This window comes from Choloepus didactylus, chromosome 19 (genome assembly GCF_015220235.1).
Source record: "Choloepus didactylus isolate mChoDid1 chromosome 19, mChoDid1.pri, whole genome shotgun sequence".
Classification (NCBI taxonomy): Eukaryota; Metazoa; Chordata; class Mammalia; order Pilosa; family Megalonychidae; genus Choloepus; species Choloepus didactylus.
This window is the reverse complement of record NC_051325.1, coordinates 29762713-29834801: the sequence shown is the minus strand read 5'-3', so window position 1 is coordinate 29834801 and position 72089 is coordinate 29762713. Positions and strand designations below refer to the sequence as shown.

Sequence of the window (72089 nt, the reverse complement as noted above, 5' to 3'; positions counted from 1 at the left end):
GTTCTTATTTGGAAGAACCTCTAAAGCAAATGGTTAACAGTGCTCTGCCCAATGAGGTGCAAATAGTGTCAAACTCATTCCTCAAAGGAAGAGAGGAGGAAGATATTCAGGGACAAATCTAATCAGGAAATGGGGTGATGGTTGCATAACATTGTGAATGTAACTTGTGCCACTGAATCACAAACTTAAAAATGGTTAAAATGGCAAATCTATATTATATATATGTGTTACCATAGAAATTTTTTTTAGTAGGCAGGTGAGTAGAAAAAAATCTAATCAGGACCCAAGATGGAATCTAGCCCACATTTTTAAGTAGCCAAGATTGGAAAGTTACACAATTTTTACAAATAAGCTTGTCCCTTCTAATCCAGAGCATACGTTTACAAAGTCAGGTGAGTTTTCTTATTAACTTTGATGGCTCTCCCATTTCCTCCAGATCAATCAGCTGAGATTAAGACACCTGTAAGGAATTCAGAGGGCAGGGGGTGTCCTGGTGACCCACACCCTCACCACCAAAGTGTGGTCCCTGGACTAGAGGCGTCTGTTAGAAATAGACTCTCAGGCTCCTCTACAGACTTAGCGAACCAGGATTTGCATTTTAACAAATTCACAGGTGATTCGGATGTACCTGAAAGTTTGAGAAGTGCTGGCCACAGGATTTCAGGCATGGATGTGTTCCCAGGTAGAGACGCCTGTGCCCGTCAACCAGCATAAGAGGTCAGGCCCCTCACTCCCATCTCACCTCCACCTCTGCTGTAGAAGGAACAGATTGCCCTTCTGCCCTTCTGTGCTAGCAGGGAGTTACTAAATGGATCAGGATTTTCTCCAAAGGGACTGTCACCCCCTGAAACATTTTCCTAGGGTTTCCATAATGAATTGCCACACACTGGGGGACTTAAAACAACAAAATGTGTTCTTTCACAGTTCTGGAGGCCAGAAGTCCAAAATTAAGGGGTTGGCAGGGTCTTGCTCGCTGCAAAGCCTCTAGGGGAGGATCTCTCCGTGCCTCTCCCAGCTTCTGGTGGCCCCAGGCCTTCCTCAGCTCCTGGCAGCACAACTCTAGTCTCTGCCTCTGTCTGCACACAGCCAGCTTCTCTGTGTGTTGTTTCTCAGTGTCCACATTTCCCTTTTCTTTAAGGACACCAGTCATTCTGCATTAGGGCCCACCCTAACCTGGTATGACGTTATCTTACCTAATTACATCAGCAAAAGACCTATTTCCTGATGAGGTTGCATTCAGAAGTACTGGGGATTAGAATTTGAACATTTAGGGAGGGGATACCATTCAACCCACAACACCTCCCACCCCACTCCATCTCAGCCCTCTTCTTCCCTCTTCCCTAAACCTCAAGTCCACCCTAACCCCCTTTTTTTTTTCAGATTGCAAAGCTCTTTAGTTATGCATCCATTCAGCAGATATTTTTTGAATGGCTTTTTTTTTTTTTTTTGAAATAAATTCAAAGTTATAGGAACAGTTGCAAAAACAATACTAACCCCATACACAGAATTCCATCATACCCTGACCCCCACCCCCGGGATACCTCAATCCACCAACTTTAACATGCTGTCACATCGCTATTTCTTTCCCTCCCTCCTCCCTCCCTATCTATCATCCATCATCTATTGCTCAGTCTTCTGAACATATGAGAGCTAGCTGCACACATCCTTGAACATACACTATAATTCACGTATACACTTCCCATGAACAAGAACATTCTTTTATGCAATCCCATTGAGTGCAGCTAAGAAGTACAAAAGATTCAACAATGATACAAAGCTTACATTCTATATTTCCTTTACCTATGTCTCAACTGTGTCCTCTATCCTTCAGTTCCATCCAAGTTCATCCTTGGCATTCAATCATCATCTATTTAGACTGTCTTTTATTTATTTATTTATTTATTTTTTAGTTGTGGAAACATATATACAGCCTAAATCTTCCCATTCCACCCCCTCCCTAGCCTTCCATTAGTGGGATTAATCACCTTTAGAATGTTGTAATGCTCTTTCCCACCATCCATTACTAGAAATTTCCCTTCACCTCAAACAGCAATTCCACCCTCATTTCTTAACTCCCCATTGCCCATTCCCCCATTTCTCTTAACCCAAACTCTACATTTCATCTCTATGGTTATATTCTCTGATAATTTCTTTGTGTTTGCTGTGGGGGTTAAAATTAACCTCTTAAATCCGTATCAGTCTTGTTTTTCTTTCATACCACCTTCACTTCAATAGGACACATAAACTATGTTCCTATACTCCTTCATTCCCCCACCTTTATATAGTTGTCTAAAATTACATATTTTACATTGAGTTCAAAACCACTGATTTGTCATTAGAGTTCGTGTAATTTATATCATGTAGGAAGTAAATAGTGGAGTTACAGTTCAAAAATCATTGACTTCTATTTGTATTCCATTGTGGTTGGAGAATGTGCTTTGAGTATATTCAACTTTTTTTTTTTTTTTTAATTTCTTGAGGCTTGTTTTATGCCCCAGCTTATGGTCCCTTCTGGAGAAAGATCCGTGATCACTAGAGAAAAATGAGTGTCCTGGTGCTTTGGGATGTAAGGTACTATATATGTCTGTTAAAATTCTCTATATCTCTTTCTCCTTTCTGTTGTTTCTCTGTTGGTAGGGCTCCCTTTAGAATCTGAAGTAGGGCAGGTCTTTTATTGGCAAAGTCTCTCAGCATTTGTTTGTCTGTGAAAAATTTAAGCTCTCCCTCGAATTCGAAGGAGAGTTTTGCTGGATAAAGTATTCTTGGTTGGAAATTTTTCTCTCTCAGAATTTTAAATATGTCATGCCACTGCCTTCTCGCCTCCATGGTGGCCACTGAGTAGTCACAACTTAGTCTTATATTGTTTCCTTTGTATGTGGTGAATTGCTTTTCTCTTGCTGCTTTCAGAACTTGCTCCTTCTCTTCAGTATTTGAGAGTCTGATCAGAATATGTCTTGGAGTGGGTTTATTTGGATTTACTCTATTTGGAGTTCGCTGGGCATTTATGCTTTGTGTATTTATATTGTGTAGAAGGTTTGGGACGTTTTCCCCAACAATTTCTTTGAATACTCTTTCTAGACCTTTACCCTTCTCTTCCCCTTCTGGGACACCAATGAGTCTTAAGTTTGGACGTTTTATTTTATCTATCGTTTCCCTGAGATCCATTTCAATTTTTTTCAATTTTTTTCTCCATTCTTTCTTTTGTTCTTTCATTTTCTGTTCTGTGGACTTCTAGGACACTGAGATGTTGTTCAGCTTCCTCTAGTCTTGTATTGTGAATATCCAGAGTCTTTTTAATTTGGCCAACAGTTTCTTTTATTTCCATAAGATCTTCTATTTTGTATTTACTCTTGCAATGTTTTCTTTATGCTCTTCTAGGGTCTTCTTTATGTCACTTATATCCTGGGCCATGGTCTTCTTGATGTCCTTTAAATCCTTTGCCATGTTTTCATTCCTTGATTGTATTTCTTTGATTAATTCTGCAAGGAACTTTGTTTCTTCTGATAACTCAATTTGTGTGTTTGGAGTTGGATTCTCCATATTGTCTGCTTTTATCACATGCATTGAGATTTGCTGTTGTTTTTTGGCTTCATGGCATTTGCTCTGCTCGACAGGGTTCTTTCAATTTGTAAAAAAAAACCTATCTAATTTTTCAGAAACACAGTTTGGTGACGTACACTTTCTCTAACTAACCAGCAGATGGCGTCTGTGAGTCACCTATACCTCTCAAGTCAGTTCTCCACCTTTTCCCCGTGGTGTGTGGGGAAATGATTCTTGTGGGGTCCAGCTGGAGAACTCAGCCTGAGTGTGTTGCTGGAGCCGTCTGCCCTGAATGCGGGGCACTTGTACGGGTGGCCAGGGAGGAAGGACAGCCTCAATATTCAAATCCCCCAGGTTCCCCGAGATTCAAGGCCTCCACAAGAGTCCAAGCCTTCATTTCAGCCCCAACCCCTCTCTCTCGCTGTCCCACAAAACCCCACCCTAACCTTTTATCCACCTTCCTCCTCCAAGAAGACTGGTGTGGCTGAGTAGTTAAAATCAGAAACAGAAATGAGACCCCTGGGTTCTAGCAATAGCATACATCCGCCCCCACCCAAGAGCTCCTACAGAAAGAGGGACCCCTGATATCTTAGCACCAATAGCTCCACTTAGAAATTATCATGTGTGGTGGCAGAAGAAAATAATGCAAAATAAGAATGAGAAAGTAAATGAATGAGAAATTGTAAACCAGGATAGAAAGAAGAGAAAGCAAGCATTTAGTTATAGGTATCTCAGTGTTCACATTCTAGTGGGGAAACTGCTGCCAAAACAAATACCATATAATGGGTTGGCTTAGACAAGGGAATTTACTGGCTCACAGTTCTCCCTCAAGACCGTGGAATCCGGAGCTGGCTGCCAGCAGTCCTGGCCCTTGGCTTTTCCATCACACGGCGATGCACATGGCAGCCTCTTCTCCTTTCTTTTCTGGCTTCTGTTGACTTCCAGCTTCTGGCTGCTTCCTAGTTACCTCTCTTTCTGTGGCCTCCTCTATAAGGCCTCCAGTAACAGGATTAAGACCCATCTTGGTTCAGTTGGGCTACACCTTAACTGAAGTAACCTCATTAAAATGTCCTATTTACAGTAGGTTCACACCCACAGGAATGGACTAAGATTAAGGACATGTTTTTCTGGGGTACACAGCTCCAAGACACCACCAAATCAACACAGGAACAAATAAGCAAGATACTTAGACAATATTAGCTGAGACATGTTGCTAAATATGAAAGGATTTATCCACCCCCCAACACTCTCCTGTCTCCACTATGCCCACTACACACACACACACACACAGACACACACACACACAAAACACACCTCTAAACACAAACAACTTTGCCTGGAATCAGAGGGAAGGCCTTGGAGGTGTGGACATGGTTACAGTTAGAAAGATCTAGGTTAGGACCTAGTTCCATCAACTGTTAGCTGTGTGTGTCTTTGGGCAAGTTAAGTAACCTCCCCAAGCATATCTGTAAAGCAGATATGCTGAAATATAACTCATGGCTATAGGAATTAAATGAGGTGATGCATGTAAAGTGCTAAGCACAGTGCCTGGCTCACAGCAAGTGATTAATAAATGTTCATAGTCATTAGCGTTATCTTTGTTGTTGCGAATGTGGGTGACACCAGTCTGCCTTCTTACACTCGTGATCTTTGGTACCATAATTCAAGACTGGATCATTTGAGTGGATGACACCACATCACACAATGCAGAAAACTAAACCCTTATCTATCTATCCCTATTGATTGGATAAAATAGGATATATTATATGCCTGTGCTCTGAAATTAATTTCAAATACACATTAGAGATAAACAGCTGTTCTCCTTCCTGCCTGTTCCCATAGTGGGGCATTAAGGTAGATGGGACTTAACCAATTGGTGACAGGGACAGTCTGACATCTATTGGGCCCTGTTTATTGGGGGAGGCACCCCTTTAAAACAGGGTAATGACGATGCATGTCTCCCTACCCTCAGAGACCACTGAATGTCAAGCAAGGCTAACCCCTGGGCCTTGGGCCTCCACGCGATAGGTTCCCTGGCTGAGCTCCCACCCCCTATCCCCCCAATGCCCCACTCCTGATGGGAAAGGGCCTGCATGCTCTAGCTTCTTTGCCTGTATCAGGGCTACAAATTTGGGCCAGGTACAGAGCCTGTTGATGTGCCACATTTTCCAGTCTGGTCTCATGAGTAATAAGGTGATCCAATATGATGCTTTAAATGGGTTGGAACCCAAAGAAGAGGGTGTGCAAATAATTCATTCCTCTAATGCCCCAGTAGGTAACAGTGAAACATTATACTCCATGCAGCTAGTCATGTGCTGATAAATGTTTAATAACCAACTCTTTGGGAAAAAAAGCCCTGACATGCAGTGGTTGCTGATCTCCATGGGATAAATATTCCCACCATGGCTGATTTCAAAATACCAACATGACATCAATTGGCTGGCAAAATTCCTGAAAACGTAACAACCAGCTCTCGTGAGCCAGTATATCTGATATCTGGCTCCAGTGCACCACTGCATTCTCTCTCTCTCTCTCTCTCTCTCTCTCTCTCTCTCTCTCTCTCTCTCTCTCTCTCTTCTGGCAAAGAATTGTGCTTCTTCCAAGATGGATGCCTCAGGATGTTTGAGTTGATTTAGAAGCAGTTCAAGCATCTGCTTTTTCTCCTTAACCTTGGAGCAACAGGCATCTTTCAGTAACAAGAACCAAGGCTCTAAATGCATGCTTCTCTCCCAGAGTTGCTAGGAAACCCTCCTTGAGTACTTCCAGCTGGAGGCCGAGGAGGCCAGTGTGCTGTCAAAGCTCCCCACGCCAGAGGCTTCTTCCTGGGAGCCCTGAAGACCATTCAGCCCTCATTTCTGGACAGACAGACGGAGATGTCAGACTCAGTCTGCAAAGGGGACCAACCCTTCGGCGTTGGGCTTTTATGTTCTCTGGATCAGGTAGCTGTTTGTGCACCAGCAGTTTCAGATGCAGAAAGTCTCTCTTCCCCTTCCTTTGGGGTTCAGGTTTGTACACACTGCCATTATGGATTTAACTGTGTGCCCTCAAAAGACGTGTTCAAGTCCCAACCATCAGTCCTGCGAATGTCAACTTATTTGTAAATAGGATTTTGTGGAGGTTATTAGTTAAAATGAGGCCAAACTGGATCAGAGTGGGCCCTGATCCAATATGACTAGAGTCCTTAAAAGAAGAGGAAATGTGCACACACACAGAGAGACAGAGACAGAAAGAGAGAGGTGGCCAAATGAGGGAGGCAGGGACTGGGTTATGCCACCTCCTGCCAGAAGCCAGGGGAGAGGGAGACAGCGGGTCCTCCCCTTTGCCAGGAAGCAGGCTCTGCTGACACCTTGATTTTACTTCTGGCCTCTAGCATCATGAGACAATAAATTTCTGTTTTTTAAGCCAACTAGTCCGTGGTACTTTGTTAAGCAACCCTGGCAAACAAAGACAACCGGCAAAAGAAAATGCTGTAAGTTGGCATTTTACCACTATGTGGCCACCTGTGCACACACTGACTTCCTCACTGTCAGGTAGCACTAACTGACTGTTAATCACCCCACTGCCTCCCTTGGAATTAAATTGCTCTTCCTTCCATTCACAGATGGAAAATAAAAGTTATGGGATACAAGTGACTTCCAGTGGCTGTGAGAATTTGGGTGACTGTGCAGGTGGCACGAGTGGTCTTTCCTGCCCCATTGATTTTGGACCTGACCATGTGACTTGCTTTGACCAGTGGAGGGTGAACAGACACAACAGGGTGCCACCTCCAAGCCTGGGTCTTAACAGCTTCATGTGTTTCTACTCGCCCCTCTGGGAGCTTCTGACCTCCACCATGAGAAGAACATATCCCAGGGATCCACGGGTCCAAGGAGGATGAAAAACTAGGAGCAGGTCTGGACCCAGCCTGTGCCCAGAGCCTGGAGCCCAGCCCAGCTAGCCAAACCACAAGCCCCAGGAGTGAGAAATGAATGGTTGTTGTTTTACAAGCCCTGAGCTCTGGGGAAGTTTGCTGCATGGCATCATGGTGGCAATAATTAGTAGCAGCAGAGCATGCCACCCTAGAGCTAAGAGTTCAGCGTGCCTCTTGGGCCCAGAGACCACATGGCAGTGTACTGTATCCCCTAAATGTGCTGACACATGCACTCCAGCCAGCTCCAGCTCTGGATACAAGGAGCTGCCCATTGACTGTCTCCTATAAAGATCCCTGTGCAGGATAAGGGGTGGGGAGGAAGGAAAAGAGGGGAGAGCACAAGGGCAAATGATAGGGTAGGGACGTTAAAAAAGAAAAAATCCCTAAATTTCACTGGAAACATATTCTGTAAGGCAATTTCAAACAGCATTTACAAAAGCCATCATTTTCTTTGAAACTAGTTACGTTGATGGCATTTCCTAGGATATCTCTCTCTCTCTCTCTCCCTCTCTCTCTCTCTCTCTCTCTCTCTCTCTCTCTCTCTCTCTCTCTCTCTCTCTCTCTCGCATTTCCCTCTCCTTTAAGAATTAAGTGGCCATCATCTCCCAATTGCTCAGAGCTGAGAAGGAGAAACGGTGGATCCCATTGTGGATGAGACTCCAAAGGCCCAGGGCCCTTCCATGGGTGGTGCCAAGTCCCTGTCTCCAACTGAGGCAGGCAAGGGGGCAGGGGCAGAAGACTGATTCCAACTCTCAACAAATGGGGAATATGAAAGCCAGGGGTTTCTTTTAAAAGTGAGGATGTGTGGTATGACATGGGTCACATCAACAGGAAACAGGACCAGGTTTGAAAGGACTCTGTGATGGTTAGGTTCATGTGTCAGCTTGACCAGGTGATAGTACCCAGCTGTCTGGTCAAGCAAACACTGGCCTAACAATTGCTGTGAGGATGTTTGAGGCTGGTTAATAAACCAACAGGCTGGTTTATTAAATCATCAGTCAATTGACGCAGCTGTGACTGATGACTCACCAAAGGGCGTGTCTTCCACAATGAGAGAATGCAATTGTCTGGATTTAATCCAATTAATCAGTTGAAGACTGACAAGGGAGACAGAGGACCTTCACTTCTTCGGCTGCCCAGCAAAGCGTTTCCTGAGGAGTTTGTTGAAGTTGCCGGTTCGTTTCCTGAGGAGTTCATCAGACATCTTCCTCGGAGTTGACAGTTTGCTGACTGCTCTACAGAATTTTGACTTGTGCATACCCACAGTTGCATGAGTCACTTATAAATTTTATAATCATAGACACCTCTCATTGATTATGTTTCCCTAGAGAACCCTAACTAATACAGACTCCTACCAGCCAAGTGTGGAGAAATTTGAGCATTAAATAAATAAATAAATAAATGAGGATAGTTATAAATGTTGTGACACAATGAGTTAAAAACCATTTTTTAAAAAATAACACACACTGCATTAAAAAAGAAACCACGAGTCCACAGCAATTATCAAAAAGAAAAGAAGGTGAGAGGTATTAGGGAAAGCAATTGTCTACAGAATAATGCCAGCTAATAAACATAGAAGGAATGATAGAATTTGAGAGATTGCTGTTTTCACCTACCAATGTAATAATCAATACAGACTTGGGCATTCTGTGAGACAGCCAGCCCGGACCCTTCAAAAATGTTCAAGTCATGAAGACCATGCCAGACAAAGTGGAAGGAACTGTTCTAGATCAAGAGAGATAAAGTAGACATGACAAATCACTGCAATGCATGCTCCTTCATTAGATTCTGGATTTTTTTTTTAAAGCTATGAAGGACATCAATGGACCAAGGAGAGAAATTTAAATATGGACCATATGTTAGACTTTTATATTGATGTTCAGCATCTTGGCTGTGATAAAACGATGAAGTTATACAGGAGAATGTCCTTGCTCTCACGAGATACCTGGTCAAGTATTTAGGGATGAATTGTTACTACGTCTATAACTTATTTTCAACTGGTTCAGCAAAAGAAAGACAATATATACACATGTAAAGAGAAATATAAAAGAAATTGGCAAAATGTTCACAACTAGTGAATGTAGGTGGAGAATATTCATGGAACTATTCTTTCAACTTTTCTATAGGATTGAAATTTTTCATAATAAAATGTTGGGGGAAGAAAAGAACACAGCTTCTTAATTACTAAGGGAAATAATAATTGTTTCTTTATTCTCTAAGTTGGAGATATTCTTAAACTCAGAGACTCTAAGATAAGAGGATCTCATGAGGACTAAATCAGCAGCCAGTGGTCTGTGGCACATGCTTGGTGATGGCCTCGAAGGGTGGGGAGTGAGAAAGGTGGGACATGGTTGGGGAGGAGCACTTCCTACCACAATCACTGAGTGGGAGCACCAAAAGAGACCAGCGGATCCAGTGTTTGCACGACCCTGGGCCTCCTTTGTCAATTTTCCCCTAAGGATCCCTTGTGTTTTCATTCATTCGGCATTCAACAAATATTTATTGAGTACCCACTACAAGCCAAGTATTGTGTCAGTGATAGGGCCTGCAATGGTAAGCAAAACCCAGCATCATGCCTGCCTTTGTGGAACTCAAAGACTTAGTGGAGAACCCAGATATTAATAAAATCAACTTATAACGTATGTAAAATTGCAACCTTGAGGAAATGACACTTGTGCTGAGATCAGAGAGATATGAAGGGTGTTAAGACCAGAAGCAAAGAGCTTGATCATGGCCAAGTCTAATTTCTATGAATATGTGTGGAACATTGACTATGGCTCAAGGGCCCCCGCTACTGCTTAGGGATTCTCTGTCCTAAATGAAGATCTAATTCAAACTCCTTGTGTTACATATGAGAAAAATGAGGCTCAGCTCCTGCAAATTCCTGCATCTTGCTTCTTAAAGGAAATGTCAGACACTGCTAGGATGGATACCAAGTCTATTTGTTTGGATCAGTTTTCAGGAACACTTAGCTCTATGGCCTAGTCAGAAAACCAAGGAACTAACTGCAGTCACTCAAATTCCTCCTAATTTTGCTCATCCATAGACAGAGCACACCAAATTCTAGTGGCTTTGGAGATGAGATATTCACAAAGGTATGGAAATAATAACTGAAGTTGTCTATAACCACACTTGAATGGAAACAAAGTCAACAATTTCAGATGAACCTGACCCAAAACAGAGAGGGAATGAGAAATTAAAGGAAATATTCTCAAGCACTGGAAAGGTGTTCAAAGAATTTCTGAGCCCATCCAGTGGCCATCTCTGTGTTTTGTCTCCCTTCTCTAATATTTAAATATAATTTTGATGTCTGCCAGATTAAATTACCCTTGGCCAATTTATGCCCTTAAGCTTAAAAGCTGTAATTATCTTTAATAAGCATAACTATCAGCCTTTTTTTTTCTTTTTGCTTAATGGTTATAAAATTTTATGCCTTATAATAATCCTCCCACACGTGGAACATCAGGTTTTTTTTTTTCAGATAGCTGAAATTCTCCTCTGCTCAAAGCATCAAACCAAATCAAAGAGACTTGCTTTTGTTCAAGAGAACAACATGAGCTTGAAAATGAAGGGTTGGAAGAAAAATCACAAAAATGTTCTTTCAAGAAAACTGGCAAATGAAAGAAATCCTACACAGATTTTGCAATAACAAAGCTAATCTGCCAGAACACTTTTATCTCTACATACATAGTTCAAGCGTAATAAATGAAGAAAAAATATTTTTTCTTAGCCTTATGCTTATATGAAATGGACCCTCTCTGTATTCTCCATGCTTTATAATCTTTCCAGGTGTTATTTAGACTTGGGATTTTTGCAGATGAAGCCCTTTTCTCTTTATCTGGTAACATGGTACTTTTTATTCCACAATTCCACACCTCTCCACCATAGGTTGCTGCTGCTCATCACCCACCCACTACCTTGCCATCTCTTATTCATCTCTTACTTCCAGCTCATACTTTATATTGAGAACATAATGCAGATGTTTTCTAAAATTGCTTCTCCCTCTTGAATTAAAATTGTTTCCAAAGAACTCTCTTCCTCTGCATTTTACTATGTTCTCCATCTTTTAGCTATAAAATATTTTCTTAGCTGCTATATTAGGTTTTTGGTTTTTTTAACTAATTTTTGAGCAAAGAAAAGTCAATCTAATCCTGGTTTTTGCATGGTGGATAAGGAAAAGCATTTTTACCTCACTCTTGACATTTTTGCTTTTAGTGTCTTCCTCTCAATTCTTGAGACAGAGGGCCAGTTGATATAAACTTGCATTTCCAGTCTTACAAGCCAGCAACCTGGCAAGAAAGGGGAAGAAAGCAGATCCATGCACCCTCCCAGAAAGGGAACTTTACCTCTGCTCCTCTCTATCCTATGAAATAACTGTTTCTAACAAGCTGCATGACCTGTCACAGGTGCAAGCTGGAACTGTACCCTACTTCTTTCCTGTTGGCTGAAGACTGCCCGATAAATGCTTGGCAAAAGGGAGTCCAAGAGTTGAAAGCCCCACATGTGCCCCCAAACCCTTGCCTCATCCCTCACCACTCAGAGGGTTCCACCCAGGTCTCACCCACTTAGCTGGAGGGGGAGCAAAGAGTCTACCTTCAGTCTCTTCTTCTGGGGGGTCCTACCTGCACCACATCTAGTACACATTCCTTGAAATCTCTGGCATTGGATTCCATCCTTTATTGCAGAAATTATTTCCTACCACTTTTCATACTCAATTGGTCATTTTAAGAGATGCCACAGATTGCAGGGGGATGTGGAGGGTGTCAGATGGTAGAGGAAGTCGTATTGCAGTCTTTTAACAGTAAGGGTTATCACTGTTTCTAAAACAAGATTTAATCTAATTTAAGGGATAATATTTGTTGGGGGAAACTCACTGGAAAGCCACACATTTTTAGACTTTTCCCTGTCTTTCTGTCCTCCCTACACCTGCCCTCCCCAACCCCACTGCCATGCACATTGAAATGTTTGAGAAGCCACACCTGAAAATCCCATCTCATGCCTTTCTGAGGTTCTAGCTCTAAGCATGAACTCACCATGGAGACCACAGTTGCCAACAATAGAAAATACCATGTCCATGGCAACCATAAACCCCAAGGCTGTGGCCGATTTTAACTGTCTGCTTCTAACCTAGTTCTATATTCCTCTTGTCAATAAGACCTTTACTTACTGCTTTATATAAATGGTAGGGCAACTTTACACAGACAGGCATATGGGAAAATGCCCGTGATGTCTTCTGGGAGAGATAAGACAGGTATCTGCATGTTATAGAAGCCATGTGAGTGGCTGAGAGGACAGAGAACAACTTCCTGCTAATGAAATCAGGAAGGCTGCCTGGATTCCTTGTTTGAGCTTTGCCTTCAGGATGCAAATTTTGTTGGGGTTAGGGGAAGGGCACACAGGTAGACATTCCAGGGAGAATATCACCAGCATGCGAAAGGTGTAGGGCGAAGGAGATGGGAAAAGCAAGTTCATGGAATGATGAAGAGCTCACACTGGATTTGTTTAGGAGTGTGAGGGAGATAAGACCAGAAAAGTGGCTTCGCATCCCATTGTGGAGACTTTTGAATGGCCAGCTGAAGAGTCTAGACTCGTCTCCGAATCAACTATGTTTTTATTACAGTACATGGGATACTCTGTCTTCTTGAGTTACAGGCCTCCCTCCCCTTGATGGCACAGGGTCTTTGTGCCACATCATCCAACACAGAGCTTTGCCTAGTGATGGACCCAAAATAGTTGTTGATTTCTGTTGAACATGTTAAATAAGTAATGAGGAGTCATTAATAGATTTTGAGCAGAGAAATAACTATCGAAGAGAAACCAGGTCCTGTGATCCATTGATTCTATTGCCTCTTCATCGTCCCTCACTCTCCTATTTACCCAGTTTTGTGATTCACCATTATAATTACTCCCTTGCATACACTCTCAACTCCCTGCCTCTCTCTCTCTCTCTCACCTGGAAAAATTCCAGCCTCAGTTTAACCCAACTCGCATCTACTCTCTCTGCACAGCTGAATGTGGCTGGAAAAAAAAGACACCTCCATTAAAACTGCCCTTGCAAGGAAACAACAACTTCCTGTTGCTAAATCCAATGGTTGGTTCTCAGTGCTCGGCTTACTCATATTCTCAGCAGTGTGTGAAACATCTGATCCCTCCCCTACCTTGAAACATTTTCTTCACTTGGCTTTCAGGGCACTGCCTGGTTCTCCTCCTTCTTCACTAGCCACCTGACTTGGTTCCTCCTTTTTCAATGCCCTATAAACTCTGAAGTATCCCACGGTTCAGTCCTGGAACCTCCTTGGTTGTCCAGTTATCCCTACTCTCTAGGAGATCTCACCTTACGCTTTAATACCACCTACAGGTGACGTATCCCAAATTTATGTCTCTAGCATGACCTCTCCCCAAAACTCCTGATTCATACACACAATTGCCTCCTTGATGTTACTCTCTCCTCAGAAGACTAAGGGGCATATAAAACTTTGCATGTTTAAAATCATACACCTTAACTTCCCCTCAAGTGCTCCTCCACGGTTTTCCCATTTCAGTAAATCCTAACTCCATCCTTTGGCTCTGGCCAAACTCTTTGCCATGTCCATGACTCCTCTCTTTCTCTCACACACCTCATCCAGTCTGTTAACAAATTCAGTCAGCTCTACCTTCAAAATATGTTCAGAATCTTATCACTTCTTACCACTCCCACTGCTCCCATCCTGGGGTCCCAGCCAGCATTATGGGTCCTAACGGGTCTTCCTTTTCTCCCTAGAATCCACTCTCAAAACAGCAGCCTGAGCGATCCTTGGAAAACATAAATGAGCTGTTGCTCCTCCATTCTAGACCCTCTGTGACTCCACATCTTACTCAAATATGAGCTGCTAAGGCCCTACATGGGCTATCCCCTAGTTCCTGTCTCTGCCTTCATCTCCTCCTACCGTCCCTCACACCCACCTTCCCCAGACACATTTTTCCCCTCATTACACTCCTGCCTCATGACCTTTGCCTTGACAACCTGAGAAAGACCCATCCTGGCATGGAGGGGAGAAGAGAAAACAGGCATCTTATCCCTAACAAAGGCCTAGTCTTGGAGAAGAAGGAGCGTCTTACCTAGAGAGCAACAAGAATACAGCAGACTTCTCATCAGAAACCATGCAAGCAAGAAGAAATTGGAACAAAATCTTTAGTGTTGAAAGAAAGTAATCACCAAACTAAAATTCTATATCCAGTGAGATTAATTTCCAAAGTGAAGGAGAAATTAAAACTTCCCCAGAGAGAAAAAACTGAGTGAATTCATTACCAGTGAGAAATGTTAAAGAAGTTCTTCAGGCAGAAGGAAAATGATTTGGGTCAGAAACTTGGATGTACAAAAACAAAGGAAGAGCACTGGAGAAAAAATAAATTAAATGAAAGCAAGATAAAATATATTTTTTTAATTCTTAATGGTCTAAAAGAAAACTGTTTAAAACAATAGTAACAAGGTATTATGTGTTTGTAACATACAGATAAGTGAAAGGAATTCCAGGGTGGAGGTAGCTCTCCTTTGGGCCCTGACATGGAGGAGAAATTTCTCAAGCTCTCCTAGAATGAAGAGCAAAACAACAAAGAGATGAAAGAGATACAAGAGAAGATGATAGAGACATCTTCAGTCTTCTTTGGTACAGAGACCAAAGATCAAAACTCAAGAATGAAGTGTGTTTCTGAGTAAGAAAAAAGAACCACCAGACAAGAGCTAATGATCAAAGACATACTTGGGGGAAACTGTCCCAAAATGAAGAAAGATCTGAATATTCAGATGTAAAGGGCTCTTTACATTGCCAGAAACATCAATGAAAAAAAGAGGCCCACACCTAACACATCCTGATAGAACTTTATAAATTTATTAATAAAAATGATTAATAAAATAACTGATTAAAATTAATAAATTTATTAATAAAATTAATTTTGGTGCATACATAAAGACTTGGAAAATACAGAGGAACAAAAGGAAGAAAAAAAATCATTCATTATACCACCAACCAGAGAAAAGCTCTGTTAACATTTTAACACATTTCTTTCCAGTATTTGAAACATACATATTATTTGTTTTTCAAAATTGTGATTTTCATGACATTCACAAATTTAAATTTTCTATCCTTGTAAAATACTGTTAAAATTATAAAATTAATATATACATATCATTGAAAACATTGAAAAATAGAGGGAAAATATGAAGAAGGAAAAAAGTCGTTCAAAAGCCACTTACTCTGAATTAACCACAATTCATATTATGTTGCATGCCCGCATAGTCTTTTTATCTATGTGTTTATGTAGTTGTAATTACATTTAACAGTCTAATTCTTTAAACAGAGAACATTTCAGAGATTCCAGATGGTAAAGATACAGAGACTTCATGGTGTCTAAGTTTTGCCACAAAGAGATTTAATAGTCTTTTCTAATAATAAACCTTAATGCTTGGATCACTTAGGATACATATTAAAGATGAAAAAAGAAAACATAGTAACTCTTCTACTCATCCCCAAGGATTAAATAGTGTAGCCATTATAAGCCGCGCGGGAATGAAGCATCACACACTATTAAGCCAAGGGATTTGGTGTAACCATGCAGCAGTGCAGGTGTGTGGCAAACACATCTTCTGGTTCTGGGAAAGCCAAAGAATTAGGAAAAGAGAAACTGGAGGCTCAGACCTCATCATTGCGACAGACCCCACGTCATCCAACTAGAATTTGGACTTTGGGGTCTGAGCCCAATTTTTTTATACTGTAACATCCATATGAAGGGGCAGGGCAGGAGCTGAGCTCAAAGAAAATTCATTGTTAAATGAGAAGACATGGAAAAATTGACCAAGCACTCAACAGAGTAACAAAACACCAAGAAGGATGAAGGGAGAAATTAATGAAGATAAAAGTAGCAACTAGTGATTGATAAAATGAAAAGTCTGTGAACGGATAAATCCACCCCAGCATCAGTTTCTGGGCTCTGGGTAAATTTGCAAGAAACCAATTCCCTGAGAGTCAAATCCTCTCCCTGCACATGCAGCAAGGGGCCTTGCCTCCTGCCTGCTTCACCGAGAAAACAGAAGCAAATCGACAAGTTGGTCCACGTGCCCCAGCCCCCAGCTGCCAGCCTGCTCCACCTGTGTCACTTGGGAGCGACTGTCCATGCTCCCAGCAAAGGCCAGCCTGCCCCTCTGCACCCTCCCATCCCATCTCGGTTACTCAAGGACATCCCTCTGGCTCCTGTGTCATCATTATTCCCATAAGCATACAAATATGCTCTCGAAAGAAGCCCTCCCTAGACCCCACATCCCCATCCCCAGCTACTGACCACTCCTCTGCTCTTCTTTACAAGGAAACCCTTCAAGAGATGCCTGTATATGCCATCTCCAACTGCTCTCCTCCATCCTCTCTTGAACCCCGTCCTCTTAGGTCTGGGTCCCACTGGTCCTGCCAAACAACTCTCATCCAGCTCTTATCCTGATCTCCAGTGACCCCTGTGGGGTCAAGGCCAACGGCCATTTCTCAGGCCTCTTTGGCTCTTGTTCTAGTTTGCTAATGCTGCTGGAATGCAAAACACCAGAGATGGATTGGCTTTTATAAAAGGGGGTTTATTTGGTTACACAGTTACAGTCTTAAGGCCATAGAGTGTCCAAGGTAACACATCAGCAATCTAGTACCTTCACTGGAGGATGGCCAATGGTGTCTGGAAAACCTCTGTTAGCTAGGAAGACACGTGGCTGGTGTCTGCTCTGGAGTTCTGGTTTCAAAATGGCTCTTTCCCAGGACGTTCCTCCCTAGGCTGCAGTTCCTCAAAAATGTCACTCTTAGTTGCTCTTGGGGCGTTTGTCCTCTCTCAGCTTCTCCGGAGCAAGAGTCTGCTTTCAACGGCCGTCTTCAAACTGTCTCTCATCTGCAGCTTCTGTGCTTTCTTCAAAGTGTCCCTCTTGGCTGTAGCTCCTCTTCAAAATGTCACTCACAGCTGCACTGAGTTCCTTCTGTTTGTCAGCTCATTTATATGGCTCCACTGATCAAGGCCCACCCTGAATGGGTGGGGCCACACCTCCATGGAAATAGCTCATCAGAGTTATCACCTACAGTTGGGTGGGGCACATTTCCATGCAAATCTAATCAGCACCAAAACGTCTGCCCCACAAGACTGCGTCAAAGAATATGGGTTTTTCTGTGGGACATAAAACATTCAAACCGGCACAGCTCTACTTCCCAGTGGCATCTGGTGCAGCTGATCCTTCCTTGCTTCCAGAAACACGTTCTTCTCCCTTGGCTTTGGGGATGTCCCTCTTGGTTTTCCTCCTGCCTCAATTGCCAGTCTGCTTCAGGATCCTTATCTCCCTGATCTCGAGACCTGTGCCTCCGCCTGGATGCCCAATGGATATTTCAGACCTAACACACCCAAAACCGAACTCCCGAATCACCACCCCACCACCCCCACCTGCTCCTCCCTCAGTCTCTCCATCTCAGAAAATGGCAACAACATTCTTCCACAAGGATCTGGGCCACAAATGTGAGCATCCTTGCCTCATCTTTCTTTAATGTAAAAACTAGTGCTTCTGCAATTCCTGCTTGTCCTACTTTAAAATTAGATTCAGAATCCTACACCTTTTCGCCACCTCTACTACATCCCCCCTGGTTCAAGCCACCTCATCCCTCACCTGGTTTTTGCAGTGCCCAGAACTGATTTCCCTGCCTCCTCCTAAGCTCCCCAGCAGTCTATTCACCACATAGCAGCCATTCAGTTCTTTTCAAACATGTCATATTACATCACTCCTGTGCTCAAAACCCTCTAATAGCTTCCTGTCTTTTTCCATGGAAAAGCCTAAATCCTTACAATAGCTCTGCCTGCTCTGGCCCCTGCACCCCCACCCGTCCCTCTCCCCAACCCCCTTATCTCTAATGTTACCTGTGCCTTCCTGCCTGGCTCACAGCCTCTATGCTATTCCTCAAACACATAAAGCTCATTACAGCCTCAGGGCATTGGCACCACACTCCTCCCTCAGGTCCCTCAAATGTCTTTCTTCAGTGAATTCGTCTGTGCCAGTTTGGATATATTATGTCCCCCCGAAAGCCATGTTTTAATCCAATCTTATGGGATATTTGGATTAGGTTATTTCCATGGAGATGTGACTTACCCAATGGTAAGTGAAACATTTTGATTATATATTTCCATGAACATGTGGCCCCGCCCATTCAGGGTGGGTCTTAATTAGATCACTGGAGTCCTTTAAAGAGAGCTCACACAGACAGCAGAGAGGGGAAAAAAAATGCCCCAAGAGCAGCTGAGAAAGACTTTCTGAGAGACGCTTGCTGACTCTTTGAGATGCTTGGAGACATCTGGAGATGCTAACCCAGAGTTTGCTCCAGAGAAGCTAAGAGAGGACCCTGACATTTAGATGCACAGGAGCTGAGGAAGCTAAGAGAGACCCAGACACATTTTGGAGAAAGCCATTTTGAAACACAACCCGGGAGCAAAGGGCCAGCAGACGCCAGCCACATGCCTTTCAGCTGACAGAGGTGTCCCGGATGCCATCAGCCATTCTTCAGTGAAGGTATCCTTGTGTTGATGCCTTAGTTTGGACACTTCTATGGCCTCAGAACTGTAAATCTGTGACCTAATAAATCTCCTTTATAAAAGCCAATCCATTTCTGGTATTTTGCATAACGGCAGCATTAAGAAACCAGAACACCCTCCCTAGCAACAACTATAAGGTAGCAATTCCCTCTTCCCCTCACCCTCATCTCCTGACACTCCCCTGGGCCCCTGGGGGAGCCTCTTCAGCCACACAGGTCCTCCTGCTGCTCTTACTGCCAGGCACCCCCCTGCCCCAGGACTCTTGCGCACACTGCTCCCTCTGCCCGGCACACTCTTCCCCCAGAAAACCACATGCTCCTTCCTGCACCTTCTTCATGTCTTTGCCCAAATGCCAGGCTATGAGAGAACCACTCCCCCCCAACCCCCGCCATGGCTTTAATTCTAGAATGTGATCTCCATACGGGCAGGAACTTTATCTATTTTGTTCATTGCTTCATCCTAATCACAAACAACAGTGATCAATAAATACTTGTTGAATTAATGTGATCTAATGAATATAAAGAAAATGGAATATATTCCTAATCACCAACTATTTTTAAGAAGAATAATGGAATACATTCCTAATCACCAAATGTTTTTAAAAGCAACATGTTCCTTAAAACAAGGTTTTCATAAATAGGTAAATTTTAAGATGGCAGTGAATCTGTCTTTGATGAACTGACCCTACAATGAATTAGTTGGAGCAAATTGGCCACATCCTATTCATGGGAGTGGGAAATATACAGTCAAATTTCTAGCTATTCTAACCTAGAAAATAACTAATAGAAACAAATACATGATGTTAGAAATAAGAGAAGGGGTATAATTATGATAATTAAAGTCATAAAAAGAACAGAGAAAGGACATCCAGAAAGATGGCAGGAAAATGCATATCTCATTACCCTCCCTGAGAAAGAACAAGGACAAATAAGAAATTCCATCTAAAGAGTAACCAAGGAATGGCCATAATCGCAGCCCGGAGGTCACAGAGTGAAAAGGGGGCTCAAGGCCCAAGCCCACTGACCATTCTTCTGCATTCAGAAGGGGAGAGAAGACATCTGAGAGATGACTATGAAATGTCCCTACTGCTTTGCATCAGAGAGACATTCATTGAAACAAGGAGCCCATTTCAGAGAGAGCATATAGGGGTGCAGACAGCTTTCCTGCTTTCTTCTTTCTTTCTAAGAAATGTGTTCTTGCATACACCACTGGCAAGGAAACTATGGGAAGACTGCTAGTCCCAGTGGTTCTATTTTCTCCATTTTGTTATCAGCTTTGCTTTTGGATTGCCCCCATAGGGGCTCCAGGCTCAACCTGACTGAGGTCCTGGGCAGCCAGAGGACCCAGCACCTTATACCACACGCTGTTTGTGTGTGGGGCCAGCTTTGGTCCACGTGGATGTCACCATGCAAGGACTGACCTCGTGGCCAAAAAGGGAATGCGTTTACAGAGCCAGCTGTTCAGGCTTCCACCTCTCATGTCTTGCTGCACCACCGAGCCTCCGCGAGAGTGGGCACAGCATACCTGGCCTGGCTTCCCACGTGTTTCCAGGACACAGGGTTCAGCAGTGTCAGAGGGAACATGATTAGAGACAGCACACAAGAATTCAGGATGCCAACTGCCCACTGCCCCAGCTCACTCACCAACCTGTTGGACAGTCAAACTACCAGACTCCATCAACCTCTTGTATCCAGCCCTCCAGCTCCAGTTTTAAGAACCCAATTAGAACAGTGCCTAAGAAAACTAGAGTCAAAAGAAATCCACTTCAAATAAGCAGGTCAAAATAGAACATCCTCCATTTAAAAAGGAATGGCATGCTGAGACTCTCCAAAGTGGGAGCTACACATAAATGTTACCAAACATAGTAAATAAGGAAAAGAATGTAATAAGCAAGAGGCTGGCCAAACACATACTCCAGAAAACTGGAAGATAAAAAAAAAAAAACAGACAAAATCTTCTGAGTCTGGTTATATCAAAAACTCCATGAAAACTAGAAGCCAAGCCATCATTTCAATCAGTATAGCCCAGTGCCCAATAAAGCATCTCTACATAGAAGATATTTAATAAATAATTGCTGAATGATGAATAAGTTTCAAAAAAAAACCTAATAAAGCCTGAACTCCACGAACCAGATGAAAGAACAGGGATTGCCACTTGAAGTAGGAGGGGTGGGGGAGCACTTTTCAGGGAAACAGAAAACCAAAGCCATCTTCTTCCCAGCTACTAAGGCCAAGAGGGAAGATGTGTGGTGAAAGATTCATAAGGGAGGCCTGTGCTACTCCCTACATAATTCTCAGGTTAGGGTAAGGCGCCTGAGAGAAGCCTTTCCTCAGAATCTTGGGAACTCCAAAAGGAGAGGACTTGGATCCACTTCTCCTCTGGAGATTTTGGGAGGCGAAAGGCCCCGGAAGAGCCTCAGGCAGCCAAGTGTGAAGAAGCTGTCTCATGGGGTACCAACTGAAAAAGCCAGGAACTCCTGCAAGTAGTTGCAAGTGGGAGTGGCATAAACAGGTCTGGAAACACATAACTCCCAGCTAGCGGGAGAAGAAATGCATGGCCAACTAGAAGGAAATCTAGCCACAAGCTGTCCTGTGGTGTGGACATCAGTCACTGTGTTTCACAGAGGGAAAAAAGAGTGATTGTTACTCTGGCAGGTGAGTTACGTGGAGGCAGTTCAAAACTGTGCCTAAATTTATCTGCCTGGAATCCACCAAGAAAACCCAAAACGGGCTGGTGGTTTGAAAACAGAATATTTTTTCAGTTATAACATTTTTAAAATTCCCAGGCACATACAATTCGTGACTGGGAATATTATACCTCTTATGTGCATAACTGATGTTTTTGAAAAAGGAACAAAACCAATATAACAGGAAAAAATATTTAAACATTTAATAGAAGAAAACTTTGTGTGAAATAAAGGAAGGCTGTATTCTACATATTAAAAGAGCTCATCTTGTATCAGAAAAAAAGTAACAGGGACCACCAAAACTGAGAAACATTCTGTTGAAGTTACTGAACTTCAAAGATAAAGAATCTTACAGGGATCCAGGCAGAGGAAGCAGATCATCTGGGGGAAAAAAAATCAGGCTAATCTCAAACTTCTCCCTAGCAACCATGTGAATAATAATTTTGATAGCTACATTTATTCAGTCCTTACTTTGTGCCAGCATTGTGCTACACACATTTATGTTCTTATTTAATCCTCACAATAACCCTGGGATGCAAGTACTATTATTCTGCGTTGTTTTTGATTGATGAACCTAAGGCTACTCAAGGTAAAGCAATTAGCTAATCATTTGCACAGCTAAGTCATACCAGAGGCAGGGTTTGAATCCAGGAAGTTTGGCTTCAGGGCGAGAGTTCTCCCTCATCTATTATGCGCAATAAAACATTATCTATGCTACACTGCACTGAAGGAGAAAAGATGTGACCTAAGAATTCTAAACCTGCTGTGATTCTGTCTGCAAGGAAAAGCAACAGAATAACATCCTTAAATAAAGAAGAATTCAGGAATTCCATCATCCGCAAAACTTCCCTGAAAATTTTACTTGAAGATATAGTATAGCCTACCTAGGGATGAATCAAAATAATTCACAATTTTGGAAGGTCTGGCAGTTAGACTAAAAATGTCTTAAAATTCTTCTGTTTCCTCCTCTGGAAAACAATGTGTTGCAGTTCCACAAAATATCAAAATAATAAGTAATTGATAATAATAGTCTAGCTTAAAGTCCAATAATGTGACAGCAAAAAAGTATAAGGTAGAAGGAGCAAGAGAAATGAATATGGATGTAATTTAAGTTTACTCATTTTGTTATTTATCATGGAGGGCACTGATAGATATTCTTTTCTTTCTAAGTCTGACAAACTGAAAGAAATTTAAAGTATTATTTTAGAATATATAAACCATTAGTGGAGTTGAAAACCAGCTATATATTTTGCAGAATAATGAGAAGGGAGAGGAAAAAAGGTAAAACCAGGAAAATACAGACCACAGAGCAAAATGGACAGAACAGAGGAAAAAGCAAGGGCCCTGAGTTCCTGGGCTCTGCCTCTGTTCTCTCCTCCTACCCGTTTCAAATCTGAACTTAGTATTCTGTGGACTTTCTGAAAAGCAAATGCTCTCTGCAAAGCTTTGGCAAGTAATAGATTGTTCTGGAGATTTTATGGGGAGATGGACGAGAGGGTTTACACTGCACCCCACATTTCTTCTCACATACTAAATCCCTCTTAGCTGCCAGCCACTGAGTTTTAAGCTATCTCAACACTACCTAGCAACAGAAAGGAATGAAATACTAACATATGATAAAACATAGAAGAACCTCAATAACACTAAGGTAAGTGAAAGAAGTCAAAAGCAAACTGTGCACTGTATGATTCCATTTATATGAAATTCTAGAAAAGGTAAATCTGTAGTGAACAAAAGCAGATGAGTGGTTACCTGGGGTGAGAGGCAGAGGGAGAGGATCCAATGCCAAGTACATACGGAAATATCTGAAGGTGACGGCTGGTTCTATATTTTGATTGTGATGGTATTGACCTGGTGGGGTAAAATTACCAAATCTATCGAAAGTATACAAGTAAAATTAGTGAATTTTATTGTATTAAGTATTACTTTAAAAAAAAAAAAGAGGAAAAAAACTTCATTCTTTGATACCTAAAAATAATTAAAATTAAAATGTTAGACATCAAAATCTATGGACTATACAGCTTTTATTTCTAACAGAAAGAATAAAAATAAATTAACTAGGAATTAACCTAGAAGGTTGACAAAAGTAAAAGTATGGAAACTTGGAGAAAGTCATTAAAAGGATAAAAGAAATAAATTTGAAAACAGAAAAACAAAACAATAAATAAATCCAAGTGTTAGTTATTTTTAAGGTCTTTAAAAAAGAAAAATTCCTAGTAAATCATGAATAAAGGAGGAAGCTCAAAAATACAAAATTAGAATAAGAGTAAATAAGCTATAAATAACAATGAAATTTAAAGAATTATGTGACAATACTATGCACAACTCTATGTAATTACTTTGAATCTTCTTCAAAACGAATGGTTTTCTATGAAAATATAGATGATCAAAACTGTCTTAAGAGGAACTAAAGGCTCTTCCCATAGGCGGCCCAAGGTGATCTCTGAAAATGGTTCGCTATTCACTTGACCCTGAAAACCCCACAAAATCAAATCTAATTAAGAGGTTCAAATCTTCGTGTTCACTTTAAGAACACCCGAGAAACTGCTCAGGCCATCAAGGGTATGCATATTCGAAAAGCCACCAAGTATCTGAAAGAGGTCACTTTACAGAAGCAGTGTGTGCCATTCCGTCGTTACAATGGTGGCTTTGGTAGGTGAGCCCAGGCCAAACAGTGGGGCTGGATGCAGGGTTGGTGGCCCAAAAAGAGTGCTGAATTTTTGTTGCACATGCTTAAAAATACAGAAAGTAATGCTGAACTTAAGGGTTTAGATGTAGATTCTCTGGTCATTGAGCACATTCAGGTGAACAAAGCCCCCGAGATGCGCCGCCGTACTTACAGAGCTCATGGTCGGATTCACCCATACGTGAGTCCCCCCTGCCACACTGAGATGATCCTTACTGGGAAAGAACAAATTGTTCCTAAACCAGAAGAGGAGTTTCCACAGAAGAAAAAGATATCCCAGAAGAAACTGAAGAAACAAAAACTTATGGCTTGGGAATAAATTCACCATAAATTAAATGCAAATTAAAATTAAAAAAAAAAGAGGAACTAAAGAATTAAAACAGACCAAGAAATCACAGAAGGGATATAGAAAATTGTCACCACCATCAGTTCCACAGGTGAATTCGTTACTTTCTCACACTAATTAGTCTGTTGGTGCAATTTACTACTCTGAAACCTGACAAAGAGGGCACAGAGAAAGAAATCTGCAACTCAGAGATTCCTAGGAATATTGAAAGACATTTCCAGTTAAATATTAGCAAATATTAAAATAATAGCACAAAATTTGTTAATTAGTTCAATATTTGGAAATTTTTTATAATTCACAGGTTAGTAAGTAAAGGGATAAACAACAAAATAGTATTTGATGAAATCCAATTTTCATTCCTGGGTTTTCTCAATCTTTAGTAAAATGGTAATAGAGATTTTCCAGAAAATAAGTCACTGTGCTTGATGACGCGAGCCTGGAAGCAGCCCCATGAGATGTAGAAACCAACAGGGGTGGCCATTAGCACCACTTTATTTGCCCTGGTTTTAAAAGCCTTACTCAATCCAATTAGGGAAGAAAACAAAATGAAAAACACTATACTCAAAGACGGGCCCCATTATCATAATTTATGGATGCTATGATTGTATTCCTGGAGCTTGAAAAGATCAACTGAAAATGTTAGAAACAGTGAGAGGATTTAATAAAGAGAAAGATTATGAACTTAACATACAAAAACCAAAGACTTCTCTGGAATCAAACAGTAATCAGTTAAAAATACAATGAAAGAAAACACACCATTCGAGATAGCAATAAAAACAACTTCTATGGATATATTCTTGATAAGAAATGTGGACATCCTTCTAAAGTAACTACAAAAATCTCTTGAGAAACATAAAAGATTTGAAAAGATAATAATTGTGATAATCTCATTAGCCAACGCTTCTTTTTCTTATGGCCCAGGCACTTGCTAAGCTCTTTCCTGGGTTATCTCAGGTAATTCTCCCATTAACCCCATGAAGCAGGTATTATTATGACTCTGCTCATCATAGAAAGGCAGAACATTGTAAAAGAAATGTAATCCTTCCTAATACAGACTGTCTTAATGCTATGCCAACCAAAATAGCAAGTGATTAATCCTGGGTTCTACCGTGTAAACTTAGACAAGTTACTCAACTTCTCTATTTCCCCATTTGTAAAATGTAAATAATGAAAAGTTCCCATAATAAATGATGAAATTAATTAACACTTATAAAGTGTGTGTAACAGCACCTGGCGAGTAGGGGTGTGAACTTTAGCTCTATTATTATTATTGCCTACAAATATAAACATGAGAAGAACCAAGGAAGTTCAAGGAGGTAAACAAGAACTCCGTAGATGGGCTATTCCTATGGGATATGAAAATAAGATTACAGAGCTACAATAATAATTTTTAAAAAAAAGAAAACAGCATGGAAATGGCAGACAGATACATGGAATAAAGGAAAGTATAGAAATAAACTCAAGTGCATGTGAGAATTTAGTCCATTATTTAAAGGTGGCATTTCAAAGCATTGGGGAAAATCTGTGTTATATGAAAAAATCTGGAGACAATCTGTTAACCATTTGGGAAAACAAGTAGTGTAACCGAGAAGTTAAGATTTAAGGGATGATTATGATTACTGAATCATTATATAGATATTCCTCTTTTGTTCTTTCTTTCTGGTATTTTAGAGTAGATAGAGGAAATATCTGAAATCTCTGAGCTGTGATCCAGCTGCCTTGATCTCTGATAATGATTGGATAGACTTTATCTTGTGCCCTTGTGATTGTAAAAAAGCCTTGTGACTGACCCTCACTAGTACCCATTTTATCCAGTTTTTCGGCTTTGTTGTCTTGTGATTATTAAAGACAGCCCCTAATGTTTATTAATGAAGGGCACTGAGTCAGCCCAGAATTAACCCTCCCCAGTTTCAAAGTTTTCTTGATAACCAGAGCTAGATCTAACCAAAATAGGCCCTGCCTGACACACACAGTAGCTTAGACTTTAATCTATAAGTGACCTATGTACCTCATTATAACACTTAAAATCCCACCCATCATCATATTAAGGCCACCGTTTTCCTACATACATTCTGTGACTAAGCATGTAATCAATCTGCACATGCTCAATAACATCTCTAATTACATCATCTGGAGCCATCGCGCTCATTATCCTAAAACCTGCCCATCTTTTAATACTATAAAACTATCAGAATTACTGCAGTGAGGAGTAATTTTTAGGACAATACACCATCTGTTCTTCTGCTTCACACCCAGCAATAAACTCTTTCTTCCTTTGAAAGCCTGGTGTCTCAGGAATTGGTCATTTGAGCTCATTGGGCAAAGAATCCACCACCTTTGCCTGGTATCCAATAGGGTAGATTCTTAACTCTTTTCTTTAAACCAAAATTTATTTTACATGAAATACAGATTTAAAATTGATTTTTAAAATGCAAACAAAAAGCTCTGTTTCAGGGTGCATGATTTTTTCTATAAGCTAAGAACAGGTAAAGCCTTCCTAAGCATGAACATGAAATCTGGAAGCCACATAGGACAAGATATATAAATGTGACTACATAAAAATTTTTAATTTAGTAAGGGCCTGTGTATGTGTATATATGCATATATACTAAGTAAAATCAAAACAAAAATATTTGTAGCACATAAAAGAGATCAAAATTCATTTCCTGATATATAAAAATTTGATATAAATCAGTAATGGGAAGAAAATATCAAAAATTCAGAAAAGTATACAAACAGGGTAATCACAGATAATACAAATGACCACAAAACATGAAAAGAAGTTCAATCTTCTAGTAATCACATAAATGTAAATTTAAATGACTAAATATAACTTTTTTGTATATCAAAATGCCAAAATTTAAAAGATTGGTAATAAGTAATATGTTGGCACAAGGGTGGAGAACATGTGTTCTCAACACTGTTAGCAGGAATAGAAACGGGTTTACTTTTTTGTTGGGAAATCTGGCAGAATCTACTAAAATTTTAAGCATGCCCACTTATAGCAATTTCTCCAATAGAAACACTTGCACAAGTAGAAAAAGATATATGTACAAGGAGGGTTATTGTATGGAAGCCTAAAACCTTGGTTGTTGGAAAGGACCCTGGATTAGGATTCCCAGGAGAAACAGAACTGACAGAATATAGATATAGATACAGATATAGAGATAAATTTATACATTATATATATTAAGAGGTTTATTATAGAAAATAGAAACTGGTTTATGTGATTGTGGGGGCCACAAGTCCAAATTCTGTGGGGCTGCCCAGAGGCTGAAAACTCTGATAAAGGTGAAGTTGAATTCTCCCAGAGGAAGATGGCTCGCTGAATTCTTTCCGACTTCTGAAATCCTCAGCTCTGGCTTTTAAGACCTCCAGCTGATTGCGTGAAGAGGCTCCCCACATTGCTGACGGCAATCCCTGTAGACTGCAGATGCAATCAGCCTTGTATGCAATCAACTGATTATAGACTCAAATCCATCTATGAAATACCCTCACAGTAATAATAAGGCCCAAACAACTGGACAGAATAATCTAACCAAGTTGACACATGAAATTAACCATCACAGACCCTGAAGGATGATGTCTGGCCTAACCTTTGAGGTCCATCCAACAGAGAGATTCTGGGTGCTACACCCCTGACACCCCTGCTTGAGTATCCCACAGATCTCTGCACCTATGGGGAGCAAATGTATAGGCTAGTAACAGAGAGACCCATTTGAACCACAAGTAGAATAGCTTCAGGAACTTGTATGAACATTGGATGCCCACTATCTTCAGCGTTCCCAGCAGCATTTTGTTTATAACACTTAAGACAGTGTTTCTCAAACTTCAGTGTGCACACAAATCAGCTGAGAATCTTGCTAAAATGCAAATGCTGATTTGTTCTAGGATGGACCTAAGATTCTACATTTCTAACAAGCTCCCAGGTGATGCCGATGGTGTACTGAGGCGGTAAGACATAATTTACTTTCTAACTTTAATCTGGTTGTTTGCAGATGTGGCTTCTCCACTGAACTGTAAGCATTGCTCCCTCGATTTTCATTTCTACTGACAGGCCCCAACATTCTGTCATGCCCTTGGTGTTGAATGAGTAAAGGCTGGCAGCTGATTTCACTGTTTTTACCAGCCAGTCCCCGGGAGTGCGGGCTAGTAGGAGGTGGCAGTTGCTGCTGCGGACTTTCCTCTAAGTTCTCAGCACAAACTTAGAAACTTGGTGCTTTGATGGCAGAGAGGGTCTCAACATATTGCAATTGATGTTTGATAAACCCAACTTTTTCCATCCAGAGATCTAACGTCGCTGACCATGATCTAATCATGCTATATAAAATAATCCTTTACTTCTGGAAGAGTCCCCACACACACTTGTTTTCCCCTCTCCCTCTCCTTTACTTCACCATTCCCCCTGGGTCACTCACAGTAAATCTGTGCCTTAAAGGGTTCCCCTGGCAAAAGTGAAAATAATTCTAGGAAAAGTCAAAACTAGGTACCTCTTAAGGAAAATGTTCAAGAATAGATTGGGGTGATGAATGCACAACCACATGAAGGTACTGTGAACAGTTGATTGTACACCATGGATGACTGTAGGGTATGTGAATATATCTCAATAAAACTGAATTTAAGAATAATAATAAAACAACTAGCTAGCTCTGCTGAGCTTGAATTTCACACATATAAACTAAGATTCTTAATTATTTCCTTTGTGGCAGATGGTTTTTTCCCAAGACTACTTTGGGACCAAGAGTAAAAAGCGGAAGTGAGATTGTGTAAAGGGACTGGGGAGGAGGTGGAGGGAGCGGGCCAGGGGAGCCCCTCGGAGGAAGAGGCAGACCCCAGCATCAACTCAGGTTCACGGCAGAAGCGGGGATGAGCAGGAGAAAAACTCCTGGAATTCAGAAGTAACGCCTGCTTCTTTGGTGGTTTGTCTCCTCAACTGCAGGTCCAACAGGGGTGTCACCCAACATGAAGGGAAAGCAGGGCCCAAATACTTTACCCAGATGTGGCTCCATCACCCAGGATGGGGCCCCCTCCACCCATCTCCCTTCACTCCAGGCATGTCTTGATCCATCGATGGAGTGTGGTGGGTAGGGAACGAGACTTCAGGCACTGAGGATTTTCCCCAATGCCCTCTCTTGTGCAACAGTTTTCTGGGAACTCACACATTGGTGGAAAATATGTCACCAACTCCATAGAGGTCTTTCTGTGACCCACTCAATAGAGTTCACAGATGAAGGCTCTTGCTCCTCAGCAAGGCTGCAAACACAGCTGCAGCACCCAGAAAAGAAACGCACCATCGTGGAAAAAGAGCAGCCCTTTGAAGAAGAGAGAAACTGCTACTACAGAAAGGAACAGGCTGTTCTCTCCCTTCAGAAAGCCCCTGCCCCAGTCCCTATTCCATGCTGAAAACGACACTGCACTCACATCTAAGACTCTGTCATTGCCTCTCCATATCCCATCACCACAAATGAAGTTAAACTCTTGCAGAACATGTATTTCAAATTCACATCTAATTGCATCTCTTCACATGGATTTTACAAATTTAGCTCTTATCACAAAGCAGGTCAAAGAAATTCTGGCTTAGAAATGTGCATGTAGTGTCAGTGCTTCAAATAAATGGCACTTCCTCCACATTTTGGAGATTTGGGGGGTTCATGGCAAAAGTAATCACATGGTGACCATAAATATAGGATCCTAAACATAGAGAATGTTTACCACTCACCCCCTGTGCTAGTTTGGATGTATTATGTCCCCCAAAATGCCATGTTCTTTAATATAATCTTGTGTGGGCCGATGTATTAGTGTTGATTAGGTTGGAACCTTTGGATTGGGTTGTTTCCATGGAGATGTGACCCACCCAACTGTAGGCGAAACTCTGACTGGATTATTTCCATGGAAGTGTGGCCCCACCCATTCAGCTTGGGTCTTGATTAGTTTACTGAAGTCCTTTAAAAATGCTGGCCAGACCTAGGTGACTGCTGGCTTAGCTCAGAGATGCTTGGAGTTGTAGACTGCTGATGCTGGCTGATGCTTTGAGATACTAGCCCAGAGTTTGCCCCAAAATATGCTAAGCAGGACCCCCAGGTGCTTAGAGGGAAACATCCTGGGAGAAAGAACCAAGAATGCACAAGAGCTGAGAGAGGAGCTGGAACACAACCAGGATCAGCAGATGCCAGCTGATGTGCCTTCCCAGCCGACAGAGATTTTCCAGACACCAACAGCCTTTCTCCAGTGAAGGTATACTCATGTTTACGCCTTGGTGTGGACACTTTTATGGCTGCAGAACTGTAAATTTGTAACCAAATAAACCCCCTTTATAAAAACCAATCCATTTCTGGTATTTTGCAGCATTAGCAAACCAGAAACACCACCACCCCCAAATCCATTCTCCACAAGGCAGCCAGAACTATCTCTCAGAAACATACCCCAGATCCTATTGTCTCCAGCTGCTCCTCCATTCACACAGTAAACCCACCTCAGGGCATTTGTCCCTGCTGTTCCCTGTGCTGTTAACACCACTTTCGCAGAGTCCACAGGGCCCACCTCTCATTTCCTTCAAATAGCTACTCAAACAGGAAGAAGCCAAGGCTAGAGATATACATTGGGCATCACCAGCCAACAGAAGTTGTTTAAAACCATGAGACTGGATGAGGTCACTTAGGGAGCAGAGAGAGGGAACGGGGTGCCGTGGCCTCAGTCCCAAGGCAGGTGGCCATGGACAGGTTGGTAGTAGGGGGAGGCAGCAAAGGGGAGAGAGAGAAGGATAACAGGAATGTGGGGCTCCAGGAGCCAAGGGAAAGACGTGGCTGACGAAGGATGGAGTGATCGGTACTTCCAGGAAAAATGGCAGCTTGAACACAAGTTAAAGCACAAATGGGCAAAACAAGGAGAAGATAGGAGACCACAGCAACCATACTTTGGAAACTGGAAAGCAGATGGATGAGAGGTAAATAATGTAGCTGACCCAAGGAAGCTGAATCCTAAGCTGGCAGCAGGGGAAGCTGAAAGCCTACGCTATTTACACTGTTGAATCCCCAAAAGGCTGAGAAATGGGGGACACCAGGTCCCTCTGAAAGTGGGTGTGAAGGACAAGGTTAAAGGAAGAAGTAGCTGAAATACTGTGGAGGAAGTGGTCAGATCCCCAGATCTCTCTGTTAGGCAAAACACCACACCCCCAACATAATCCTGCTGAAGTCACCGCCTTATCTTACCCTGAACACCCCTGACATCAACTCCTTATCCTACCCTGAGCAAACCAACCCCCTGACTCAACTCCTTACTTCTCTGTCTTACCCACCAACAATTATTCCCCCAAACCCCCTGCCAAAAGGCTATAAAACTATGCTCGCACCTGTGTTTGGGGCTGTTGCCACTCTTAGGCTTCAGCCTGACTGCCTGCACATGGCTACAATAAAACTCTCTCCAGCTGAGCTTTGATCTCTTCTCTTCCTGATCAAAAAAGCCTAACACTCTCCAACTCTGTTGAACCAGATCAGAGACCTGCCCTCCCCTGCAGAAGATGGGAGTCTTGTATGGAGTCCAGGTATCATCCTGTTTATGCTTTAATTGGGACATTTTCATGGCCTTAGAACTGTAAATTTTAAGTTAATAAATCCTCATTGTAAAAGCCAAGCCATTTCTGGTATATTGCACTCTGGCAGCTTAGCAAACCGAAACACCTACATCATTAGAAAAGTTTCTCCAAATGATGTCCCTTCTGATGGCCACACAGGAATGTTATTTTCCTACCTGAATAGTCTTATACTCCTTTAATATATAATTTACATTTACAATTTCCACAGAGTCATCTACCTCTGTCTTGGAAAGGAATGTAACAATTCCTGCCGATAAACAAAAGCAGTGTACATAAAAATGCTCCTACACAAGTTTCTGATTACCAGAATCTAAGAAAGTTGAAAAATACCAATAAAAATGTAAAATTCCTTTTTTTTTTCCTAATTTCTTAGGCTCTATTTTTTTTTTTTTTTTTGGAGGAAAAAAAGATGGAGGAAGAATCAAGAAAATTGTGCCACTAACATAGTTTCATATAAATCACGAACACACTGAAAGAGAAAACATCGCTTTAGCAATGTATTTACACAAAGGGGGAAAGGAACTTCAAAGATAATGAAGACAATTAAGTCTAACCAAAAAAAAAGAAATTCTCAACTTTCTATACTTTCATCATAATGTCATATGTTTCTCTGTGCATTTATAAAGGAAAAATATCTTTAGAGTATTTCAGATTAAATACAACAGCATTCACAAAGGTTGCCAGAAACACAGGATATAAAATAGGAATAACTGGGTTCCTTATACAATTAAGAAGGAGAAAAGAGACCAAGAAACCAAAAGCTGGCAATTTAACAGATTGTTAGAAAATATCTCTTTCCTCACTTTGTCTCTTAGAACTTTTGTAAAAACCAGGACTTCCCATTTTAATGTTAAAGTGAACAACAACAACAAAAAAAGCTTTAATCATTGCTTTAAAACATTTAAATATCATTTTCACTTATCGAATTGGCAAAGATTAGAAAAATGTGGCAATACCATGCTTGCAGACTTCAGGGTACTGACTACCGACACAATTGCCTCAAAAGTTTAAAAACATGAATATCCTTTATGCAAGTCCTGCTCCTGGAAACTTATGTAGCTGTAAGAATGTTCTTCCAGCCACATAATGGAACACTATGCAGCCATTAAAAATGGTGCTGCATACCTGTATTTTTGTGTGAAAAGAAGTTCATCATATATTGTCATATAGGAGGAAAAGCAACTTATAAAATCATGATTCTATTTCAGTAAGGAAAAATTTTATATATGCATAAAAGTCATCTCAAAGTGGTAGAATTATCAATATTTTTATTTCTTTTTTATACATCTCTGTATTTTTAAAGGCCTTTTTAGTTTTGTTTTTTTTTATCTTCATTTTATTGAGATATATTCACGTACCACGCAGTCATACAAAACAAATCGTACATTCAATTGTTCACAGTACCATTACATAGTTGTACATTCATCACCTAAATCAATCCCTGACACCTTCATTAGCACACACACAAAAATAACAAGAATAATAATTGAAGTGAAAAAGAGCAATTGAAGTAAAAAAGAACACTGGGTACCTTTGTTTGTTTGTTTGTTTCCTTCCCCTATTTTTCTACTCATCCATCCATAAACTAGACAAAGGGGAGTGTGGTCCTTATGGCTTTCCCAATCCCATTGTCACCCCTCATAAGCTACATTTTTATACAATTGTCTTCGAGATTCATGGGTTCTGGGTTGTAGTTTGATAGTTTCAGGTATCCACCACCAGCTACCCCAATTCTTTAGAACCTAAAAAGGGTTGTCTAAATTGTGCGTAAGAGTGCCCACCAGAGTGACCTCTTGGCTCCTTTTGGAATCTCTCTGCCACTCAAGCTTATTTCATTTCCTTTCACATCCCCCTTTTGGTCAAGAAGATGTTCTCCATCCCACGATGCCAGGTCTACATTCCTCCCCGGGAGTCATATTCCACGTTGCCAGGGAGATTCACTCCCCTGGGTGTCTGATCCCACGTAGGGGGGAGGGCAGTGATTTCACCGTTCAAGTTGGCTTAGCTAGAGAGAGAGGGCCACGTCTGAGCAACAAAGAGGCATCCGGGAGGAGGCTCTTAGGCAAAATTATAGGGAGGCCTAGCCTCTCTTAAAGGCCTTTTTAATGAACGTGTACTGCTTATGCCAGAAAACAATTTAAATGATAAAAAAATAAATAAAAGGAAGGAGGAAGGCAGGGAGGAAACAATGGTTTTAAATGCTGCTGAAAGATCAAGGAAAATAGAGACTGAGATTGGGCACTGGATTTAAAAGGTGGACATCATTGGTCACCCTGACTTGTTAAGGTACAGTATCAGTGGAGGCAAAAGCCTTATTGGAGTAGATGGAAGAGAAAATACATAGTGAAGAAATGGGGACATTGAGTATAATCAGATCTTTCAAAAAGTTTTGCTATTGTGAGAGTAGAAGAATGACACAGTAACTTGAGTGAGATGCTGAGTCCAGGGACAATTTTTTGTTTTGTTTTAATATGGGAGGTATTTCGTTATGTTTTTATGCTGATAGGAATAATACAGTCAATAGAGAGAAACTGACACAGCAAGAATGAGAAAGTAGATTTGCAGGAAAAGAGTGAGTGGGTAGATAAGAGCTGCTGGACCCAGTGCACCAGGGCAGGGTCAGTAGATTTCGGAAAAGGAGAGAGGGTGGAAGGGTGGGCAAGGACACAGGTTGAGTGATAGAGTTGGCGAGGAGACAATGAAGTGCTTCTCTTTGTCCTGTTTCCTCAGTGAGATAACAGACAAACTCTTCAGCTGAGAGACAGCAGGGGCAAGGCAGGAGGGAGAAGATAGTAAGAAATGGATCTTTTGAGTCTTTTTTGGATAATGGAAGAGTGAAGTGACCAGGGAAATACAACAGGAGGGCAGCAGCACCGATGGCCCACTTGAGGTTTGTAGTCTAAGTTTTAAACAAGAACATCAGCATGGTGGTGTGTCTCGTCAGCTATGTCCAGCTGATGAGGTGTAAGCATGTAGAAGGCAGGGAGCTGGGTTTGAGCAGGGTTGAGATTGTGCCATCTGACTATGATGAGACAAGGGGTAGGATGAGTTGAGGTGAGAAAGTATGGGATCTCCAGGACCCAGATTCAGGGACAAGATTAGCAGGAGATTTATTAGGAAATAGTCTCAGAATCAATACCTGGAAAGTAAGGAAGCAGAACTGGGCAGAGGGAGATGTTGGGCTGTGATGCTGTCACAAAATAGGCCTCAGCCAACCCCACAGGGAGCTCTGGAGCTGTTAGTGCCTTCAGAGTTGCCTTGGGTTGGGACAAGGGTGCCACATCTTTATACTCCCGCATCAGCCTGGGCACTGAATGAGGGGTGCCCCAGGAAGGGGGCATGACCTCAGACAAGGCTACTCCCTTGGGCTGAGGCACTTACCCAAAAGAGCTGACAAATGAGGACCCTCTGCTAGCAACACTCCCAACAGCTACAGAAATCAGTCTTTTGTTCCCAAAAGGGGACTGAGCTACACAATGCAAAGTCCACCACAGCAGGTATGCAAGGATATGAGTATAGACCTGGACAATGAAATCTGAGCTGGGTAAGGAAGGACATGAGGACATGTTGATGGGTCATGAAAAAGTGCCAGTGTCAATAGAGTCAAAGAATTGTGGAGATGCCTAAGAGAGTGCCCTGGAAAAATAGAGGAGGTGGATAGAAAGTAGAATCCTCACAGTCGAGATTTTGAAGGTGTGGGAATTGGTAATGACAAGGTCATTAGGATCATGGAAGTGAATGGATGGATTTAGATTGAGGAAAGGAAAGTTCGGTCTTCCAATAGGAAGAGGGATGAATAATCAGGCAAATCAATGGACAGGCCAGAAACCACTCATCCATGCATTTAAGTATTTATGGAGTACTTACTATGTCCCAGATACAATTATATTCTCTCAAAAACATGAGAGATGCAGAGATTGTAGTTCGATGCAGCGACTGTAGATTCTAGCCTGGCAGCCATGATACTGGAATGGATGGAATTGGAATGGGATGGAATGGAATGGAATAGAATGGAAAATAGAAAAAAGAAGGGTGAAGCAGAGATGAATGGGACCATTCAATCTTGGAGAAAGAGTTGTGGGATCCCACAGCTTCAAAAGGCAGAAAGGATGGTTTCAGTTCCGACTCTGTGCCCATGAGCAGGTCCTACGAGGCATGGCGGCCTCCTGTGAATCCAGCTCCCCAGTGGGGGCAGGGTGGGGCTAGGGCAATCGTCTATTGTTGCACTACAGCAAACTTCCTTTTACTTGAGCTAGGCTGGGTGGGTTTCTCTTCCTTGCTCTAATACTCTAACCCAAACTTTGCAGTAGCAGGGGATACTGGCCGAGGAATAAACCCATGTGTTGATTTGTTTTTCTACCACCACCAGATCCACCATTAAAAGCTTCAAAACTTGTGGAAATAAACTCAAATCCTCAATATCTGGAACAGTTGGGACCATCTCATATTCTTCGTACATTAGGGTTAAATAGGGCTGCCTTGTCATCTCAGACCATTTCCAAGAAGGCACAGTTTGGGTTTGAGGTTTGAACCCTGAGTATGGCACTCCACTCTCAGACACAAGTTTTTACTTTCCCCAAGATATGATGCAAATGGATCTGGAGACCTGGATGCATTTAGATCAAGCGAGGGCTTTCTGATTCCCTCCTCACCCATCGGAGCCTTCGGGACCCCCTTCCCTGGTGCTCATTCCACCCTTTTCCCCCTCAAGTTGCTTCTTCCTGACAGAAAAACCAGACACAAAATATGAACAAGTGGAAACCTCCGTTTTCAAGAGTAACTTTTCAGATTGCTTCAGATGGCAGCATTCCCAACCCTAGTCTGTCTCCTTTATTCAGTAGGGGGAAAAAAATAAAAAATAAACATTACCGAGTATAAACCTCATCATGACCTCTAACCAGTTTTACATTCACATTAAATTTGCTGTTCAATTTTGCTTCCACTGCATTCAGCTAACTGTTTCCAGATGTCACTCATTTAAAATTTTTCTGACATTTTCCACAGTTGTCCCAGTAGAGCAACTTTAACTTACGTAAGCCAGCCCTGCTCTCAGTTCAGTCTTGGCATAAAGATGCATTCAAAGAAACAGCAGTCCAGGAGAAAATTAAAACAATTAAAAATGTTAAATGTCTCTCAAGAAAATGCCACAGAGTAAGTAAACAAAACTTGCGCAAGCAAGACAGAGCATCTGTGTGGGGAGAGAGGCCCCTGAGGCAGAGTTAGCATTTTAATGTGTGGGGCACCAACAGTAAGTTGTGTGAGGATAATTGCTGTGTGGTAGGAGCTCCAGGCCTGGAAGCTGATTCTGGCTGGCAACACTCAAAGCAAAAAGAAAAGGATCCAGCAGAGGGTGGGGCACAGAGGGCAGCTACAGCAGTCCCGGTGTAGACAGGGGCTGGGAGGACTCACCATATCTAGGAGTGACAGGAAGGCTGTTTGAAGATGGGCCTTGCAAACTTGACATCCGAGAACCGGGACCTACAAAACAGATTGAAGAGTGATTCGCTTTACAAAATGATTACTTGCAATATTAATACCATTTTGACACATTGTTTCAACAAAAACCTTAAATTACATGCAAAATTTCAGGAACCCATTGAAAGCAAAATCCATTTCTGATGTAGTTCAAAATAACCTCCATGCGATTACAGCATAAGCAAACATGTTTTTATTAGCAGAGATGGGAGAAAAAAATTGAAGAGGAAATACGCTTCTTTTATAAACACTTCTTTATTTTTGTTGCCCCCACTGAGGCAATGTAAAGAGCTGGGGGTCTTGAATGTGAGTAAAAGGTTAGAGTACTAAAGACAGACTTGGGAAACATCTGGGTTCCAAGTCTGCTAATATAGGACCTCAGGCCCTGATAAGCCCTTTCTGCCTGCCCAAGGGTTTGGGGAAAGCAGGTTTGTCCGTGTGTTCAGGATCAAGTCCCTTTCTCAGGCTGGAGGCTACCTGGGCCCCAGGTCCTCCTCCACGGGACACTGTGCTCACCACTGCCCAGGTTCTGGAAACCTCAGGATGCCAGCGGGCCTTCCAAGCCCCATAGCCACACTGGGCCCTTAAGCAAAAGTGAGAAAACCCCCTCTTCTTTCTTCTCTGTTTCTCTGGAACCCCAGTAGCTTCTAGGATTTATATGAGAAAATGCTTTCCATTTTTTACCATCCACAGCACCCTCTGCACAGAACTCAGACTTTTGTCTGCAGGGGTTAGACAAGGAGAGACAAAGACCAGGGACAAAATGGCTTTGCTCCCAGGCCAAGCTTTGCTGGTTGACTTTCTTACCCCTCAGACAAGTCCTCTCCCTGGGGGCTTCCAGCAGTCAGGGGCACCAGGGTGTCAGCCCACCTGACATGTCTGCTCCAGACAAGCAGTCCCCCCATCTCCAGCCCGGCCCTCCCACACACACTCCCTCCCCCAGTGTGACAGCCACACATTAATAAAACCTGCAGTCACGAGGACACATAGAACCCCAAAGGAGCAAACACGGACCAGAGGGCCAGCCTCCTGGACCACAGCTGAGAAGGCAAGATTGTCCTCAGAGGGGAAGAGAGGCATCAGCAGGGAAATGTTTAAAAAACAAGGCAAGGACGCTCCTGGCAAAGAAGGACTGAAAGTGCCTGAAGAAGCATATTAGAAAAAGAGAAAATGCCAGACTCCCAGATCTGCACCATTCTCCGGAACAGCCTCAGAGAGGACGTTCAAATCCTTTTGCTCTGGTTATAGGTTCCTCCGCCACATTCTGATTTTGAGGTACTTTTCACCTGTGACTTTAAGCAGCCAGCAGCAGGGGTGCTCGCAAAACCCAAAGGCCACTCTCCCACCCCCCACAGTGGCCGGGCTCCAGCCACCCGCTTCACCACAGTTTACCGTGCTTTACCACCCTCACCAGAGGGCTGGCCAAGGAAAATGACATTTTCATTGATGAAAATGAGCATCTCCCACCTCCCTCCCTTAAAAAAAAAAAAAAATTGGCAATAAACATGGACCAAATTGCAAACCCAATGTAAGAATGATGCTAATGTATCATCAACATCATCTACACGCCTTTCATAAGCACTTACAGTGTTAGAAATCAGTCCTTCCCTCTCGCATATAAATTGCAATTCAGCGCAACCACAGTCCCCCCTTTTTTTTGCCAGTCACGTGTCTCCCAGCCATCTGCCCACTTATATACAAGCATCCACAAAATCACTTTATTTCTATGATGACACACTACAGTTACCCATCCCCCTTTAATTTCCTGGAAAATGCCCACATCACTTTCTTCCTTAATAATGCTTGCTTAAATATCATTAAAGAATATTTATTGAGATTCATAGTCTGTTTTTCTTCTCTGTACAAGTGTCAGACATTTACAAAGCAGAGGTAAATGCAAAACGAAACCACGAACAAAGCAATTCAACATGTTGTCATGCTTCTAACTCTGTTTGTGCAATGTTTTGTTTTACGAGTCATTATTTATGTAAATTTTTAACTGTATCCTTTCTGGAGAGGTATCATTGTCTTGCTTAGTTTGAGGCTGCCAGCAGCCAAACTTCCTGCTGTAAAAACAAAACAAAACAAAACACTGTCAAAGCAACACAGGCATTCAAAACAGATGTGCATGTCCTCTATAAAGAAAACTTCAAAGCTGTGTGTCTGGGGGATCCTCTAAGAGCCAACATAGAAACCGGGATGCAGGGGGTTGATTTGGGAAATGATCTCAGGAAGGTCAAGTGAGAAAGTGGGAAGCATGAGACAAGGAACGGAGAAAAGCAAGCAAAAAGTATGCTAATGTGGAGAATGGACAACTGGGGCTTCAGCCTAACGGGGACCTTCTGGGAGATGGGGGGCCACACCTCAGGTCACTGAAGCACAGGACAGGAAAGCTGGAGCATTTATCCACCAACTCCCATCTCCCACTGGTGAGACTGGCCCCTGGAGTGTGGACTCCCCACATTTTTGCAGGTGCTCCTGCCAGGGCAGGGCAAGGTCTGATGGTGCCGGATAAGGACCTCCAGCAGTAAAGAGAGATGCAGGCCTCAAGGTGGGAAGGTGTCAGCGCTGTGGAGCCCACAATCACAGGTGAACGCAGGTGGGCCGCGGGGATATAGGACAAGACATCAACAGCCTCTGCCACATCTCTACAGGGAGGTACACAAAACCCCTGAATAAAAGGAGATTTGTATTATTTCCTTGGATACAGGTGCAAAGGTGTCAATTATTCATAGATTTATTCATAAATGGAATGTCATTCCAATGAAAATCCCAACAATGAGTTTCTTGGAATTCAACAAAATTATAAGACGAATCCCGGAGGAGAAGTGAGCAAGGATGTCAGAGTATTCTCAAGTAAAGAGGAGGTAATGGGGGCCATAATCCTACCAGACATTGCAGCGTATTCTATTTATCAGCCTTGTGGATTAGTAGTATTTGGGTTTAATAGAGCATGGTGGGAAACGCTTCCCTCCCTCTCACACACTCCCCCAGTTGTAGCAACTTAAATTGCATGATAATGTCTTATGTACAATCTATATAATAAGAAGGTTGCTTGTACACACCGAGGGCTGAGTGGGGGTGGCAGCTAGCTGCTCGCTGGTCATGAGAAAAATTACCAAGGCCTCGGGAACTGCCTGCAGAGACACAGGAAGGCTCCAGTTTCCAGAACAATAGAACAAGTCAGAAGCTAAGCCTGGGGGTGGAAGACAAAGAAGGACTGAAAAAAATCACAGACCCAGAAGAGAGCAGGAGGAGAAGGACCCAAGTGAGGCAAAGGGTCTGGGAGACACCTAACTTTGTTTTGGGTAGACAGGTACCTCAGACATGGTGGATGGAAACAGAAAAGAAAAAAATCAGGAGGAACGCAGAAGGGGAAAAGCAAAGCAGCCATGAGTGAATGGGAGAGGTAGCTACACCCAGAATATAATTTAATTAGGTTTACTGGGCACCCACCATTTGCAGGGCACCAAAGCTCTTCTCCCAAAGAACTTATAACCTAGTTAAAGACTGACAGGTAACTTTTAAGGCATAATAAAACTGGGCTGAATTGTAGTATGAATCAAGAGTGGCCAGAGCTAGGAGGAAGGAGCCGCTGAGTCCCGGCGGGGAGACTTGGCAGGATTTCACAGAGGAGGATGCATCTGGGCTAGGAACACAGCAGAGAGGTGGGGGCCAAGGCTGAGGGAAGTGCTGGGAAGGAGCCTTTCTCAGCAAGGCAATTAAAGAAGGGGCAAGTGGTCCCATGGTCCTGCAGAGATGAAGGCAGAAATGGGGTCAGGGCTTTGCTAGACTTGGAATCTAGCCATTAAGGAACCATCAAGTTTTTTCAAAGGGTGGAGAGATTTGAGCCTCCCTGTACTGTAGCAACAGCCTGACTAAATACATGATCACACACTTTTAGGGAAAATGTTCTCACTCCTAAGAGAAGACCACCAAAACATGCCCCCGTCTTACTCAGGCTTTACTGATGTCTGACATGATACCTCAAATTGCGGTAGCCATCCGACTCCACCCTGCGGAAGGCACAGTGGAGAGGAGAGGAAGGAGGTCTTCGAGGACATGAACATACCATGGACTTTCCCAACCTGCAGAGGACTGGCCATTGTTAGAGAGACAGAGAGACAGATCAAAATACCCTCCCTTGAGCCCCACATTCACCCCAGCTCCATTTCACTGCTCCTCTCAGAACAAAACCTCTCAGAAGAGTTATTTCTACTCCTTCACCTTCCTTTCCCTCTTCAATATACTTCTGTTCCCATCACTCTTTTGACATGGCTCTCATCAAGTCCCCAACAGCCTCCACATCACAAACCCAGTGAACTCTCTCTAGCCTTCACTCTATCTGACGTCTCAATAGGTGGCGCCTGTGTTCTCGAAACTCTCTCCTTTCTTGGCTTCCAGGACCCCCTCGGTCTTCCTCCTACCTTGTTGGCCATCACTTCTCAGTCCCTCTTGCAGGCTCCTCCTCCTCCACCTCAAACTGTGGCCCTGGGTCAGTGGCATCAGTGTCATCTGCAAACTTGTTAGAAATGCAGATTCTGGAGCCCAACCCCAGACCAATTGAATCAGAATCTCTGGGGTGGGGTCCAGCAATCTGTGTTTTAACAAGTCCTCCAGGTGAGGCATGCTAAAGATTGAGAACCACTGATGTAAAAATGTCAGCATTCCTGACTCCTTTTCTCTGGCTACACTTTCTCCCTTGATTTCATCGAAGCCTGTGGCTTTGAAAATCATCTCCATACAACAACTTCCAAATGTGCATCTTCAGCACCTACCTGCCACCCTTCCTGCTCCCTGCAGAGTTCCAGAATCTGCAGATTCACCCATCTGGATGTCACAGGCAACTCAACTTCAACACGTCCAAGATGGAAGAAACTCCAGATTTTCCCCCTAAAATTTAGTCCACCTGTTTCTTTTTTCACCATTTCATGAAACATTTCTGCCTTCCCCCTAGTTGCTTATTACTCGTTAAAAAACCTGAGTCGTCCCCGATCCCTCCTTTTCCTTCACTCCTTACATCACTGACATTAGTGTATCAGTGGGTTTAACGTTTAAATTGTCCTGAGTCCATCCTCTACCACCACCCTTGACCAGGCCACAGTTTTCTCTTCTCCAGGCAAAGCCACCTAGGCCCTCCTTCCACTCTTGCCCCCTCACTGCCCACGCAGCTGCCAGAGTGGTCTTTTAAGAAGGCAAATTGAAGTTTTGGTAGTGGTTGGTGGTGATGGTAGCACAATATTCTGAATGTAATGAACACCACTAAAGTGGTTAAAATGGAAAATTCTATGTTGTATATATTTTGTAACAATAAAAACTACAAAAAAAAAAAGGGAAGATGAAGAAGATGGCAAATCAGGTCATGCCATTCCCCTGCTTACATCTTCAGGGGCCTTCCATCACATTTAATTAAAATCCAAACACCTTACCATGGTCTGTTAAGCTCTGCTTGACCTGTTCACTTTCTATGTGACTTTCTGTAATCCCTCTGATGTCTGAGGTCAGGAACAGGAACTGTATCCATCTAATTCACACTAGGTTCTCAATAAATATTTTTGAGTGAAATAATTCTCCTTTTATGAGTGGATAAATTTAGAGTTTGCCTTCTTTAGCTTCTCCATATTTACTGAGTAGGATCTATGTGAGGTTGACAAATAACTCTGAGCTGAGACCCAGTAGAGGCAAAGGGAAAACTTCCAAATAATGACCTGAAGGTACTGTGAGTTTCAGAACAGGAGGAGGCAGCAGGGCCACCAAATGAGGCCCCAGAGGACAGACCCCGAACCCCATTCTTCACCCAGCGGAGAAAATGCCTTCCATGGTTTATAACAGGATATGGATGGGTGTGGCAATGGGAGAGGCAACTAACTGAGGTTGGAATAAGAAACAATATAGGGTTTCCTTTTAGGGGCTTCCCACTTCTGGCTGTTCATGAAGTCTCTTAAGAATCTATACGCCAACTGAAAGAATCAAATATCTACGAATAAACTTAACCAAAGATGTGAAGGACCTCTACACAGAAAACTACAAAACTTTGCTAAAAGAAATCAAAGAAGACCTAAATAGGTGGAGAGAAATTCTGTGTTCATGAATAGGAAGGCTAAAAATCCTTAAGATGTCAATTCTACTCAAATTGATCTACAGATTCAAGGCAATGCCAATCAAAATTCCAACAATCTACTTTGCAGACTTGGAAAAGGTGGTTATCGAATTTATTTGGAAAGGAAAGGGGAGTCGAATTGCCAAAAACATCCTAAAAAAGAACAAAGTGGGAGGACTTACACTTCCGTAATGTAAAGCTTATTATAAAGCCACAGAAGTCAAAACAGCATGGTATTGGCACAAAGATAGACATACTGATCAATGGAAGCAAATTGAGGTTTGGAAATAGACCCCCAGATCTATGGTCAATTGATTTTTGGCAAGGCCCCCAAATCCACTGAACTGAGACAGAATAGTCTCTTCAACAAATGGGGCTGGGAGAACTGGATAGCCATATCCAAAAGAATTAAAGAGAACCCCTAGCTCACATCCCATACAAAAATTAACTCAAAGTAGATCAAAGACCTAAATATAAGAGCCAGGACCATAAAACTCCCAGAAGAAAATATAGGGAAACATTTTCAAGACCTAGTAATAGTAGGTAGCTTCTTAGACCTTACACCCAAAGCACAAGCAATGAAAGAAAAAAATGGATAAACGTGAATGCCTCAAAATCAAATGCTTCTGCTTCAATGGACTTTGTCAAAAAGGTGAAGAGGCAGACAACTCCACAGGAGAAAATATTTGGAAAAACCATATATGATGGTTAGGTTCATGTGTGTGTTCATTTTCACTAGCTATCAGGGAAATGCAAACCAAAACCACAATGAGATACCATCTCACACCAATGAGAATGGCTGCCATTAAACAAGAGGAAACTACAAATGTTGGAGAGGATGTAGAGAAATTGGAACACTTACTCACTGCTGGTGGGAATGTAAAGTGGTACAGCTGCTGTGGAAGACAGTTTGGTGGTTCCTCAGGAAACTAAATATCAAGTTGCCCTATGATCCCACAATTCCACTACTTGGTATACACTCAGAAGATCTGAAAGCAGGGACACAAACAAACATTTGCACACCAATGTTCATAGCGGCAATACTCACAATTGGCAAAAGATGGAAATAATCCAAGTGTCCATCAACAGACGAGTGGATAAACAAAATGTGGTATACATATATGATGGAATATGATGCAGCAGTAAGAAGGAATGGGGTCCTGAAGCATGTGACAACATGGACGAACCTTGAGGACATAATGCTGAGTGAAATAAGCCAGACAAAAATAGACATTGTATACATTCACTGATATGAACTCCCTAAAATAATGTAAACTCAAAGTCTTAAATGTAGAATATAGGGGACCTAGACATAGACAGAAGCTAGCGAAAGGAGAGCAGTTACCTAGTATGTAGAGACTTGTTAACAAGGTTGAACTTAAATGTATGGGAATGGATAGAGGTGATGGTAGTTCATTAGTGGGATCATAAGTAATAGTGTCATATTGAAGGTGAATATGACTGAAAGGGGTTGTTTAAAGTCATGTATCTCACTGATTAGCACTACAAATATAAATAAGTTCTTGTATGAACTACTTCAAAGGTATGACCCCTGTACAAAGAGTTAATAATAGAGTGGTATATGGGAAAAACTACCTATTTCATGCTATGGGCTATATTTAACAGGAATACCTCACTAGTACCACACCAATAGTAGGGGTAAATAATTGGGGGGGGATGAGAGTTATGAGGTGTTTTGGGTTTTCTCTTTGGTGTGGCTGTGTCTATGTTATTTTTCTCTTTGGAGCAATTTAAATTGTCTAAAATTGACAGTGATGATGATTGTACAACTAAGCGAGGATACTGTGAGACATTGATTGTTTATTTTGGATAGAATATACACTATGTGAATATATCGCAACAAAATCTGCAGATTCAAAATAAATAAATAAATAAACAGAAAGATCCAAGTATTAGAGAAAATGTGGAGAGAGAGGTATACATATTCAGTGTTGGTAGGGGAGCAGAATGGTGGGGCCCCTCCAGATGGTAATGTAGCAGATCCACAGGAGGCTAAACATAGGGTCACCATATGATCACACAATCCCGTTACTAGGAATACACTCAGAAGAACTGAAAGCAGGGACCCAAATAGACATTTGCACATTTAAGGTGGCTTAATTCACAATAGCCAATGGATGGAGGTAGCAGAAGGGCACATTGGTGGAGGAGTGGAAGGTGAATACATATGATGGAATATTGTGTGGCTACAGAAAGGAATGAACATGAGGCTTGCAACAAGGAGAATGAACTTTGAGGACATTATGTTGAGAAACCTAAATCAGAAACAAAAGGACAAATATTGTATGGTTTCATTTAGAAAATACTTATAAGAAAATTAGGGCCTAGATTGTAAGCCCTTTCAGTAGCCACATTTATTCCTGAGTTTTAAATGCTATTTCTAAATTCTGAGATGCTCTGCTGTATGTGTATAACCTGGTATTTATTACCCTGGAACTTTGGGTACCTGTGTGATACCTAAGACTCAGAGTTAGAGTTCTACAGCTCTAAAAGTCAGCATTACTCCATATAGCAACTGTTAAAGAAGCCAAAAAAGAGATCAGACTTCAGTTTGAGATATGAACAAACCTGACCTGATTGGGACAAAGGTAAATCAGAATACAGGGTAAAGGATGATATTATCTGTTTTTTGAAACTTCACCTTCTGTGTGAGACCAAAAGAAGACATGTTTATTTTGTACAAAACTTAAATTTTCTGTAGCACACTATCTAACTTAACCTGTCTGGCCAGTTCATTTAAACAATCTAAACACATGGAGCCTAGAATAGGGAATGAGATCTTGTAATTCTGTATAGCTTAATGTAATACCCTGATATACTCCAGAGTATGTTGGGCAGATAATAAAAAAGTATTTGCAAGGTCCCTTGAGGGATGGGAGAAAAAATATGGATCTATTAAACTTCCCCACCTGGGAAATTCTTAATACTCTTCAAGCATTAGGGACTCCCAATTTAATAAACCAAGTCCTTGATCTTGAGGCTTGCTCTCATTAAACTTATTTCTGTAATGGAGAAGCTAAGCCTACCTATAATTATGCCTAAGAGCCACTTCCAGAGAACCTCTTTTGTTGCTCAGATGTGGCCTCTCTCTCTCTAAGCCCAACTCTGCAAATAAACTCATTACCCTCCCCCCTACGTGGGACATGACTTCCAGGGCTGTAAGTCCTCCTGACAACATGGGATATGACTCCCAGGGATGAGCCTGGCCCTGGCATTGTGGACTTGACAATGCCCTCTTGACCAAAAGGGGGCAAAGAAATGTAGCAAAATAAGGTTTCAGTGACTAAGAGATTTCAAATAGAGTCAAGAGGTCACTCTGGAGGTTACTCTTATGCAAGCTTCAGCTAAATATTGCAAATTGCCTTGGTATGCCAGGCCCCAACCAACAGTATTCTGGAAAATCCTAAAGAAAACTCTAGCTAAGTCTATCTAAGACTCTATAAAAGTTTTACTTATTAAACTTATTTTTCAGAAACTTAAAACCTCCAGATTGTCCCTATGCCAGATAAGCCCTGAAACTTAGAGGTACCAGTCTCTCCCAGAACATCAACCAGTTGCGTTCCCCTACCCCATAATGTTGACACCCCTTTTCAACATGAAGATGTTAGAATGGTCATTGCCCAAATATTCCTGAAGATTGAGAGAATGATCAAATGAGAGGGAGGAGGTGTAACAAAGAAGTTAGGATTCATCAAATAATTATGACTACTGAATCATTATATAGATATTTCTTTTTAGTTTCTAGTGTATTAGTACAGTCAGAAGGAAATATCTGAAACTGTGGAACCATAATCTATACCAAACTTTAAAATTTGCTCTATAACTATTTGTTAAACTGTATTTTGAAATTTATCACTTTTCTGCATATATGTTATATTTCACAATAAAAAAATGTTTCATTTTGTTTTGTTTTTTAAATCTACAGGCCAGACCACCAACTCCGTGGTTGTGTAAGGCCTTGAAATTGAGGTTCGATATCCAGTATTGCCTTGACAGCTGATAAAATTGGGTGGGAGCTGAATGGCCTAACCACAGGTTCCCCTTCCCCTCTGCTCGTGGGTAAGGTCCCCTAGCCAAACAAGCCTCCTCATCAGGCGGCCCAGGCACTGAACTGCAAAGAAGCCAGCCACACGGAGAAGCCATGTGTCGGCATTCACATCAGTACACTCAGCCTCTCCCAGGCCAGTCCTGCACAATCAGTGGGCATAATAAAATGATGGTTGTCTTAAGCTGCAAATTTTGGGGTCTTACCAGAATAGGACATAAGGCCCTATTTGGTTCCTTTTGATTCTCTAATCCCTCAGAAATCCCCTGCTGTTTTCCTCTCCCCTCTTTCCCTAGGGAGGTAGTCTACCTGCAGGCACATGATCCTTTCAAGAAAAGGCTGGGTTTTAGCAATTCCTGAACAAGCTTCACAAAGTCCCCTTCTGCCAGGGGGAAGCAGCCCACTGCCTGTCTGACTCTGGCTACCCTCTCCCAGCCCCACCCCAGCTCTCCTCTCAGCAGCCCCAAAGCCTCCGGGAGACTCAGAGATGCTTAACTGCTCCCCATTCACCCTGCAACAAGCCACCTCTGGGGAAAAGAGGTAAGCCTCTAAGAGCACTGTCAACCTAATCATTTTAAAAGCCTAACAGGATTTAGCCTCAGCATTGCTGCCCAATGCTCATTTCTAACTGGCCGCTATCCCATCCTCCCTTTTGACTGAATCATCTCTGTCCAGTGGCCATGTTTTCCAGCCCCTCCCACTTCCCTGTGCCAGCAGACCCTTGAACCTCCCATGTGGGAAACAGGGCCTGAAGTTTCTCCTCTCCTTCCCACATGCTTGAGGTGGGGGCCTGGAACACTAGGACCCTGCCGAGATAGAACAGTGTCAAGGCACACCTCGTTAAAGTATGCCCGGATGTGAGAATGTGGCTGAAGGACTGTTTTCTGTTATTGTCCTTGAGATTAAGATAAGAGCCATGTGCAGACTGATGTAAACAACCATGGGAAAATGTCTACGTGCACAGTAAAGCATTACTCTACCCTAAAAGCGTAATAAATAAGGGTTTTGGGAACAGGACTCACACACTCGCCCAACAGGCGGTGTGTCCCCTGCTCCCAGTCTCTCAAAGATATTTTGTCTCTAATCTTAATTTCTGCGTCGCCCCCCGCAACACTCCCATCCACATACACATCAGTATCACCCCTGGTGCTGATTCCCATCAACTCCACTGTGTACAATTCTCCCTGGCTTCTCCCCTCTCACTTGAGTGATGGGTCTTGAGGACAGGAATTCTGTCCAAAATCCTGTTTCCAGGGAGTGCCTCAGTACTCTCAAACCTCTCTTCTAACAAGGCTCAAGGAGCCTCTCATCCATAAGGAGGGCAGTAGAGGTCCCATTTTCCCCAGGACAGTTCTGCTTTATGCCGATTGTCTTGCCTTCACGTTAGTGCTCCTTTCCCTCTCTAAAGTGCCCTAATTTGGGTAATAATTTATATAATCTTGTGCCAGTTTGGATATATTATGTCCCCCAAGAAAAAGCCATGATCTTTTAATCCAATCTCATGGGATATCGGGATTAGGTTGTTTCCATGGAGATGTGACCCACCCAACTGTGAGTGACACCTTTGGTTAGGGTGTGACCTCTGATTGAATGTTTCCATGGAGGTGTGGCCCTGCCCATCCAGCGTGGGCCTTGATTAGTTCACCGGAGTCTTGTAAAGGGGCTCACCAACAGAAGGACCTCAGAGCTGCAGCTAAAAGAGGCATTTTGGAGAATGCCATTTTGAAACACAACCTGGGAGCAAGTGGACGCCAGCCACGTGCCTTCGCAGCTAACAGAGGCTTTCCGGATGCCAATGGCCTTTCTCCAGTGAAGGTACCCTATTGTTGATGACTTTTGGACACTTTATGGGCTTAAGACTGTAACTTTGTAACCAAATAAACCCTCTTTATAAAATCCAATCCATTTCTGGTGTTTTTTGCAAAATGGCAGCATTGGCAAACCGGAACAAGTCTCCCTAACTAACTCCTGTCCTTCTATCACTTCATCCCTGGCCATCCTTGAAATGAGACAAACCTCTAACTAATTTTTCAGCAGGAGTGAACAAGAACACACCATTCTGTTGCCTAAAAAATACCTCAGGTAATGTAAAGGGTGTGCCTGTTAAATTGTAGTGTGTCTTCTTCATTGGTGAATTTATCAATAATCTAAATCATCTCTTTTGCATATAAGAAGGAGCAGAGAGTAAATGAAGGAACAGGCCTCAAATTTTACGGGTTTATGCAAAAATTCTTAATACTGGACTCAATCCAGAGAAGCATTTTCTTTTCCTCTTTAGAAAGTTCTGGCTACCAAAATTCCAGAAATTGCTTTCTCATTCCCTAACCTTTCATTTTTTTCCCCATTGCGTAACAGGAGAGCTGAGGCCTTAGGCCCAATTTTCCCTTTAAAGATGATTTTTACAGTCAATGAGCCACGTCAGGGAGCTGATGCCAGTGTTTAAGCGAATCCCAACTCAGTTTCTGATGACTCAGATTCCCTGCCCTGCTCGGGAGGGCCGCCAAGACTCTTCACGTAAACCCGGCCGGGTGGCCCCCAGTGGGTGCGCCAGGCTATTGGCCCCCGCGCCGACCTCTGCCGGCGAGCCCCGCCACCTCCTTTCGCCACCACCTCCCTTCCCCGCCCACGGCCCCGCGCGCCGCCTGCCCTCGGAGCCAGTCTCTGACAGCCGCGGCGCTGCGCGCTGCTTCTCCGCTGCTCCCGACCGAGGCAGGTAAACAGCCTTGTTGTTCTTTAAAGAAGGAGGCCGCGGGCGCGTGGGTGCGGCGGGGGTCCTGACAGCTGGGGTGCGGCGGGGGGCAGCAGTCGGAGGCCTCGAGACCGAGGCGGGAGGGGCCACGGCCGAGCAGGTCCGAGGCGGCGGGTGACGGCGAGGCGGGCAGGGAGAGAGGCGCGCGGGCCAGGCCTGCCCCAGCCCATCGCTTCCCTTCGGGAATTTGCTTTGGATAATGAGGCAAGCCGCTTGTATTTGAAAGTGGGGGGATGTCGGTGGTACCGAGGGGGCCTGATGGCCGCCTCCGCGGGGCCGCAGGCCGGGGGAGGTGGGGCGATCGCCGGGGCTAACGCAGCGGGGTAACGGCCGAGGAGGGCCACCAACCGGCTCGACCGGGAAAACCAGGGAGGGGGCTCGTGGGGCCCGCGGGGTCCTGGCTCCCCGCCGGCAGGTCGACCCTCGGAGCGTGCGGGCCAAGGCCGGGGGTGGACCGGGGCGCCTCTCGGCAAGGCCGGGCCCACCCCGCGGGGTGGGGGCAGATGCTCCAGGCTCGCCCTGGGACGAGCCCGGGAACGCCCGGGGGCCCCCGCCGCTGAGCTCCTCCGGAGGAGGCCCCAGCCTCCATCCACGCGACCGGGCCTCACCTGGGGCGGGTCCTTAAGGTCCCCGCCTAGAGAGCAGTCTCTGGTGGCCCCTACCGGCCCCGGGTGTATGGAAGCCCCGCAGGCTTCGCTTTTCACATTCTTTCCTGCCCCTTTGGCGATGGAAGGAATCTGCGGAGGGGACCCGGGTCAGTCCGCCCTCAAATAACTGTTCTCCACATGCTGGACATTTGATACGTTTCTCTTTTCCTTAAGAAAAAAACTCCAGACTAAGTAGGTTGAAAGGTTTTTTGCAAATCATATTAAAAGAAAAATAAAAACAGAAAATTGAATTAAAGGGTCAGACTCTGAAAGAATTATCTCAGATTTGAAGAAGGAAGAAAAAAATCAATGAAAAAGAACAGTTTTGCTTAAGCAGACACTGAGATGCTCTCAATGAAAAAGAACTAGAAATAAAAAGAAAGAGAACTAGGATGTTTTTGCATATTATTTGATATGACAGTTGGTTTTCATAACTGTGAGAGGAAAATATCAAGATTATAATAGGTAATTTGTGAAATGAATTATCTACAGAATAAAAATGCAAATTTGGGTTATTTTACATCTATTAAATTAACAAACAACAACAGTAATAGTAACAGCAACCCATGTTGGAGGTTGCCCTGAAACTTGGCTATTGAGAGGTACAGGGAGGTGACAGGCAGAGCTTGGGGGTTAGAAAGACGGCTTTGGAATTAACTTGTGACTTTGGACGTTGTTCTTGATTTCCTGATCTTTTTGTCCCTTCTTAAAATGGAGGAAACTATACCTCCTTCAGCTGATCCCTTGGTATATATGTCTTTATTCCTTTTCCTATTCACACCCCACTGATGTCTCTGTGAATCAGTCCACACCCTCCCTAAAGCCACTGGGTGATGCTCTAAGAAGTTAGATCCTGGAACTCCACTCCTGGGAATTTACCTGCAGTGGAAGAAACAACAACAGCAAAGTCATATGCAGGCATATATTCAGGGCAGCTTGATCTAAAATTAGAACTGGGGAACAGCCTAAATGTGTAACAAGTAGGACAGTAGCTAAGCAAACATGACACACTACCTGAAAGGAACATTATGTAAGCATCAGAAATCATGATTATGGATCCTGTGATATATGGAAGAAACTGACACATCAAAGTACAGGTTACCAAACTATCTACTTACTCATACATGATGCACATGTGGAAAATCTGAAAGGAAAATCCCAATAAATGTTTTAATAGAAATTATAAATTGTTTTAATTTTCTTTTTGCTGTATTGCTTTTACTATAATGTAATTTTTTTAATATTTTAGGGGTCTCAATTCTTAAAATGGAATGGACCCACAGTTTTCTGTGTGAGAGAAAGAGAGAGGGAAAATCCTTTTTAGGGGGAACAGCATCATATTTACTTCTTCAATTAAATTGGGTCACTTTTCATCAATTTCTTTGTTCTAGAACAATTTATATGGGACTTCCCAGTTCTTTAAATGTTTAAAATGTTTTGCCATTGTATCCTTCAAGACTAGGTGTTTTGTTTTGTTTTGTTTTTTTCCTTTCGGTCGGGATTAAAGAGGTTAATTATTTGATAGTTTCGATTTTATTTTTTTTTTTTGTAGAAAATCATTCCCTTAGCTTTCAAATTTATAAGCAATTGTGCATAATGCTTCCTCGTAATTTTAAAAAATTTTTAGGTAGCCTTTCTTCCTTTTCCAAATATTCTGTTTTTCCTTGAATTGATTTAATAGTTGGTTTATTGATTTATGTATTAGATTTTTCTTTTAAAGAAACAGTTCTTAGATTTGTTTATCAATTCTAGTTTTTTGTTATTTTTTAAGGGCTTCTGAATATATTTCAAAACTCAACAGTTTCAGCCAAGCCGAAGCATTCTGTCTTCCTGGAGGCACCTGTCCAGCTTAGCTGAGCAACAACAGATTGTACGTACCCTGCAGAATCTCTTTGGTCTTGTAATGGTTGAAAGTCACCAGCTGCCACAGAAAATGAGGGTTGGGAAAGGCTGTGCCTATATATAACTCACACCTATTGCATCATCATTTTTTATAAAAGCAGCTTGATTTTGCAGAGAAGGGACCACACCTTTTTTTCTAGTTACACTGAATTAAATAAGGAAGCAACCATTTTAGAAATAATATAACAACAATAATTATTTAAGAAATATTTCTGTATCACATTAGCACTGAACATGACTATCAACCAACTGATAAAACCAAGGCAAAGGGTTTTCTAAACTGTAGTTTTACCTAATCCATTCTCACTTTTCGGATCTTATTTCTTCTTCCATGGCTGTAACTGCTGCCTATTAAACATTCAGAACATGTCGGTATCTAACCCGGTGATGGCCAGAGCATTATAAAATAATGCTTGAGTGAACAGTGTGTGCAGCTGGTTCTTACAGTTGGGAGAATTTTTTCCTCTATGTGTTAAACAATCCTGGTATCCTTTTTTTCCTATTATATTCTACTTGCTGCTACAGTGTTGTGCATTCAAGGAGAATGTGCCCTTTTATGAAAAGCTTCATAAAATGTGAAGCGTTAGCTCCTGGGGACCTATTCCCCAGCTGGGCTAGGAGTGCAATTTCCCTGAGAAGTTATTATAGATTTCCAAAGCCCATTGCTAGTTATCAGGCCATTGAACTGGGACAAGTTCCAGCAATGTTGGTTTTTAAAAGCTCTTCAGGTAATTCTGACATCGGGCCAAACTGGGGACTTCTTTGTCCTACTCAATCCAGGATGCATCTCAGGCTGCAGTGAAAACCCCCACCGCAAAACTCAGCAAAATTTTGTACAGCTTTTATCAGATTCTTTAAAGAAGAGATTAGAAGAGATTAAAATAGGACAAATGAATTCTACTTAGTTCGGGAAAGTTTTCCTGGGGGGTAGGGGCAGTACGTGTGGGATGGGGGGTAGGCACTGTTTGATCCTTGCCTCTTTCCAATTTAACCAATTAAATTTAGTCATAATATATTATGAGCATTGGAAGTTTGGCTCCAGTGTGTTCTTTAGTGGAATGGAAGGTTTTGCTCACTGTATTTGGATCCCAGCTCCCCCACCTTAAACCATTCTTAAGGCCCTGACTTTTCTTTTTTCTTTTTTTTTTAACCTTTTTTATGGTGAAATATAGCATACATACAGAAATGTGATAACTTTCAAAGTACAATTAACAAGTAGAGAGCAAATTTCAAAGAATGTAATGGGTTACAGTTCCACAATTTCAGTTATTTCCTTATTGTGAAATATACATACAGAAATGTGTAGCTATAGAGAAAATTTCAAAACATGTTATGGGTTACAGTTCAACCATGTCAGTTATTTCCTTCTAGCTCTTCTGGTACCCTAGAAACTAATATATATATATTTATATAAAGACTCAGTATTCGTAAGCCTTTGTTAAATCCTATCTTGCCAGTTGCTACCTACCTCACTCTTGTTTCATCACTTTCTTAATCTTCAGGGATATCTGGGCAGTGACCACCCTAACTTGTTCATATTGAAAAGGGGTGTCGACATTATGGGAAAAGGGGATACATCTGGTTGATGTTCTTGAAGAGGCTATTTCCTCTGGGTTTGGGACTTATCTGGCATAGGAACACTCTGGAGGGTTTATGTTTCTGAAAAGTAAACTTTTAGGGGGTGAAACTTTGATAGACTCTCAGATAGGGACCTAGGTATCCTTTAGTATTTTCAGAACTACTGTTGGTTAGGGCTTGGCATCTGTGGGCATTTGGAATATCTAGCTGGAGCTTGCATAAGAGTAACCTCTAGGATAGCCTCTCAACTCTATTTAAAATCTCTTAGCCCCTAAAACTTTATTTTGTTATCTTTTTTCCCTCCTTTTGGTCAAAAAGAGGCATTCTCAATCCCTCGATGCCAGGGACGGGCTCATTCATGGGATTCGTGTCCCACATTGCCAGGGAGGCTCACTCCCCTGAGAGTCATGGCCCACATAGTGGGGAGGGTAATGAATTTATTTGCAGAGTTGAAAGGCTCTGACTCCTAATCGCCATCTATAAATGGGAATAAGGATTAATGGGATAATCAGTCGATCTTTTTTTGTGCCTTCTCTTGAGTCCCATTGCTGTGTCATCTGCTCATGCACCAATGCCACATTATCGTATTTATTGCTGCTTTATAATGCATTCTAATATCTAGCAGAGCAAGTGCTCCCTGCATTGTCTTCTTTTTCAAAAATTTCTTTAATCTTCTTACTATCTAATATATATATTTTTTTAATTAAGTCAATGTGAATTCTGATTGAAATTGTGTTGACTGTATGGATTATTTGGGGCCAAAGTGGTATCTTTCAATATCGGTTTTCCTTTTTAAAAAATGTGGTTTTCTCTCTTTCTCCAAGTCTTTATGCCTCTCAGTAAAGTTTTGTAGCTTTCTCCATATAAGCCTCACTCTTTATTTTTAGATTAAATCCTGGATATTTTGAATTTTTTATTGCCATTATGAATGGAATGTTTTCCCGCCACTAAATTCTCTAACTAGTTAGAGCTCATTTTGTGGATCGCTGATTTTTTTTTATATATTGATTTCAAAAACAGCCATCCCGGTTGAGCCCTCTACCATAAGTTTTACCCTTGGGAAGACGGCTGCTGCAAAGGAGAGGCTAGGCCTCCCTGTATTTGTGCCTAAGAGTCTCCTCCTGAATGCCTCTTTGTTGCTCGGATGTGGCCCTCTCTCTCTGGCTAAGCCAACTTGAGGGGTGAGGTCACTGCCCTCCCCCCTGCGTGGGATCGGACACCCAGGGAAGTGAATCTCCCTGGCAACGTGGAGTGTGGCTCCCGGGGAGGAATGTAGACCCGGCATCGTGGGATGGAGAACATCTTCTTGACCAAAAGGGGGATGTGAAAGGAAATGAAATAAGCTTCAGTGGCAGAGAGATTCCAAAACGAGCCGAGAGATCACTCTGGTGGGCACTCTTACGCACACTTTAGACAACCTTTTTTAGGTTCTAAAGAATTGGGGTGGCTGGTGGTGGATACCTGAAACTATTAAACTACAACCCAGAACCCATGAATCTCGAAGACAGTTGTATAAAAATGTAGCTTATGAGGGGTGACAGTGGGATTGGGAATGCCATAAGGACCAAACTCCACTTTGTCTAGTTTATGGATGGATGTGTAGAAAAGTAGGGGAAGCAAACAAACAGACAAAGGTACCTAGTGTTCTTTTTACTTCAATTGCTCTTTTTCACTCTAATTATTATTCTTGTTATTTTTGTGTGTGTGCTAATGAAGGTGTCAGGGATTGATTTAGGTGATGAATGTACAACTATGTAATGGTACTGTAAACAATCGAAAGTACAATTTGTTTTGTATGACTGCGTGGTATGTGAATATATCTCAATAAAATGATGATTAAAAAAAAAAAAAAAAAAAAAAAAGCCATCCCTAAACAACTAGGCATTTGGGGGTGATTTTCCTGGATTTTCCAGATGGAAAATTATACTTGGCTAGAACTTCCAGAACAATCTAAAATAAGAATGGTGATAGCTTGTTTCTTGTCCTGTTCCACACATTAGAGGGACCTTCAGTTAAGAGAGCGTGTGGGCTTTCTCCTTCTGATAGCTCCTCTTGTCACGTAAATCCCTCTACTTTTCCATTCTATAGGTGACTTTGCTATCCATGTACATCTATTTCCCCGTGTATATTTTAGAATAAATAGTATCTTATTGAGCTCTTCAAAAAAGTCCACCTGGAATTTTGGTTGGCATGTCATTGAAAGTATAGATTCATTTGGGGATAACTGACATCTTTATAATACTAAGTTGTTCCAACCAAGACCATGGAATACCTTTCCATCTTTTTTTTTTAGGTCATCCTCTATGTCCTTTAGAGTTGTAATATTTTTTTCCCTTTGGAGATTTTCTCTTTTCTCAGTTAAGTCAGTTCCTAGATACTTTAAAGTTTGGTTGCAATTGTGAATGATAACTTACTTTTTTATTATTTTTTCTAGTTAATTATTGCTGGTACAGAGAAATGCTACTGATTTTTGTAGGCTGATCTTATATACCACAACCCTTCTGGGCTCTAATATTGGTTCTCATATTTCCTCTGTTGATTTTGTTGGATTTTCTACATAGACAATCACACTAATGCAAAAAATGACACCTTCAGCTCTTCTTCCAATTCATGCACCTGTTACTTCTTTGCACCTGGCATTGGACAAGAACTCCAGTCTAGAGATGGTGCACGCCCTTGTCTTGTTGCTACTCTTAAAGGGAATGCATCTAAAGTCTATCCCAAAAAGCAGTTGCTGTTTTTGTTATATAACCTTTATCAGGTTATGGGCATTCTCTTCTGTTCCTCATTTGCTAAGAGAATTTTTAAAATGTAAATAGGTGTTGACCTTTATCAAATGCTTAATAGAATGTCTTGAAATGCTTTGTAAATAAATATTTACAAATTTGGCTGGATTTGGCTCACAGGGGTGAATGAAAAAGTTGTTGTCATAAAAACCCTTTAGATTGGGAGTTATTAACTGAGGTAATAATAATCCCTAGTTCAGTTCCCTGAGGTATTTGAACACAAATGTGAGAGCTGGGTCCCAAGAGAAAATGGAGAGGTACCCAGGGAAGCAGGCCTGCACAAGATGGGGTGCTGGGAGATGCAGGGTGCAAGAAAGAGGCCAGTCAGCATGTCCCAGGACCCCTGCCCAGAAGAGCCTCCAGAAATCCTAATTGGCCTGATCTGACTTGACTTAACTCCGCTTGTAACTTTTAAATATATTTTAATTTACTTATTTCCTCCAAGGGAGCACTTGTGATTTCAATGATGATAGGAGAAGCATAAAAAAAATTAATTCATTTATTAGGTTAATGATTCTTCCTATAAATATTCTCCAATTTAGTCTTTAGCTCTGAAGGATGTGAAAACTCATTTTCTAATATTTGAGAAAATAGGGGACAGAACTAACGTCAGTGCTTCTGTGCTGTGGCGTATAATGGTACGTGAGGACAGTTTGACCTCTGCTTTCAGACCCAGGCTAGTGAGATCTTTCATCTGAAAGGAGATTTTTACTTTGTTGAATGTAGATTCCACAAAGGGTCATAAACTAGCATCCAGAAGGGTTTTGTTTTTTGTTGTTGTTGTTTGTTTGTTTGTTTTGTTTCCTGAACTGTTAGCCCTTTTAGATAAGGAGTATTTCTTTTGTACTAAAAATTAGAAGAAAATAAGTCACCCATAAGCAGTAAATACTGAACTAAAACTCATTCTGAGAGCCAAGTGCCTGCCGTTCTTACCCCACCTTGAGGACAGGTATGTACTTGGGTGCATAGAGAGAGAGAGAGACAGAGAGATGAATTTGCAAGTGAGTTTGCAAAATGCTCAATGTTTCCCATTTCCAATAAAATTATATTGAGAATCCCTTTGAGGAAGTTCTTGGCATTTCTGTATTCAGGGGACATTAATTCCTTCACTTAAATATCTATCATATGCTATTGTCTGTATTTTAAAACTTCAACTTCTTTGTGAGACCAAAGGAAGAGATGTTTATTTTTTCCAAAATTTAAATTTTCTGTAGCACACTATCTAACTTAACCTGTCTGGCCAGTTTAATTAAACAACCTAAATACATGGAGCCTAGAATAGGGAGTGAGATCTGGGGTGATTCTGTTTAGCTTAATGTAATACCCTGATACATTCCAGAGTATTTGGGGCAGATAATAAAGAAATATTTGCCAAGTCCCTTGAGGGATGGGAGAAAAAACATGGAACTATTAAATTAAACTAGGAAATTCCTGATATTCTCTCAAGCATTGGGGACTCTCAATTTAATAAGCCAAGCCCTCGATCTTTAGTTTGGCCCTTATGAAACTTATTACTGTAATAGTGAAGCTAAGCCTACTTATAAACACCCCCAGAGAACCTCTTTTGTTGCTCAGGTGTGGCCTCTCTCTCTAAGCCAACTCTGCAAATAAACTCATTACCCCATTACCCTTCCCCCTACGTGGGACAAGACTCCCAGGGGTGTAAGTCCCCCTGACACATGGGACATGACTCCCAGGAATCAGCCTGCCCTGGCATTGTGGGATTGACAATGCCCTCTTGACCAAAAGGGGGCAAAGAAATGTAGCAAAATAAGGTTTCAGTGACTAAGAGATTTCAAATAGAGTTGAGAGGCCACTCTGGAGGTTACGCTTATGCAAACTTCAGCTAAATATTGCAAACTTCCATTGTATGCCAAGCCCCAACCAACAGTATTCTGGAAAATCCTAAAGAAAACTCTAGCTAAGTCTATCTAAGACTCTATAAAAGTTTTAATTACTAAGCTTATTTTTCAGAAACTTAAAACCTCCAGATTGTCCCTATGCCAGATAAGCCCTGAAACTTAGAGGTACCAGTGTCTCCCAGAACATCAACCAGTTGCGTTCCCCTACACCATAATGTCAACACCCCTTTTCAACATGGAGATGTTAGAATGGTCATTGCCCAAATATTCCTGAAGACTGAGAGAATGATCAAATGAGAGGGAGGAGGTGTAACAAAGAAGTTAGGATTCATCAAATAATTATGACTACTGAATTATTATATAGATATTTCTTTTTAGATTCTAATGTATTAGAATGACCAGAAGGAAATACCTGACATTGTGGAACTGTAACCCATACTATACTTTGATATTTGCTCTATAACTACTTGTCGAACTGTACTTAAAAATTTATCACTTTTCTGCATATATATTTCACAATAAAATAGGTTTCAAAAAATTAAATCCTAAAAACATATATACATATATATATATATATAAATTATATATACATATACATGTATTTCATATGCTGCTTTCTGCCAGGTACTGCCTTAGCCCTGCTTACATCCCTGCAAAGGAAGGATGACATTAATTAATAATTATTAATTAGTTAAGTACTCTAATTACAGAGTTATTTAATTGCTGCAGTGCCCACCTGAGATCTTCCTAACTAGATGTCCATAGGCCACACTTGGCCTCAGCTTACCCAGAAATTCCTCTCCAGTGGGGGGAGTCCTTTCCTCGCAGCAGTCTGCCCAGCAACCAGGACCCTGTCTCCACCCCCAGCCCCCACAAGCGACTGCTCTAGTGCAAGGGAATGAGATCCATGCAAGGGAATGAGATCCCCTGGGCATAGATGCCCCAAGCCCCACAGGAGCCAGGATCCCTTAGAACAACCTGATAGCAGCTTCCAGAGTCCCCCAAGGACATGCCCAGATAAACAAATTACTGCTCTAAAGCTCAAAGCCATGGCAAACCAACCAGGTATTTTTCACTTATAATTCTCCCAGTTCAGATGCAATTTGCCAATCAGAGATTATTTTTACCATAAGCAGTGTTGCCGCATTCCACCTTTATCAATTTTCCAGGAAGCAGAACTAGAAATTAGCATAGGTCAAATTTGTCCTTAGAGGAAAAAGAGTTTTGCTGACTAGAAGTGCAGAGCATTTGTAACTGAGGAACCAGCACCGTTGCTGTTCGTTCATTCATTCATTATGCAGCAAAAACAGACGCTGATGGTTTCAATATAAATACAGAACACTGACATCCACTTCATTTTGCAGATCAGTCATCATGGTGAAAAGCTACTTAGGCTGCTGGATCCTGGTTCTCTTTGTGGCCACATGGAGTGAGTTGGGCCTCTGCAAGAAGCGGCCAAAGCCTGGAGGAGGATGGAACACCGGGGGGAGCCGATACCCAGGGCAGGGGAGTCCTGGAGGCAACCGCTACCCACCCCAGGGTGGCGGTGGCTGGGGTCAGCCCCATGGTGGTGGCGGCTGGGGCCAGCCCCACGGTGGCGGCGGCTGGGGCCAGCCCCACGGTGGCGGTGGCGGATGGGGCCAGCCCCACGGTGGCGGTGGCTGGGGTCAAGGTGGTGGCGCCCACAGTCAGTGGAACAAGCCCAGTAAGCCGAAAACCAACATGAAGCACGTGGCAGGGGCTGCTGCGGCCGGGGCAGTGGTGGGGGGCCTTGGCGGCTACCTGGTGGGAAGCGCCATGAGCAGGCCTCTCATACATTTTGGCAGTGACTATGAGGACCGTTACTATCGTGAAAACATGTACCGTTACCCCAACCAAGTGTACTACAAGCCCGTGGACCAGTACAGCAGCGAGAATAATTTTGTGCGCGACTGCGTCAACATCACCATCAAGGAACACACGGTGACCACTACCACCAAAGGGGAGAACTTCACCGAGACCGATATCAAGATGATGGAGCGTGTGGTCGAGCAGATGTGCATCACCCAGTACAAGACAGAGTACCAGGCTGCCTACCAGCGAGGCTCGAGCGCAGTCCTCTTCTCCTCCCATCCTATAGGCCTGCTCCTATCTTTCCTCATTTTCCTGATAGTCGGATGAGGAAGGTCTTCTCATGTGCCCCATCTCGCTGGTCTTTTACCATGTTGGGGGATGGGGGTGTCTACCTGCAGCCCTTTTAGTGGTTGTGTCTCATTCTGGCTTTCCTCTTTGTCACACATAGGTTCATCCACCTGGCACTGATGGGCACTGGGAAATGTAGAGTAAGCACAGGATGCTATTTATTCAAGACCCTTGGATCGAGTCCTTAATAGGCCACTGCTAATGCCGAGCTGCTAAGACTGTAACAGCAAATGATCCTCGGTTAGTGGAGGCTTCTTTTTTGTCTAGCTAGACTGGTTGTAGCTAAAACAAATCTCAAAACAGTTTTTAAATGCTTAAAATGCTCCAGCTAGAACCCAGTGTACCAATGCCCCAGCTTAGCAGTGATTTCCTAGCAATCTGGAGAAATTTTTTTTTTATCCAATCTAAGAAAACCTGACTGCATTTTCCTGCTCAAATAGCATTGCCACCAGATTTGGAAGGAGGCCACATGATACTCATTCAGGAAAAAAAATTTAGAAATCCTTAGCTCTTGGGCTGTGGGCTCAGCCTGGGGAGGGGGTGGGAGTGGGTCCTGTGTCTGCAGAGAACTGCGATGGCACTTTGCATGTTGTGGTGCAGGCCACGCTGCAGCTGTTGCATCAAGAGTAAATAATCATCTAACACTAGAACTCTGACCAGGGGACATTTTCACAGGAAATGAACCTAACTAACGTATCTGTGAAAGTCTTCTGGGATCCCTAGGAGGCAGTCTCCCATTTTGGATGTGCTTTAAACTTGTGGCATTCCTTTCTACGGTAACAAACTATAGGTAATTAAGGCAGCAAAAATTTAAATTAGATTCTGGACACTGAAGGCAAATCTTTATTCATTTATCTGGAAATCTGAATAATTTTAATGTGTTTGGGTGAAGCCAGGAGATTTTATCATAGAAGAAGTTACAGCTGTTAAAAGCACAATTAACATAGAGGATTACGTAATGAAGAAATGGTTAGTGTACAAAGAAAAATGTTTGCATTTCTTTATTGCTAGCTCATAACTCAAAAATCAGAATTAGGTCAAGTTCTTAGTTTCTGTAACTGAATCAAAGAATAGGGAGGTAGTCTAAAAATGTATCTTAGATTGGAGATGACATGCATACGATCCATTAAAAGTGGAAAAAGAAATTGTTAATGTTATTTACGTAAGGTAAAATGATTCCCTGAATCATTCAATATTGTCACCTAGCATAGATATATTACTATTCTGCAATGTAATTGGCTTGCTCTGTGTGGATAGTCTATGTAAAAAAAAGTATATATATATATATATATTGCATATGACAAACAAGTTTTGTTTAGAGCACTTAAGTATCTAAGGCATTAACTGTTTTTTGTAATATACTAAACTCGATATGTGAGAAACCCTTTTGCTTGGTCCTTGTGCTTACAATGTGCACTGAATAGTTTTGTATAAAAATCCAAAATGTACACCATTAACTGGTCTTTGAAATAGCATGTACTTGATATTTTCTATATTTGTAACTTCGCATGAACTTGTTTTGATGTGTAAGAAATTTATAAATGTTTACTATCTGCCTAAAATTAAACAGGAGCTCAAATGAGCATCTTCTGGGACATTGGCAGTGGCATTCACCGGGGCTTGTCCTTTCTCGCGGGCTCGTCCTGGGGGTTCGTCTGAGTAAAGTGGCCCACTCAGTTCTCATACCCCAGGTGATGGCTGATATTCTATGATGCTGCCCTTACTTTTACTTTCCAGCCACACAGCAGTTTATTTATGCTGTCTCTTCATTTTCTCTGCAAATATCTAAGTGTGCTTTGCACTGGATAATTTTTTTTAAAAAGAGGGGACTGTTGCAGCAGAAGGTACACAGTCCTTGCACACTGGAAGCTTCTTTCTGTCCTAGATGTAGAAATAGAGGATTTTCTTGATTAAAATGAAACTTAAGTTCGAAACTAACTACTTTATGCCCCTCTGACTCTAAGCTATAAAATATCCTCAGGTCCCATGAGCCCCCGGTTGCAATCACTTTCTTTGGATTGAAATTCAACACTGTTTTCATTTGTCACAATCTTTCATCCCATTCTGCATGTTTCTCCCTCCTTTCTAAGTGTGAGGCACCAGGCTGAGACGATCGCAGTTGTCCTCAGCAGAGTAGTATCCTGCAACTAATTTACTAAAGGCAGTACGTAACCCCAAGAAGTGACAGTGATTGGAATCTCTGTACTTATTAATACCTTAGCAAATACCAATATCCTGCAGTGATCAGAGCATCAACTTTGTATTAAGAAAGGAAAGGCAGAATCTACATCAGGAAATCCCATCATTCACAAAACTATTAAAACAAATGACACACACATTCTCAAAAGCACTCATTCATAAAGCCCTAAGCCAATGTCCAGGACCTGTGCAGGCCCTTCTCTGTCCATCCTACCACAGGTGGGCCACACCTCAAATCTATGAAGGGTGGACCAAGGGGGGCTGTTTGGGGCATGGGGCTACGAGAGCTCGGACGTGTGGGCCTGGGTGTCCACATCTGTGAAGGTGAGGCCGCTCAAGGTGCAGGATGGAGCCTGGGTGGGAAGAGAAGGGCCACCTAGGAGCTAGAGGTCTCCATTTGGATGCTTCCTCTAGACCCTGCAAATGATAAAGGCAGTCCTGCCTCCAAAGCTTTCAGGGGAAATCAGTGAAGGCTTTGCAATAAAAGCATTATTTTTTTTTTTTTACAAATATCCCCCAAAGTAGTTCCTGACAAGGGCAGGGCTGGTGGTGTCAGGTTCTGGCAGCTTTCACACTGGCACCTCCCACCCAGCTCACCACCCTCTATAACTGTTCCTCACCTTCTTCCTGGGTCCCCACATCCAATTACCCCAAATAAAACACCCAAACTCCCAAGCACCTTTTTGGTGAACTTCTAGAAAGTGGCTGGTGCTGCAGAAATTTCTTGTAGCATGTGCTCACATTTGTAGTATCCTGCCAGTCAAATGGCAGCATCTTCTTGCTTCCACCCAGAATTTGTTAGCACTCGCTTCTAAGATCTGACCCCAGAGTCACCAACAGTCCATGCAATGGAATGCCACATAGCAACTAAAAATTATGCTTTAGAAAAATTATTCCCTACAAGGGGTATTGTCCATAATATAATTTTAAGTGAAAATCAGAGTATGAATCTACAAGGGCAGTATATCCAATTTTTATAAAACAAAAATAAAATCTATAAAAACACAGAAAAAATACTGGAAATATATTGGTCTTAATGTTAACAGTGGTTATTGCTGGGTGGTGGGATGACAGGTGATTTTTATGTTCCTCTGTATTCCTATATTTTCCAAAGAATTTACACTGACAAAATATTTTTATAACAAGAAAAAGATAAGTAACTTATTTTTCACTCCTATCACGGTGCATGCTAACCCGGCCAATATGTCTTCAGGGGAGTCATAGCTGCAGTGTTTTCTCAGACTGAAGAACAGGTTTTAAGGGTGCGTCGTAGATCAGGCTCCATGCCTGGCATTTGGCATACAGGGTCTCATCTGATCTTCACAATGGCCCCCACTTCAGGAACCTGATAGGTCCAGAGATTCTGTCATTTGCCCAAGGTCACACAGCTGATATGTTTCCCCAAAGAACACTGGGGAACTCTTTGCCTTTGGTTTGTGATGAATTTAAGAATTCGGTATAAAAGTTCCAGTTCTGGGGTTGTGTGCACAATTCATGGCCTATATAAAATGTTGCCCTTTGGACTTACATGGGGCACCAGCTTCAGGTGACTTCAAATAGTACTCGTGGAAGGGTAAGCAATCCTGAAAGCCGGCTCAACATACCTACCCTGGCCAGAAACTCCATCACTCACTGTCCTGTGCACTAATACAATGGTGAGCATCGTCAGGAGCCCAAAAGTTGTTCACAGCTGGTGCCCCCTCCAGCGAAACCATGGTCCTCTAGGGCCCTAGAGCAAGGGTGACCTCCTGCTGGAGCCCCCAGGCTTGAGGCCATCCAGGTGCTTGGGGATGGGAGGCCCTTGCCCCCTAGCTGTTTCAGCAAATCTGCCTCTTTTCTCCCTCTTCCTCTAAATAAGTCATTATCTTAATTTTTGTGATAGGCAAAGACACCATCCCTTAACACTCTTTCTAGACCCTATCACTTCAGAAAACCTTATAAGGACCCCATTTTCCCTGTGCTTCCTTGCTGATGATGCCATCTTTCTAGAACTAGCATAGCAGTATGTCAGTGTCAGTCTCCGCACAGTTCAAAGACATTCCCGGGACTGCAATCGCCTTGTGGGGACCCAACATCCTCACACATACCCCCCAGGCTTCTCCTAATTAAGATGCTGTTGTCTAGATGGCCCTGCGCCCACACACAGCCTGGGTCTCCGCCCACCACTCCTCTTTAGTATTGCCAACAGAGCTACCTAGTAGTGCTCATTGCACAGCAGGTAGAAATTCTGGAGACAGCCCCTAAAATCCAACCTCCCTGCCCCCTTGGCTGGCACAAAGTGAAGCATTTCATGATCAACCAAATTTGTTTAGTTTGGATCATACCTATGAAGACCCAAAACTCTCCTCCTACACACAAATACATTAAAAAAACACATGGCTTAGAGTTGTACTGATTATGAGTTAATTAACATAAAACAGTGAGTGTTAGCTATAATTCAGTGGATGCTATGGAAAGCTGCCAAAATCCTCTTCCCTCCTAAGGCCAAATTCCTAATGCTAGACATGCCCATCACCCAGCTCTCGGTGGCTGCCCACACATGGAATGTGTCCATTCAGGTTTCTGTATGTCCCAAGCTCACCTTGCCAAGGCCCCAACTCCAACAGGGAAGGGGAACCCCACTAAGGAGATCTCCAAGCTTCCAAGCCCTCACAGCTTAGTGTCTGCTGGTCTTGCCCATTTGTCCAAACTCATAGACCAGAGAACCCAAGGAGAAGGGAGACCATATTCTCATTTTCTAGCCAATGCCATATTTTCCTCCTTTCCCCTGACGTCTTCGATTCTCCTTTGATTCCAGTGCTGTGAGGAGGCCTTTTCTTGCAAACCAACCTGAAGATCCCTTTTTCTACACCGCCTCCCAGGAGGTTACTGATGCACAGTGGGTTTGTTATTTACACAGCATCATGCAGACAATGAAGCTATTGTTGTGGACCAGACTAACCCAGAAGGAGGGTTTCCCGCCTCCAATTAGGGACATCAGGCAGAGCTAATCATTCCTCAAGAAACAACTCTGGACCTTTGATGAATGCAGAAAAGAATGAATGAAGGATTACATGCTCAGTCAAGCCCAGACTTGCCCTATAATATCTGTCAAAGACCATTCTTAGCTTTGAGACTTTTTATAGCCTGGTTTCGGCTGCCACCCATGGTTGAGACTCGTTGCTCTGCTGCACGTCTGATTTCGACCAGCTTGGCCTGGCATACTCCCCAGAGCCTGCCAGGAGATGAACTCACCAATAAACCAAGATGGGCTGCTTGATTCTGTCCAACAAAGCTATGGAAAATGCCTGCTGAGCGCCACTGTATTACTTTTGGCATATTTACACTGAATAGTAATTAGACAACTGAAACATTTTTTTATTAGTTATCTCCCAGTTTGTAATAGCAAAACCACAATACAAAATGGAAGAGTATTTGTGTCCTCCAGGGTGAAGGGAAGCCTACAGCTGGTTCATTATAAAACCATATTAACCATACAATGAAATATTATTTGGCCATAAAAAGGAATGAAGTTCTGATACATGCTACATTGTGGATAAACCTTGAAAACGTTACCTTAAGCGAAAGAAGCCAGACATGAAAGGCCACCTGTTATGATTCCATTTATATGAAATGTCCAGAATAGGCAAACCCACAGGAGGAAAGCAGATGAGTGGTTTCCAAAGGCTGAGGGGAGGGGACAAGGGAGAGTGACAGCTACTGTGTACAGGTTTCTTTTTTGGATTGATGGAAATGTTCTGAAGTTAGAAAGTGGTGATGGTTACACAACTCTGTGAATAGACTAAAAGCAACTGAATTGTACTGAAAGATGAATTCATGGTATGTGAATTATATCTCATAAAGGTGATCTATTTTTTTAAAGTATAGAATTACCTACCTGAGAATGAGAGTGATGAGTGGGTGAGGTGAGGGTTAGGCATGGAGATTGAGATTTCATCTCAGAACTTTTCTGCCCACTTATTTTTCTCACAGCTGTTCCAAAAAACAGTCTGTACCAAGCATTAATAGCCTTGGGTCCATAATGTTTATAAACACTTAGCCCAAAGCCCTTTCTGGCCACAGAATCTAAAGGCTAAAAGTAATATGACAGTCTTGGCCTTTATAAAATTAAGTACTGTGAAAAAGAGCATGGCGATGTTTAATCATAGCATGGTTGAGTTTAAAGCCTTCTTGCCCATCCTGCAATACGTTATACTGCAAGGCTGCTGGTGTCAAGCATCTTTACTAGGGGAACAAGGGCATTACCTACATTTGGCAGAAACTCAGCCCCCTTTACCCATCGTTAAATGCCAGAGCTTCCTCAAGAAAAAGCTTTGCATCTTGATGAATGAGTGAATGAATGAATGAGCTTACACATGCTCAGGGGCCTGGGAAGTTGCTTCATGTGCCAGTTTTTGTGCTGCTTCCAGCGTATGCCTTTTCCACTAGATTACAAATTACTCTTCACCCAGACTATGTCGACACCTTGCTTCTATCCATCTGGCGGAAATTTATCCTTTTCCCAGAAGGCAGCCTTTCTCCCAGCTTCTCCATCTGCCCAGCAGAGGTGGCCCCAGCTATTCCTTGTCCATCTTGTAGGGTAGCTGTGCAAATGAGTTTGAACATGCCCTTGAAAGTTGCTGAGCTTCTTTGGCAAGACTGGGCATTGCAAATTGCAGGCCTTGTGAAATGGAGCCCTTGTTTGAGACTTGGGTTCTGTAACTGCCCACATAACATTTCCTTTCTTAGTCACCTTGACTGGTTTGCTCCTGTTTTGAAGCCTCACTGTATCCTTTAAGCACTGGACATCCATCTGAATCACACATGTGCCATTTTGGCTTCCCCTCCATTGACCTGCATTTACACCTGGTCTTCCTTCCTGGTGTCATCCCAAAGCTACACGTCACTTCCACTTGGGGTCAGGAGATCAAATGGTTGAGTCAGTGTCTACTTGGAAAATTTGAGATGTTTCCACGTGGCAGGTAAGGAAAAGAGGAATGCTGATCCAGTCTAGCCTTCAGATCAAGGACACTGGCCCTGCCTTCCTGGTCTCTGAACTGCTAGAGGAGGTGGAAGCATGTTAAGCTGATCATTCCCCAAGGAGAGACCTAGAAAGGAGAATGCATGATTAAGTAACTTTTAGCCCTTCCTTGGGACCGCAAGGCTGAGGTTGGCAGAAAAGCTTGCAGGGCAGAAAGTGTTGTGGAAGAAATCCTAGAGAACACCAAAGAAGTCAACTCTTTCTTCCCCTCTCCCCAGTGGCAATCCAGTCCTCCATTAGCGCATCTGTATTAGACTTCCTGCTGATGTGAGGATTAGCCCCCCAAGAACTGGCCTCCTTGTCTTCTTTCCAGAAAGCCTTCTCTAAGGACCTCCACCACAACAATCTACACTCTATAACCACTGTGTGACAGTTTGGATGTATTATGTCTCCCAAAACGCCATTATCTTTGATGCAATCTTGTGGGGGCAGATGTGTTAGTGTTGATTAGGTTGAAACCTATTGGTTCAGTGTTTCCATGGAGATGTGACTCAATCAACTGTGGGCAAGACCTTTCATTGGATTATTTCCATGGAGGTGTTGCCCCACCCATTCAGGGTGAGTCTTTATTGGATCACTGGAGTATTTTATTTTATTTTATTTTATTTTTTTTTTTTTTTTTTTTTTTTTTTTAAATGCTTAACTTCCAACATGTTCCTACTTTACCCCAAGAAAGTTACATAATATAGCAACATTTCAGTGAACTTGTTCCTACTACAACCATCAGAAATTAACAGACCATAGTCATTTCTGGGCATCCCCAGAACGTTAAATAGCTTATCTGTTCTTCCTGGATTATTGTTCCCCCTTCCTTAATTGCTCTCTACTGCTAGTTCCCCTACATTCTACATTATAAACCATTTGTTTTACATTTTTCAAAGTTCACATTAGTGGTAGCATATAATATTTCTCTTTTTGTGCCTGGCTTATTTCGCTCAGCATTATGTCTTCAAGGTTCATCCATGTTGTCATATGTTTCACCAGATCGTTCCTTCTTACTGCCGCGTAGTATTCCATCGTGTGTATATACCACATTTTATTTATCCACTCATCTGTTGAAGGACATTTGGGTTGTTTCCATCTCTTGGCAATTGTGAATAATGCTGCTATGAACATTGGCGTGCAGATATCTGTTCGTGTCACTGCCTTCCGATCTTCTGGGTATATACCGAGGAGTGCAATCGCTGGATCGAATGGTAGCTCTATATCTAGTTTTCTAAGGAACTGCCAGACTGACTTCCAGAGTGGCTGAACCATTATACAGTCCCACCAACAATGAATAAGAGTTCCAATTTCTCCACATCCCCTCCAGCATTTGTAGTTTCCTGTTTGTTTAATGGCAGCCATTCTAACCGGTGTTAGATGGTATCTCATTGTGGTCTTAATTTGCATCTCTCTAATAGCTAGTGAAGCTGAACATTTTTTCATGTGTTTCTTGGTCATTTGTATTTCCTCTTCAGAGAACTGTCTTTTCATATCTTTTGCCCATTTTATAATTGGGCTGTCTGTACTATTGTCATTGAGTTGTAGGATTTCTTTGTATATGCAAGATATCAGTCTTTTGTCAGATACATGGTTTCCAAAAATTTTTTCCCATTGAGTTGGCTGCCTCTTTACCTTTTTGAGAAATTCCTTTGAGGTGCAGAAACTTCTAAGCTTGAGGAGTTCCCATTTATCTATTTTCTCTTTTGTTGCTTGTGCTTTGGGTGTAAAGTCTAGGAAGTGGCCTCCTAATACAAGGTCTTGAAGATGTTTTCCTACATTATCTTCTAGGAGTTTTATGGTACTTTCTTTTATATTGAGATCTTTGGTCCATTTTGAGTTAATTTTTGTGTAGGGGGTGAGGTAGGGGTCCTCTTTCATTCTTTTGGATATGGATATCCAACTCTCCCAGCCCCATTTGTTGAAAAGACCATTATGGCTCAGTTCGGTGACTTTGGGGGCCTTATCAAAGATCAGTCGGCCATAGATCTGAGGGTCTATCTCTGAATTCTCAATTCGATTCCATTGATCTATATGTCTATCTTTGTGCCAGTACCATGCTGTCTTGGCAACTGTGGCTTTATAATAAGCTTCAAAGTCAGGGAGTGTAAGTCCTCCCACTTCGTTTTTCTTTTTTAGAGTGTCTTTAGCAATTCGAGGCATCTTCCCTTTCCAAATAAATTTGATAACTAGCTTTTCCAAGTCTGCAAAGTAGGTTGTTGGAATTTTGATTGGGATTGCATTGAATCTGTAGATGAGTTTGGGTAGAATTGACATCTTAATGACATTTAGCCTTCCTATCCATGAACATGGAATATTTTTCCATCTTTTAAGGTCCCCTTCTATTTCTTTTAGTAGAGTTATGTAGTTTTCTTTGTATAGGTCTTTTACATCTTTGGTTAAGTTGATTCCTAGGTACTTGATTTTTTTAGTTGCTATTGAAAATGGTATCTTTTTCTTGAGTGTCTCTTCAGTTTGTTCATTTCTAGCATATAGAAACATTACTGACTTATGTGCATTAATCTTGTATCCCGCTACTTTGCTAAATTTGTTTATTAGCTCTAGTAGGTGTATCGTTGATTTCTCAGGGTTTTCTAGATATAAGATCATATCATCTGCAAACAATGACAGTTTTACTTCTTCTTTTCCAATTTGGATGCCTTTTATTTCTTTGTCTTGCCGGATTGCCCTGGCTAGCACTTCCAGCACAATGTTGAATAACAGTGGTGACAGCGGGCATCCTTGTCTTGTTCCTGATCTTAGAGGGAGGGCTTTCAGTCTCTCACCATTGAGTACTATGCTGGCTGTGGGTTTTTCATATATGCTCTTTATCATGTTGAGGAAGTTTCCTTCAATTCCTACCTTTTGAAGTGTTTTTATCAAAAAGGGATGTTGGATTTTGTCAAATGCTTTTTCAGCATCTATTGAGATGATCAATTGATTTTTTCCTTTCGAGTTTTTAATGTGTTGTAATACATTGATTGTTTTTCTGATGTTGAACCATCCTTGCATGCCTGGAATGAACCCCACTTGGTCATGGTGTATGATTTTTTTAATGTGTCTTTGGATTCGATTTGCAAGTATTTTGTTGAGGATTTTTGCATCTATATTCATTAGGGAGATTGGCCGGTAGTTTTCCTTTTTTGTAGCATCTTTGCCTGGTTTTGGTATTAGATTGATGTTAGCTTCATAAAATGAGTTAGGTAGTG

The 72089-nt window shown here is 42.2% G+C and overlaps 1 protein-coding gene and 1 pseudogene across 2 annotated transcripts; both read left to right on the top strand.

Moving 5' to 3' along the window:
- The first annotated feature begins 24159 nt into the window (after nt 1-24159).
- LOC119516132 lies at nt 24160-24715 on the top strand (annotated as a pseudogene).
- Nucleotides 24716-50452: 25737 nt separating this feature from the next.
- Nucleotides 50453-63279, top strand: LOC119515748 (prion protein). Of its 2 annotated transcripts, none has more exons than XM_037811889.1 (3): nt 50453-50683; nt 53142-53240; nt 60863-63279. In XM_037811889.1, the coding sequence occupies exon 3, from the start codon at nt 60873-60875 to the stop codon at nt 61656-61658; it is 786 nt and encodes a 261-aa protein (XP_037667817.1). In that variant the 5' UTR covers nt 50453-50683; nt 53142-53240; nt 60863-60872; the 3' UTR covers nt 61659-63279. The 2 variants fall into 2 exon arrangements, with proteins under 2 accessions (XP_037667817.1, XP_037667816.1); XM_037811888.1 differs by having other exon boundaries at nt 50453-50687.
- The last annotated feature ends 8810 nt before the right edge of the window (nt 63280-72089 follow it).

What these genes read in the sequence shown, in the direction of transcription:
- LOC119515748 (XM_037811889.1), top strand. Translation starts at nt 60,873, where the DNA reads ATGGTGAAAAGCTACTTAGGCTGCTGGATCCTGGTTCTCTTTGTGGCC.